The 60,948-nt window shown below is 39.4% G+C and overlaps 3 protein-coding genes across 5 annotated transcripts; 1 reads left to right on the top strand and 2 right to left on the bottom strand.

Annotated features, from left to right (window-relative positions):
* Positions 1-4,189: 4,189 nt before the first annotated feature.
* On the bottom strand, positions 4,190-13,036 carry LOC104436596 (ribonuclease II, chloroplastic/mitochondrial). 2 transcript variants are annotated; one of them, XM_010049431.3, is made up of 15 exons: positions 12,599-13,034; positions 12,014-12,173; positions 11,792-11,905; positions 11,638-11,715; positions 11,438-11,569; positions 10,638-10,859; positions 10,151-10,333; positions 9,849-9,911; positions 9,101-9,207; positions 8,880-9,029; positions 8,212-8,371; positions 7,316-7,711; positions 6,348-6,572; positions 4,954-5,144; positions 4,190-4,869 (listed from the first exon to the last, which is right to left on the bottom strand). In XM_010049431.3, the coding sequence occupies exons 1-14, from the start codon at positions 12,877-12,879 to the stop codon at positions 5,025-5,027; spliced, it is 2,391 nt and encodes a 796-aa protein (XP_010047733.2). In that variant the 5' UTR covers positions 12,880-13,034; the 3' UTR covers positions 4,190-4,869; positions 4,954-5,024. The 2 variants fall into 2 exon arrangements, with proteins under 2 accessions (XP_010047733.2, XP_039168992.1); XM_039313058.1 differs by lacking the exons at positions 4,190-4,869; positions 4,954-5,144 and having other exon boundaries at positions 6,436-6,572; positions 7,018-7,711; positions 12,599-13,036.
* Positions 13,037-23,880: 10,844 nt separating this feature from the next.
* On the bottom strand, positions 23,881-28,443 carry LOC104436607 (RHOMBOID-like protein 1). The gene is made up of 6 exons (XM_010049439.3): positions 27,925-28,443; positions 27,066-27,229; positions 25,690-25,853; positions 25,339-25,598; positions 24,746-24,872; positions 23,881-24,219 (listed from the first exon to the last, which is right to left on the bottom strand). Exons 1-6 carry the CDS (start codon positions 28,305-28,307, stop codon positions 24,100-24,102), a joined length of 1,218 nt encoding a protein of 405 aa, XP_010047741.2. The 5' UTR covers positions 28,308-28,443; the 3' UTR covers positions 23,881-24,099.
* A 6,937-nt stretch (positions 28,444-35,380) lies between these two features.
* LOC104436617 (uncharacterized protein At5g02240) lies at positions 35,381-57,777 on the top strand. 2 transcript variants are annotated; one of them, XM_039315179.1, is made up of 7 exons: positions 35,381-35,868; positions 55,804-56,075; positions 56,159-56,195; positions 56,284-56,381; positions 56,955-57,016; positions 57,410-57,533; positions 57,643-57,777. In XM_039315179.1, the coding sequence occupies exons 1-7, from the start codon at positions 35,553-35,555 to the stop codon at positions 57,760-57,762; spliced, it is 1,029 nt and encodes a 342-aa protein (XP_039171113.1). In that variant the 5' UTR covers positions 35,381-35,552; the 3' UTR covers positions 57,763-57,777. The 2 variants fall into 2 exon arrangements, with proteins under 2 accessions (XP_039171113.1, XP_010047753.2); XM_010049451.3 differs by lacking the exons at positions 55,804-56,075; positions 56,159-56,195; positions 56,284-56,381; ... (1 more) ...; positions 57,410-57,533; positions 57,643-57,777 and adding exons at positions 37,038-37,309; positions 37,390-37,426; positions 37,510-37,607; ... (1 more) ...; positions 39,726-39,849; positions 39,937-40,331 and having other exon boundaries at positions 35,395-35,868.
* Positions 57,778-60,948: the final 3,171 nt, after the last annotated feature.

Raw genomic sequence — 60,948 nt, 5'->3', positions numbered from 1 at the left:
GTTGGCGAGGCCATGGCCGCCTTTGCCTGTGGCCAGCAAAACCTTGGCAAGGTTGGCCTTGACTATGGTTGCGCCTCGTGATGGTATGGGCAATGTCCGCGCGGCCACAAGCGAGGCCAGCCACACACAGCCATAGTTGAGGCCAACCTTGTTGGCCATGGGCAAAAGCGACCATGGCCTCACTAGTCGCAAGAGAGGTTGCCTTCGTCCGCGATTAGCAAGGGTTTCTCAACCCTTGCCCAGTGGCTGGTGAGGGCCGGTGGGCTTTGCCTCGCCAGCCACAATGAAAAACAAAAGAATGAAATAAAAATTTCATAATAATAATAATAATAATAATAATAATAATAATAATAATAATAATAATAATAACATTAAAAATTGTCTAATATCAACAATATTTGGTCAAAATTGACTTGATGGATTGAATTGGCACAAATGCAAAAGATTAGAATTCAATTGGTGGAAAAATAAACGTTTAAAATTAAATTGGCACAATTGAAATATGTTTAAGAACTTTTTAATAATTTTCTCCTCAAAACGCTAGCTGGCATCTCCAAAGTGTCAAAGAGTAATTAGTTTTTTCTTTATACTAGTGAAGAGGCCAAACTAACTTTAAAGGAAAAGTGCAAAAAAAAGTCTTAAATCTATTACATTAGTACCAATTCAATCCTAAATCTATTGTATTACCACAAAAAAAAAAGTCTTAGATTTATTATATTGGTATCAATTCAATTATAAATATTTCATTTGTACCAATTTAGTTTTGAACATTTTCTAATTGGTATTAATTTAGTCCATCTAGCCGAATATGTTGGAAATCGTCGACATGGATGCTAACCATCCTACATAGCATGGTCGGTGTTAACATGAATAGTTTTGAATTTTTTTTATAATTTTTTTGTTTTTATCTTCTTCTTTTTTCTTGTTGCTTTCTTCTTCTTTTTTCCTTTATTTTGGCCAACGAGTCTTTCCTTTAAAAAATGTCTACGTCAATGCCGGCTATGTCATATAAGATTGTCGGCGTTTACGTTAGCAATTTCCAGTTTAAATTAATCGAATGTATTGAATTGGTATTTATCTTATCATCTTATCGTACAAATAAATTTCAAAAAGCACTCATCTTAGGCCTAATGCCATGTGCGACGTTTGATTATAACCAATCATTGTTTTTGGCCAATAATGCAGTTAAGGAAAAGTATAAAAAAGCTTTAAACATATTGCATTTGTGCCAGACATAAATATTTCAATTGTACCAATTACGTCCTCAATCTGTTGACAATTTGTCAATATAGTCTATTCGGCCAAAATTGATCGGAAGTTGTTGACATACATGTTAACCGTCCTATGTAACACAAATGATGCTGACGTGGATAAATTTTACTATTTGTTAATATATTTTTTTTATCTTTTTATTATTTTCATTATTTATTTCTTATTTACAACTTTGGACAAGTGAGGGCCATGATGCCCTCGCCTAGATTAGGCAAAGGTGTCATGGTCCTTGCCAGCCAATGGGCAAGGGTCTTAATCCTATCTTAGATCAAAGCAAGGGTTAATCCTCTCTTAGATCTAGACGAGAGCCTCAATACCCTCGTTGCTAACATAAATAATTTTTTTTTAATTATCTTTAAAAAAAATTTAATTACCTTTTTGGTACTTGTCCCGTGCAATTCCACTTGCCAATGAGATTAAAAGCTATGCAAACCCATAACAAAAGAAAAAAAAATCAGTAAAAATCACCATCTTATGATGAGATTTCTCTTAAAGAAAGAAACAAATAATGGAATAGTAAAATTAACATCTTCGTAACCATTAATATTGTTTATCTCAAGTCACGAAATTCCGACAAATTTATTCGAAACATTCGGACAAAATGTGAGATGACTTAGGACAAGACAAACTAGAATTGGAACGTTAGAATCCAAATTTTTCACGACAATAAGTTCTGTCATCTCATTTTCACATAGCATATGCATAAGGATAAGGAGGTCGATTAAGTGGCTCAAGTAAGCAAGTTAACATCACGAAAAGTCTGAAATTGATACATTTGTGATAAATTCACCCCAAGTTAATTTTTTACGACAAAAAAACACAAATTGGTATGTTTATGATAAATTTACTCTCCGTTAATTTATATTAAATTGGATTAATATCACCAAAAAAATCACAAAACTAGTATACTCGTAACAAATAGAGAGTGACACCTCAAACTAGTGTACTCATCAACTGTCACTTTTCATCTAACTTAGAAATTTGATTGTAAAATTTAATGGAAATTAATAAAGGATAAACTTGTCACAGTTGTACAAATTTGGGGTTTTTTTCATCAAAAAATTAATTTGGAGTAAATTTACTATGAATGTACCGGTTTGAAATTTTTGGCACTATTAACCCTAAATAAGCAAAAAGAGATTGATTTGTCCATTTAAACCAAGAAGTCGTCCAAGAAGTTCCAACGTCTGTGTCAATTTAATCCTCAAAGTAATCTAAAATACACCCACTAAGTGACAATTTATGAACTTCGCGTTACTAAGATCATGTCAAACGACTATGACTACATTTGGTTCAATTTGTTTTTTGAAAAATAGAGTGAAAGCCAATAATGGCAAAGCTGAAAACCAAAAGTAGTTGGGGATTTTCAACATTTTCAGAAAATCACTCTAAGGATTAAGGAGTTTTTAAGTTACCTTTCTTACCCCGCTAAAATTATCAGGGATAAGTGTCATAAAAGTTTTAAAGATGTTGAATTTATGCCAATTTAGCTTTAAATATTTTAATGGTGCCAATTTAGTCCTAAATCTTTTGATTTGATGCTAATTTGGTCCCAAACTTTTAATGGTGCCAACTTAGTATAAATCTTTTGAATTAGTGCTAATTTAGTCATAAACTTTTTGATTTTATGCTAATTCAGTCATTCTAACTAATTTTGACTAGATTTATTAATGTGGACACCCGTCGGCTTACATGTCACCATCAATGCTAACGTTGACAATTTTTAATGATTTTTCAATTTATTTATTTATTTTATCTTCTTCCTTTAGGCGGTGCTAGCCACAAGCGATGGCCAACCACTGACCATAGCTAAGCGAGTTGGCCTCGCCAAGTCAAGTCGAGGCCGAGCCTTGGTAAGGGATCCCCTCGTTGAGCGTCACCAGGGCAAAGGTGACGCTCGGCGAGGTAGCCCTAGCCTAAGTGACAGTCAACCTCCGCAGTTCTAGCCTTGGCAAGGACAACCCCGCCAAGAGCTCCCCTTGCCATATCCAAACAAGGCAACCTTGTCCTTGTTGGATTTGGCAAGGGTCAACTTTGCCTAGGGCAAATTTGGCAAGGCTAACCCTCACTGAAGCTCAGCCTTACCTGGCCAGGCAAGGCTAGCTCACCAAGCCATGACCAATGGCGGACTCCCACCTAAAGGAATAAGAAAGGAAGGAGAGAAAAAAGAAAACAAATATATATAAATATTAAAATATTATTAAAAATTATCCATGTTAACATAGGTATTGCTAGATAAGTCGACCGACATCCACGTCAGCAAATCTAGGCCAAAATCAGCCAGAATGAGTGAATTGGTATCAAATCAAAATATTTAGGACTAAATTAGCACAAGTTTAAAAGTTTGGTGACTAAATTAGTACCATTAAAAGGTTTAGAATTGAATTGGCACCGAGTCAAAAGATTTAGAACTAAATTGGCACCATTAAAATATATACGACTGGATTGATATCCATACAAAAGGTTTATGCCTTTTCTGACATTTTTCCCAACATTTTCATATTCCTGTTTTGCGCCCATTTGCAAATAAGGCGAAGGTTGCCTTGGATCGCATGATCATCTCTGGTTGCTTGGTTGACGCTCGCTGACGTTTGCCCTGCAGCGCCAAATCTGTTTGTTTGTCGCGGGCCGTTGCCGCATCCGGGGTGACCTTGGATCCCTTGCCTGGGCTTGTGGAGGCAGCCAAGTGCAAGACTCGAAGCTCGTCGTTCTCATCAACAACAGCTGTGACGCCCAATTTCCTTCTAGCGTTCTCGACTAATTTGGCCTCCCAAGGTTGTCGAGCACTTCCATGGAGAGCTCAGCGACAAAACCATTGAAATTGTCTCTCCGCTTGACAAGAATCCCCGTGGGAGTTAGCCGTCGTCATAGACAAGGAGAAACAACCCATGAGCGCAATTCAATGGGACAAACGACAGAACAAGTAGAACATGTATTCTTTATGTTTGCACCGATCTCAAAAGACCCTATAAAAATCACAAAAGAGATTCAAAAGGCCAGTTCACAAGTATATATGTCGCAATTGTTCATGTCATTGGGGAAAAGGAGTTTGGGAGAGAACTTCATTCCAGAAGACTTAAAAAGCCCTGGGAAGAATAATGAAAATAGCTTTGCTTGGCTTTCTCCACTTGTTCTCCTTTTGCTTACATCTATTGCTGTATATTACAGAATCGATACAACAAAAGAAGAAACGGACTTTCCAAATCTCGCTTGCCAAAATTTGCAGTCGACTTTCCCCACACCCAACTACCTCTTTCAACCGCAGAAGTTCAGGAGCCAATTTACCACCAGATGCACTTTTAGGAATGAATAAAGAATGCCATCACCCGTTGGAAGAGAGAAGCATACGAGACAACGCAAGGCAAATTTTCTTTCATTGTCCTGATGGATCAAGATGAGTTACCAAATGCAAAGACAATCAAACTCTTGATGTCAGCCCGCTTCTGCTCATTACTTCAAAGCACCCATCCAGAAAGCACAGCAATGTGAAGAAACTCGTTCAAAAGATGTTTTGCCCACGAAAGCTCATTATATGTAAAGTGAGTCATCCATGCTATTTATCATGCTGAGGTTTGCTAGCTTTGGGTTCCTAATCCTCTGTCAATGGGTGATGGTAGCAAGTCAAAAAGCAGCACTCTCTGAATTCATATTGAAAACAATGAAAGACAGAAACTTGCTTACCGATAATCAGTCATGGACCCCTATGTGACGAAAAGGTGTTGATAGCCATCAAACATATATCTCTATATACCTCAAATGACTTCCTTGAGAGAAAGAAAATCGTCCCGTGGATGAGATTCTTCCACCCGAACTACTATTTCATCCCCAATGTCCTTCCCCAGAGACACCCATGCTGAAGCTTGAAGTCCAACCTGAAACATAGTCCCAGATATTACTCAACAGAAACTTTCTTATTCTTACACCATAGGAATCTTAAAACAAACAAATAGCAAATTGAAAACATACCATTCCAAAAGAATTGCAGATAAAACTCGGCGAAGATCAAAGTACTTATCAGAGATTGCCATGGATCTTTTGTATCTGCTAACGATATTTTCTAAATCGAAAATAACCTTCTTTAGAAATGTTAAGACCAATTCCATTTAGTCAAATCTACCATGTGACGTCATAATGAGTTCCCCAACAACTAGACAGATGGTTTTGTCATGTTAAAATAAATATGCAGCCCAACTTAAATCATATAGCCACCGTTGCAGTCCACTAGGCTGAGTGGTTCAGCCACTTCACTGCCTTCTATTAGAAATCCTTGGATCCTCCTATGCCACACTGCTGTCATAGGCACGATTTCACTCAGAAATGAATAATAACGCACTACAAAGCAGTCATCTTCCCCTGTCCCTTCCTTCAGTAATTATCTTTCTAAAATTTCCTTCCCTAATTAGGGCTTCGCAATCAGACAGGGTCATCCACAAACTGAACCTTACCACTCTAGATAGGTTGACATTCAAATAGAAGGCAGATCTTCAAAAGCAAATGCTCAGTTCCTAAATCCTAATACTGAAGGGCAGGTTTCGCATTAAAGATGCTAGTTAGCCATCTTAATCAACCCGGGACTCGGAGTAATAAGAATATAGAAGTTAAAGACAATTCTCAAATTTAAACTTGCATGTACTTGGAGAAGAATGGGACACTCTTCAAATCTGATCATCTCTACAGCCCATTAAACTGAAACTATGAAATAAGAAGGCCCTTGCCCTATTTGCTCTTTCAAAAAAAATTATAATAATACGTAAAAATATTTTCCTTGTTTGAGAAAGATAATCATAGATGGAAGCTGAATATAGAAAAATCACCGATCATGCTATCCTCATAAATTTCTCAGCTCAACTGAATATATCATACTCTCCAGCATCTTGTAAATCAACATCGAGGATCTAATCTAATGATTCCAAGTGACAAACCATTTTAACCAAGCAATTTAAAGGCAAATAATGAGTGCTCAGTAGATCTTGTTAAACATGCACATTTGTCTCACAGAAGGCACAGATGTATATTAACATAGAGGAGAGATGATGAACTATCACAAGAGGCCATAAGTTACGAAGGATACTCACCTCAACCAACAATAATGCTGCAATTCTGTCTTTAATAAATCTTAGAATCAGTGCATGATATTTCTTTTCCTTTGGTTGCCTTCTCAAAAATTCCAGTATCCAATAACGAAGACTTGTGTTGCAGATCTTCTTAGCAAGCCTAGCATTCATATTTACAGTCGAAGCAATCCCTTCAAGCTGTCCAGCTGAAAAAGGGAGAGATTCACCTTGAAGAAATGCCTTCAACTGCACAAACGGACAAATTTAATTTCAGAAACCATAGCCCCTCGGCCAGAATAAAAAATACAGGTTAAAATCCTCTACAATTCTTCTGTGCCTAAAACAATGACATTAAAATCACACCAGAGTGAAAAATTAAGAAAGCAGTGCTTTGAAGCAATCTCATAAATCATGGTGAAATCATGCTTCAGAGTCCATTTACAAGACAATTATTTCTTCTTCTTTGGATAAATAACAAGAAATTCACTATTAGGCACCAAGCGGGGTGATAATGCATTAAATAAAAAGAGCTTGAGGACTGTAATTACGATACTACAAAAATATCTTTATGGAACAATGCATTGCATGGGAACACAGCTTGTTAAATCCGTTCTTATGCATATCACAAAGGATAGCATGTTTTCTAAATATTCCACAACAAGCAGTTACTGAAATAGACAGCAGTACCAACTAAATAAGTGTTACACTTCCCCTGCCATGCCCTTTCCAAGTCCCAGAAGTTTGACCATATAATTGATGGTGAACTGAGATGTCCAGGTGCTTCTTGGGTCCTTTCTCCATCGTAACAAGCGGGAGAGATGGCCAAAGGCAGGAGTAATAGTGCTTCTGTGTTAATCTTTCTCTTTTTATGGCCATTTTGTTTTCTTGAGAATGTTTTCCTCATTTCATTCTTAATGGCAGGGTTTCGTATTAAGTGTTTCAAGTTTTGCTAAGGCTGATTAGAAATTAACGAAAATAAAAGAACTCACCTGATAATGAGCAAGAAGATCCATATATCTACGGATAGGAGATGTAAATTGAACATAACCAGGAATTCCAAGAATGCCATGGCGTATAGGCTTCCCGAAGTCAAATTCTGCAGCACGCATAATCCTGACCAAAGCAGAACTCCTAACTGGTCCTTCTGGAAGGTGTGAGAATGCAGATACATCAATGTTCGATTGTGGCTGCCCTCTGTAAGGCAAGGGAATGTTGTTTTGAGAACCGTAGGAGGCTATAACTTCGCCACAGAGTATCATCATTTCAGAGACAAGTCTCATGGCAGGGTCAGCTTGGTCTTCCACATAGAGTTTAATTTCTGGTTCTGGCTCATCAGGATCAGGCACCTTTATGCGCGTTTCCAGAGTTGCCGTGTCTATTGCACCCTAAAAATTTCAACAGATGTTAAATTTGAAAGAACGTGATAAATCAAGTCAAATAAAGGGAGAATTACTGCAGTCGCACTTTAGTCTAGATGTTCTAGAAGCTCATACAAACCTATTGTCACATCTATCTTTCAAACCAGGGCCTGATCAATGAGAAAGTGGTATCAAATTCGGGGAAAGATAGATGAATGATACAAGCAAACGGTTCTTGAGCAATGCTTGGTTTTTATACCACAAAACCAGGAAAGATTCTTTTGACACATTAAGTCACTAGACACAAATGGCTATCTATTTTTCTGGCTTGGTCATTTTCGAATCAAATTGATTCATAGATCAATTTAATGCATTCCAATAGTGGTGTAAAACTTCATATATATATGACAACTGATTACACTAATTCAACTAAAAACCTAAGATTCAACTAAAACTGGGAGAAGCACTCTCAAGAGAATACATAAGATTCTCCAGAAATGAAATGAAGTAATCAATATTAGGCCAACCTGTTGTCGACGCCATCGCAATCGAAGAGCAGCTGCTTCTGATAGAATTTTCAGTTCAATCTCCTCTTCTAAGTTCAGATGAATCAGCTCAGACGCACTCTCGTAGGTAAGCATATATGTTGGTTTGATGATAGAATTATCAACTGCAAATTCTGCAATGCTATAGCACACAAAATTTGAACTGTGTTATCATCTCTTGGAAATTCAAAATCAACAAGTTGACCATATATATATGTATGTATGTATGTATGTATGTATGTATGTATGTATGTATAAGTGATGGGAGGGGTCCCAGGAAAAGTCCTCGTATTGATTACTTAATGATTCAGATAGCAAGATAAGATTCCAGCAGTGTAAGCATTTCAATAATCCTCGTATATGGCACTGATGGGAGGGGTCCCAGGAAAAACTGAGGGTCAAAACTCTGAGGGTCACCTCTTTTACACACTTAATGATTCAGAGGAACACGGTACATACTCCTCTTTTATTGAAATAGTAAGAGAATCACCCATAAAATTAAGAAGCTCCAGGCCTGGAGTTAAATTGATGTCTGGCCTAAATGTTTCCATGTCACAGAGAATATGAGATACTAACAAATAGAGAGTGCACTTGAACACAATGAAGTTAGATGCTCACGGATAAAATGGCCAAAAAACCCTAGAGATTACCTTCCATCAGAATGCAGGACAACAGAAACACTAACAGCATTGCAGACCTCTCCTTGTTTCAAACTCATTCCCTCCATAGCAAGTTTCTCAGGGAACATTGGATAGGTGGCCGTAGGCAAGAAAATAGAAGTTCCCCGCTTCATCGCTTCCCTACATATCATAGAAACATAGAGGATGAACCTCTAAATTGTATTTCTAGACGTATGAGTTACCAAAACTACCTATCAACTATGCTCCCCGGTCGTACAAATCTGGCTGGGTCCGCAACATGTATCCAGACTTTGATTCGGCCATCCAGCAATCTTGTTGCACTCAAGGCATCATCAAGCTGCAAATCATTGCCAATTAGCCATTTGAGGCATGTGAGAAAAACTCTCATTCTTCTTCCAAAACTGCACATCAATTCAAAATGCTTTAATTTGCTCGCCTTTTGTTTACACGTGATTGGAAAGAAGGCAATGAGGATAAATATGCTAATTCTCCTCATTGTCGTTCAAAGCTCCCAATCACCTACAAAATTTTTAGTAGGGCTGACAATTTGTGTAAGCATGTCATAATGGCATTCATAATTAGTGTCGATTTTAGTTAGAATAAAACATCACAATGTTGATTCTATATGTCAAATGGTTAAATTATTATGGAAACATGTTAATTTGTATGATTTGTGCCAATATATAGTGCTATGCACATCATATTGAGTCATATTTGAGTTTTCTTTCTGTAATTCATCTGTGCAAATGGTCCTGTCCAATATTACCAGCCCTAGATTAGAATATAAGCTTTTGCTTTATCTGGGCATATATCTGATATCAAACAGGCCCTTAGTTCCTTCCAGCATCCCTCCTACACATCATTTTCCAATCAAGTACATTCATCCTTCCTGCTCTTATTCATATGCTCATATCTCCCAGAAACCAATATTGGAGATTATAGTTCAGAGAAGCTAACGATAAATTAATTGATGCTTACCTCATCAGCCTCATCAACATCGATTGCATACACCTTCAGGTCAGTAAGATCTTTCCGTTCAGTCTAATCTCCGAAAAGAAAAAGAATGAAGGGTTAAAAATCAAATTAAGGATTTAATAAAGAAATTAAACTTAACGCCTCATAACTTTGATGGTTATTTGTGAAATCATCGTTGTTGGAACCTTATCCGCAAAAAGGTGGAAGCAATTGTTCTATCATCCATAGATGCATACAAAGTTACTTTAACCAATCTCAGACCTAAAAAGTGATTTTATTAACTTTGAAGCAAAAAATATACATACCTCATCAATGTCAACTGACTGTGATAAAAGAATCTCAGCAGCTGATATTAGCTCCTCTGAATGAACGGTAGGGATATTCAGTTTTAACAGATCGAGATTGACATGTACAGGGAAATAGCCAATATCTACGAGAAGATTCATTGCCGATGATGCTGTTTTTGTCAGTCCCATTGCCTTCAGGATCTGCGACAATAGAGAAGAATGATTACCATGTGACACTGCATTCGTGCCAATAAAATGGAAGCGATCCTAAGGCATATATAGCTAAAATGAAAACTGATGCTCGTGAAATTGCATCACTAGTTTTGCTTCCCCAATCAAAAAACTATTAGTGTAATAATTGTTTTTCCCCTCATCACTTCAAGTGATAAAACCCAAAAGAATCAAAGCCTAACACCACCAGTTCCCCCCCTCTTTTTCTCTCTTTCTCCTTCCCCAGGGAGATAGGTAAAGGGTTAAACAATGTAACATGGATCTAGGAATGTACCACGCCTGCTAATTTCCTCTGCTCATCATTTTTGCATGCATCAATTGCGTAACATTCAAGAGACTCTATTTTCTTTCGAATTTTCTCTTCCGTAAGCCATGAAGATTTCCGAGGTTTGGCAGGGAAGGGCATCAACTTAGCAGATGTCAACAACTGAACAAACTCCTCAATTTCCTTCTCAGCTGCTTCTCGTGCAAGCTTCCTACGCATCTGTTCTTCCACCTAGCATATCATGTAGCCATAACCAGTGTTATAAAAGGACCATGAGAGAGAGAGAGAGAGAGAGAGAGAGAGAAGGATGCAATATTTCATGTTTCAAATCCTTGAGGACACTTAAAGTCGAAGTGACTCAAAAAAAAAAAAAAACTTTTTCTACTCTTGAATAATTCAAGGTATCCGCATTCAAACTTTCCAAAATTAGAATAGTCACTCATTAATTAAAGTAGTATATTAGAGGCTAATCAAGATGGTGAAAGGATACAGTTTCTCAAGAATGAAAAGTTTTGTGCAAGCGTTTTCAGTAAAATGCCATGCCCTCATTAATATTATAAATTGGAAGAGATTCAAAATCATCTCACTGATTTAGCACTCTTCTGATAAACTTCCCCCATCTTCACTGAATTAGCATTCTTTAGACATATAATAAGTACATCACTTACTACAAAGCTAACTATTCCATCAATTTGCCATCGGAATCTAACATGACATATTTTAAGAACAATAGTTTCTAGGGACTGAATATTCCTTCCCATGTTATCTGAGATTGTAGACATTCTCACTGCAGCATAAGCAACATGTACCTGTGCAGCAGGCCGAGGACCATAAATTCTACGTGAGCCTTTTGCTTCAAGGACTGTGAAGTAAATTTCATCCTTTGAGAGAAAAAGATGTGCACAATAGCTCTCCAAGGGTTCTGAACTGCCGAAGATCATCTGTAGAATAAGCTGGGGTTATTAAACACAACAGCACAACTAGCATTCAAAAATGCATCTTATAGTACCTCCGCCAATTCCTCTGCTGTTACTGACTTATTTTTCTCCAGAAGCTCAACCCAAGCGAATTCGAGCAATGTTGGGTCCTGCATGAAGCCGAACAAGAAATTACTTGCCTACACAAAAACATTTGCGTGTTTGGAATATACAAGAGGAACTAACCAAGTTATCCTCAGCCCTCTGTAAAAAGTCTGAAATTTCTTTCTGGTCAAAATTTTCAACACCGGGAACAATAAAAGTAATCTGCTGTGGCTTGATTGATGATGTGACGCCATTCTGACATCAACCCAGGAATGAATTAAGCAGCTAAAACAGTAGGTTCGTGAAAGAAGATTTATTGCCAACAACTAGCAACCTATGTGCTTTAGTTGTATCAAGCAAAACCTGATCGGAAACCATCCAATTTTTCTTGCCATCGGGCCTCTGAGTGACCGCCAACAATACTTTCTCGGAATCTTTTTTGAACTCCAGCAGCAACCCTTTCTGGAGTGCTCGGTTTACTAGCTTATCTTCCAAAAGTTCGCCACTGCTGGTGAGGGCCATTCTGCGATTGGCATTATAATATTAAAATAATCAGAAATTACTGTAGTAACACGCCGCCATCATCTATACCAGCTCAAATGAGACTTAGGAAAAGGAATTTCAACCATCGCGTACGAGAGCTGTAGAAATGACAGCCTATCGGGAGGACAACTCAGGTAAACTTGTCCGACAAGAAAATACTCTGAGCAACAACTTATCGGTACTAGACTGACCAATGCATCAGCAGAATGCATGCGCGTCGACTGGCCGATCAATAATTAACCTAATCAGACCGAACACGACGCAGAGACCTCATCATTTCGACCCTCTCACGAGTCGTGTCTACCCAGGTTCATCCACTCACCATCAAGGAGTGTCCTACTGAAGAACACCAGCTCGAAAACACGATTGAGGAAGCGAGAAAAACGAGGAGGTAGGGAGTTTTACTTGGAAGCAGAGCAGGTGTGCCTCCGCCGGCGCGACTCCCTAATCTCCTCGATGACGCTCTCGACGAGGCTGTGGACGCAATACCTCCGAGCGCCGCCGCCGCCATGCCCGGACGAGGTCCGCTCGCACCGGAGCGCCGCCGCCGCCGCCGCCGCAAGGGAGGACGCCCGGGGCGTCCCAGCACGGGGGCAGAAGCAGAGGCGGCGCAAGGCGCGGAGAGGAGGAGGAGGAGGGGAGCGGAGCACGGAGGAGCAGCCGTTCGCGGCCCGAATCGTCATCATCGTGGTTCGGCGTCGATCGATGGTTTAGCAGCGACGGACGCGAGCGGCGAGATTCATATCCGCAGCGGTCGCGCGAGAGGAGGAACTGGAGGCGAGGCGGTTTCTGTGGAGTGGGAGTGATTGCTTTGCTTCTGCTTCGGTTCGAGCTGGTGAGGAGGAAATCGCTCGCCTCTAGTTTTTCTTCATTTGTTCCTTTTGCCTTTAGAAAGAAAATTGTTTTTCATTTTCAACGAAAATCTCCAAACACATGTGATCAATTTTACCTTTCTTAAATTTTCATTAAATTAAATTAATATTACCAAAAAATCATAAATTGGTATAACATGTGATAAATGAAGAGTAAAATCGCAAATTAGTACATATTTAATTGTCACGTTTCAACTGATCATATTAACGGTAAAATTTAAAGAAATTTAATAGAACGTAAATTTGTCATATATATATATATATATATATAGTCTATGTTAAATCTATATCTATCGCTCATTGAAAAAGCAAGACAATAGTAGTCCATATAATGTCATCCTTACATAATAGCAAATGTTAAATCTGATAAGTGCCTCCACCCTAAATTTACCATTTGTTCAATTTAATTCGTAGACTTTTCATAACAAAATCAAATTAGCCTTTCGGCATTATCCACAAATTTTAATAATCACTTTATTGCCCATATTAGAACAATACCATCATATAATTACTTTTTTTACAGTTTTGGTCATTATAAATAGAGATAAATGTTTTGAAAGTCTTAAAATTGTCACAAAAATACAATCTAATTCTAAAACTTTCAAATGCTGCAAGTAAGTACTATAACTTATCACATAAAGTGCAATTGAATACTAAAACTTATCAAATTAGTCCAATCAATTCATTTCATTGATTGTACATTTTGAAAAAATTTATGACTCGATTATACTTCTGTAATAAGTTTTAAAATTTGACCGTACTTTTTGGAAGTTTTATATCATGATTACACTTTTATAATATATTTTAGGAATTACAGTGCACTTACTTCATATAAACATCACCATAAAAAAAATTTAGACTAAAGTACAGCCTAAATGCCAAAATTTGGCACGGATGGACATTTAAGTGCCAAAAGTTTCGAAAGGTACACTTAAATACTAAAATCGGAGCAAAATTAATCACTTAAGTGACAATTCAATCAAATTGCTGACGTGGCAATTTTCTAGCGAGATGAGTGCAAAACGACATCATTTTACACGCTGACATGGCTAAAAAATGCAAAAATAACGTCGTTTTGTTTCTACGTGGTAAATAATTAATATAAAAAAATTAAATTAAATTTAAAACTAAATTTATTTAAAATATTTAAAAAAATTAAAAAACTTAAAAAAAAAATAGGAGAGGGGGCCGAAGGGAGGTGGTGAAGGCCGAGCCCTTGTTGCCGACGCTCACCACCGTCGCGGGAAGGGCCGGCGATGGAGGGAGGAGGGTCGGCCGGTGTCGCCGGCCCCTAGCCGACTGCGGCGGCGAGGGCCCGTGAGCCCTCATCGGATTTGGGTGAGGGCTCGCGGGCCCTTGCCGCCGGCCCCTAGCCAGTGGCCCGGCGACCTCGACCGACGCTCCTCCCGGCGTCGCCGGCCCTTCCTAGCGACGATGGGGAGCCCTCACCGCCGGTCGGCCGGGCGCGACCCGCCGACCCTCCCCCTCCATCACCAGCCTTTCCGGCGGCGGCGGCAGGGCCTTCGCCCCCCCACTTTTTTTAAAATATTTTAAATAAATTTAATTTTTAATTTAATTTAATTAATTTTTATATTAATTATTTACCACATCGAGACAAAACGACATCGTTTTTATATTTTCTAGCCACGTCAATATGCAAAATGATATCGTTTTGCACTCACCTCGCCGGAAAATTGCCACGTCAGCAATTTGGCTGAATTTTGACTAGACTAACACTTAAGTGATCCATTTTGCTATGATTTCGGCATTTAAGTGTACCTTTTGAAACTTTTGGTACTTAAATATCATTCCGTGCCAAACTTTGGCTCTTGGGTTGTACTTTAGTCAATTTTTTTTTATATATATTTTTGCTTATCATCTCAATAATAGTAATAGTATATCCTCAAGGAATCATAACAAATTGATAATCTTGCTATTTTGAGTCTAGTGTTATCATAAAGACATAAAAAAATCATTAATTTATGGGTTAATACCCTGAAAAACCTCAAACCGATACACGTGTGACAAATTTACCCCAAACTAATTTATTTATTTTGGTGATTGAGGATCCATTGGAGCCTTACGCCGATTTGGGGTCTCACCCCAAACTAATTTTTTAACCATGGAAAACCCAAAATTGATATACATGTAACAAATTTATCATAAACTAATTTATTCGACTCTAAATCGGTACATTTGTGAAAAATATGACATCCGTTAAATTGGATTAATATCAAAAAAAAATTTAAAAATTGTATAACTATGACAAACGAATAGTAAAATCCCAAACCAATATACTAGTCAACCGTCACATGTTATTTAACTTAGTAATTTAACATGAAAATTTAACAGAAACTAAAAGGGGTTCAATTTGTCACGAGTATACTAGTTTGGGGTAAATTTATCAAAAATGTATTAGCTTTGAGTTTTTGGTGGTAAAAAAATTAATTTAAGGTAAATTTGTTATAGGTATACCAGTTTGGGGTTTTTCAAGGTATCCTTAATTTATCTATAGATACTCATACTTATTAAAATCTAAATATTGTTCCTCAGATATATAAAATTTTCTAGCTTTTGTGTTTTATGTTTTCTTGATTAAATTGAGTTAAATATGTGTTTATAAGCTCTACACTTAATGTTTCTAAATATAAATTTAGTTAAAAAGTTGTGTTTTATGTTTTCTTGATTAAATTTAGTTAAATATGTGTTTATAAGCTCTACACTTAATGTTTCTAAATATAAATTTAGTTAAAAAATTTATTCTCATAACAAAATTCTATAATTAATTGTAGAGCTTGAAAACACATTGATTTAACAAAGTAAACATGAAACACAAAAGCTAGAAAATCTATGTCTAAAAATGAGGAGCAAGATTTAGATTTTGTATTTGTACAAGTACCTATAGATAAGTTGATATCGTTTTTCGATACCTTTACGAAAACACTTGCACATAAATAGCAGGAATATCAACATCATACAATTATAAAATCTAGTTTTATTATTGTATTATAAAGATCATAAGCTACAAAATACTTAAATGAAACTATGATATCTACAATGACTAAAGAGGTACAATGGTAATAAAAAGATAGCATATTTTTTTATTGATTTAGGAAATCGATTAAACTAAAGATATTAAGAAATATGGGTGATTATGAAAACTTGCAAATAGTATCAAAGGATGATTTTACTTTAGTTGAGAGATTAGATTGAATAAACTGAAAGTGCATGGACTAGATTGCAATTTAGCAATAGTTTAGGGACTAAATTGCATATTTTGTAATAACTTAAGGAATTTTGGTGACTTTACTCCTTATTTTATCAAACAAAAGAATTACATTGAATTTTTATGAATAATTCAAAGATGACATTGCAAATTAATTTAAAATTTTAGTGATCATTTTCCCGAAATGCAAGTAAACACGTGAACCATTAAGTAAGGCTTTAAGCAATGACTTTCCTAGGAATCCACGCTCTCTCGACATGCAGAGCTCCGTCTACCCATCGATGGTAGTTTACTGCTCCATTGCAACCCTAATCTACTTCTAATCCATCCGATCTTTTCAGTTTTCTTGGTTCGCTCTTGACCCAATGAAGCCTTTGGCGATGGCGTCTCCAATTAGCCGCTTCTCCTGGATGGTTTTTGCACCTGAGTCGGTACCCAAGTTTGACCTAACTATCTTCTGTTCTTGAATTTGGACGGTTGATTGCCACATCTCTTTCACTACTTACCTCAGATGTTACTTAATTCCCTGGATTCATGAGGGTTTATTGCCTAATCTATGAAATAGTTCACCTCAGTGGTGTCTCAATTCCATCCAAAGAACTGTTTGTTTCTGGTCGAATATTCTAAAATCAGATAAGGGCAGAATGTGCACTTCGCCTTTTTATGCCATTGAATTCAAGGAAACCTTATTTCCATCAGAATATGTCTGTTTCCAGCCTGGTCTCGTTTTAGCTCGGTCTTTCACTCTTAAAGATTCATCGTTGAACTAAGTGTGTTGCGGCGTATGGCTTCAGATAATCAAGGTGACTCCTTGCGAATGGTTGCATCGTGTAAACGTTTGGGGCGCTATGCCTTGCATAGGAAGTAGAAATATGGGAAGAGGAACCCCAACCAGAATAAATAGAGGAATGTCGTTTGCTACTAGTGGGTAAAGTACTATCTAACTCAGCTATAAACTTTCAAGCCTTCTAGAGTACCTTGAAGCGTGTTTGGCGGACAAACCAGGTCGACATTTCCTAGCGAGAGGAAGGCCTGTATATAGCAAAATTTCAGTCGGAGATTGAGAAACAGCGGATATTGGAAGGTGGCCCATGGCTTTTTTCAAGTCACTTAGTAATCTTCAAACCATGGATTCCTAACACACCTTTCCATCTCTATGACTTTAGCCATTGCGCTTTCTAGGTTCAAGTCTTTGGCCTGCCTTTGGAATGGAGTACAGAGTAGGTGATGAAAGCTTTGAAACAGGTTGGTGAAGTTATAGAGGTTAAAGCAAATTTTCATAACGGATCCAAATTAAAAGCTGGCAGGGTCAGAGTAGAAGTCAACCTGGCCGAACCTCTACAGTCCGGCAAGTTGATTCGCCTTGATGGGAGAACACTATGGATTGACTTCCGATATAAATGGTTGTCTCATTTATGCTATTCCTGCGGGAAGATAGGCCATTATGCCTCATATTGTCAAGTATATCCTTTTGAAGAGGCGAAAATGGATGGTAAAGATAAACTGGCTTACGATCATTGGCTAAGAGCGGAGGTTGGAGAGCATAGTCCTTACTGGAAAGTGTTCTATAACCCCCTAGAGAGTGCTGAACAGAATGAAGAAACAATTCCTGAGACGCCTACAGCTTTGCTGCCGACTGTGCCAGTGTCGACTCAGCAAGATTTAGTTGTCACCCTGCCCTTACCAACAGATCCACCCACCTCTGACAGAGTAGCAACTGATCAGCACATTCCACAACAGTTGATGCAAATTGAGCAAAGTCTCACCACAGTAATGATCCCTGCGAGTGCGAAACAGAAGGTCATCATCAACCCATCCATGGGACATCAGCATACGAAAAAACATAAAGGACCTATGACTATTCCAAAGTTAGGCTCAGCTAAAAAACCGAAAATGTATTTGCCATATGATATGAAACACTCAGCATTTAGTGATTTTGATGATTCTCCATTTATGGATACAACAGTTCTGGAAGCGAATGAGGCGACCCAATGGGTGATGGTGGCTGGCCCTAAACAGCCACCGCCGCACAAATGAAGTTAATTTGTTGGAACTGTCAGGGTTTGGGCAATCCATTGACAGTTCAAGCACTAAAGGCCTTGACGGCCAAGGAAAAGCCCAACTTACTGTTTTTAATGGAAACTAAGAATCATGAAACAGTGCTTCATAGATTGCAACATAGATTACATTTCAGCAGCTCTTTTATGTGCAACCCAGCAGGTCTAGTAGGGGGTTTAGCGGTTTTTTGGAATGAAACATTATCTTTAGAGATCGAACAGCATTCAAAGTACCTTTTTGATATGCTCTATCGTGATTCCATGGATGATAGGCTGACGCAGTTGACCTGTCTTCATGCTCCATCTTCCTACCATAATCGCCAATTATTTTGGGATGAACTCAGAAGGATTAGCAACGAGAATACTCTACCTTGGCTTTGCACGGGGGACTTCAATGAGATCCTCTATCCTTAGGAAAAGGTAGGTAAGTGCTAGTCAGACTGGTATCGTTTAAACTCTTTTCGGACTGTCATCAATGACTGTGCTTTGATGGAATTAGAGAGTAAGGGATGTGCCTTTACCTGGATGAATAATCGAGCCGGTGACGAATTAGTTAAGGAACGACTAGACCGTGTGGCGACTTCAATATCCTGTGGCAGAGGTGTTTGCTTTGCCGGGATCAGATCATTGCCCACTTCTTTTGTCCAATTCAACTATACATAAAAAGAGCCGTAAGCCTTTCCTCTTTGAAGCTTATTGGATCCACGATCAAGAGTGCCGCGAGGTCATCTACAAAGCATGGAACTCAGTTAAGGTGAGCAATTCAGACCTTTTACATAAACTAAGATTGGTTTCTCGAGCTTTACATGTTTGGAGCCGTTCAAAATTTTCTAATGGCCACCTGAAGGTGCAAGCCTTACAACAACAGCTTCAAATCATTATAAATCAACCATATAATTCTAGAACTAAAACAGAGGAAGTTTCTCATCTTCGGGATGAGATCAGAAATATATGGCAACAAGAAGAAAAGTATTGGGCTATGTGATCTAGAATTAATTGGTTGCGATGGGGAGATAACAACACAAATTTTTTTCATGCAACTACTATTTAGAGACGGCAGCGCAACAGGATAGGTATGTTACAAGACGAGAATCACAACTAGGTGAGGGACAATCAGGCTTTGAAGGAGCTAACTAATGCCTATTTTTCACAGTTACATACAACAGGCGGTCCATGTAACTATGCTCCAATTCTGGATCAGTGTCCACAGGTTGTATCGGCTGATGTGAATGATCATTTAATGAGTCCAGTCACTGTCTTCGAGGTGAAACAAGCAACTTTTCAGCTAGGGAAAACGAAAGCACCGAGTCCAGACGGTTTAAATGGGTTGTTTTACCAATGCCATTGGGATATCATTCAGGATAATTTGATAAAATTAGTAAGAGACTTCTTTAATTTCGAGGTGTTGCCTAGCGACCTCAACAAGACGATCATCGCTCTAATACCCAAAACTAGTCACCCTGAAAATCTGGATCAGTTTAAACCCATCAGCCTCTGTAACTATGCGTACAAGGTTATATCTAAGATCTTGGCCAATCGCCTAAAACCCTGGCTTTGTGAGCTTATCTCAGAAGAGCAAGCTGCCTTTGTGAGCGGGAGACAAATACAGGATAATGTGTTCATAGTCCATGAGGCTCTACATCAATTTCGAATAAGGGAAAGGAAGAGACATTTCAATATACTCCTCAAGACAGACATGCAAAAAGCTTATGACAAAGTCGAATGGGATTTCCTAAAGGATTATCTACTGCGATTGGGATTTCATCCAAGATGGGTTCAACTGGTAATGCAATGCATCACTACAACCTCTTTAAGTGTTCAATTTAATGGAGAACAACTTTCATATTTTCGGCCATCAAGAGGAATACGACAAGGCGACCCTCTTTCCCCTTACATCTTCATTTTACTAGCGAATCTTCTATCCACCCTCATTAACCAAGCAATTAACATCAGCCATCTCACAGGTATCAAGCTAAACAGGTCATGTCCGACACTATTGCATCTTTTTTTCGCTAATGATTCAGTTTTATTTCTCAAAGGCACTATGATGGAATGTCAGAATCTTGCAAATATTCTCAATCAATACTATATGGCAACGGGACAGGTTATAAATCGGAACAAATCATGCCTCTTTTTTAGTAAAAACTGTCCGTTGAGCTTACAGGAAAACTTAGTAGGAATATTTAGAATGCCGGTGTTGCACCGGTATGGAAAATATTTAGGTATTCCTTCAGAGTGGGGCAAATCTAAAAATGAGATGTTTGCTTGGATATTAGGGCAAATAAATTCAAAGCTTGAGGGTTGGAAAGAAAGATTTCTGCCTAAAGGCGAAAAGGAGATCCTAATCAAATCTGTTGTACAGGCAATTCCTCAATATGCAATATCAATTTTTAAGCTTCCAACATCTTTGTGTAAACTTATTGAACAGAAAATTTCCAAATTTTGGTGGACGATTGATCATAGTAGGGTTGGCGTGCATTGGCAGACATGGGATTTACATAAAGCTGACAAGGATGGTGGAGGACTCGGCTTTCGAGACTTGATGGTGTTCAACAAAGCGATGCTTGGGAAACAGGCTTGGCGCTTACTTTAAAAACCTTGCTCCTTGTGGGGTCAAATCTTTAAAGGGTTGTATTTCAATTCAGTGACCTTCCAAACGGCGCCTAGAGGTACACGCCCTTCATGGGGATGGCAGAGTCTTCTTCTTAGCAGAGAGGTCATCCTATCTAATGTACGATGGTCAGTCGGGGATGGTAAGGAGATAAAGATTCGGGAGGATAGCTGGTTACCTATCGGAACTATAGCCGGACCAGCAACACGAGAGGAGCCAGAGCGGGTGGCCGATCTTATTGATCCTCTCACCCAAACCTGGAAACTTCCTTTAATTCAACAACTATTTGATACTCCGGTTAGTACAAAAATTGTCAATCCCTATTTGACCTGCCTATGCTACTGATAAGTTAGTTTGGACACCTACCAAGGATGGCAATCATACAGTGAAGAGCAATTATAGATCAATGGTTAGCACAGCATGTACAACGAGTGCTTAACATGCATCTACATCACACTAGCACCCCAGAATACTTTGGTGCAAGATATGGTCTATGCAAACAGAGCCCAAGATACGCACTTTCCTATGGACAACTTGCCATAATGCCCTTGCGACTAAAGCTAACTTGTTTCATCGACTTATTTCCCCCACTCCTATATGCAGTCTCTGTACTCAACGGACTCCTAAAACTATTGAACATCTGTTCTTTTTCTGTCCCTGGACTACAGGTGTATGGAAGCATCCTAAGATCAACATTTCTGTCTCACCTTCTAAAATACAGCGTATGGATGATTGGATCACAGAATGGGCAACAAATTAGAGGCTCGTACCTGGATTGGAAACAATGGCACAAGTCTTGTGGCAAGTATGGTGTATGTGCAACAACTGGATTTTTCGCCGACGGTGTCTAGACCCCAATCGGGCAGTAGAAGATGCCTTTGCACATAACCAACTCCAATCATCTTCTGCTTAACGTAGACAAATAATAGGGATTGATGATGTCGCAGCAGGACATTAGTGGAAACCTCCAGATCGCGACTCTCTAAAATGCAATATTGATGGCTCTTATTATCCTGGTAGACAAGAAGGAACGATGGCATGTATTAGTCGAAACCATCAAGGGATACTTACAGACATCTACACAAACCGATTCCCTGCAGCTTCGGCGTTTCAATCGGAAGTTCAAGCGCTTACCTTCACTCTACATCACCTGCGGCACCAAGGTCTCCATACAGCAAACATAGTGATTGAGTCTGACTGCAAGATCTTGATCGACATTGTTCACGGATGGAAGAAGCTGCCACGGGAAGAACATATGCTGTTCAACGAAATAGCAGCTCTGCTTCCTGTTACCTAGCTTGCGACTACAGTTCTGTCGAAGGGAGGCCAATGGAGCAGTTGATTGAGCCGCAAAGGCCCATGGAAGATCTGACCTAGCCCGCAACTGGAACATATTCACCCCTTATCTTTTGCAAGATATTGTAGCTGCCGATGCAATAACTTTGGGATGTAACTTTGCGAATACTTAAATAATATTTACCTTTTTGACCAAAAAAAGAAGAAGTAAGGCTTTGATTTGGTAACTCTTGCAAGGATAAAGATTAATGCGGTGGGCGCACTTATCGAGTTAACATTTGCTATTATGCAGAACAATCAGAACAATAAAATCCAAACCATAAATTAATACATTCTATTTCTAATGTTTTACCAAACTACATTATTTTTAAATTAATTCATATTCTGATTCCTTATAATTCACTCCAACTTTTATTTCTTACACCTTACTTCCTTCGTATACGACAAGCCGGAGGCTATTAGTAAAAATTGCAAACAATCATTACCAATCGATGCCATAGAAGATTTCAATTACTATTTCTTTTCTTTTCTATTTTTTCAGTTTTTCCTAAATTTGGAACCCCACTTGAGCTTTGCAATAATACCCCCAGCTCATTAGCATCATTTTCAGTAGTCCAAACCGTGTCGTTTTGTCCCCTAGAAATTGTAAATCAACCCCGCTAGACATCTTGTGGACGGAAAGATTAGCTGTGGCCAAAATTTTGCCACTGACATAGCTCGATGCTTTTGTTTAGGTGCCAAAAGATTGGTCTCAAATTGTCCATATGGCAACACTTCATGCCTTTTCTTTGTTTCAGATTGAGCCCGATTATTTGCAATCGTCTTGAAAATCCGGACGTCCTAATTCCCGATGACAAGAGTTATAATTATGTTTCGTGATAACGACCCCACTCGTTTCTGAACTATCGAATGTGCAGCACAGCAGAAACTATGATACATGCTAGAAAAATTAAGTCACTAATTCAGGGGTTATCCTAGCATGAAAAGCAACAGCACAAAGTGGGTATGTCCATTGTCATCATAACTACATTGGTACGTAAAAACATTAGATACTGGGACGAGAATCTTTCAATTAGTTCAATTTGATCCTCAAATGTTTTCTGTTCAATTTGCCCTTTAAATTTTCAATGGACTCGATTAGGTCTCTGAACTTTTATCAGATATTAAATGTCAGCCTTTTGTCGAGTTGCTTTCACAAATTTGGCGAAATATTCACCAATCTATTGAAACTAAAGTCGGATGGAACAAATCAATTCCCCATTGCCATTGAGCTCGGCAACTCCTCCAGGGCCGTGGAGAGCTCAGCCTCAACACTCAAGTCTAACAGCCACGGAGGAGCAGTTGCCTTCATATCTAGAGGAGAAGCTCGAAGCGACAAAACCTTGATCCAAGGTCACGATGACCACTAGTTTTGCAATAGAAAGGTACTGGTTGGATCCGCACTTTTCATACAAATTGTAAGTTTTCTTATGAATGCTAAAGATTAACATGAGATCCTAAGATAGAAATTCGCAGGTATTAGTCTTACTAGGCCATTTGGGCTTTAGACTATAAGTCATCAGGAGAACATACGACATGATACTTAGAAAATCATGCATTTCGAATAAGGAAAGCTTCAACCATCGTTTCAAGCACAAAAACTGAACTGAATCAATAAATTATCACTCCTAGCAAATCATGTAATATAAAGGTTCAAGTGAATGTTCAAATTTGTAATCTAAAGGTAGTCTCTACAAAACAACCCCCCAAAAAAAAAAAAAAAAAATTTCACATAAACCCAGTAACCTGAAGTCGACATGACTTTACAGCAATCAAGAGAAAGGTGGATGCCTGCACAGCGATAATCAACAGAGCTCAGAACACAGCCCCTGAATCTTAGAAGCGGTTGGATTCTGCAACGTGTATGTGCTGGATTTGCCGTTGGTCGAGCACGTCAAGTTCAGCTGGCTTCCTAACTGCGTGGACTGCAGTTAAAAGCAAGCAACACAGGTCAAGGGGTTATGCAGTTCTCGAAAGAGATGGTCGGAGAGAAATGAGACTGGTCTGACACAATAATTACAAAGTCTTCATGTGCAAAGGACGTGGGTTTAACGCTCGGCACCACAAACAATAGAGATCGGCAACTTCATTATTTGCAATACAAATGAAAGTAAAGTTCAAGCAACAGAAAATTTGTATGTTACAGATGTACACCATGCATAGTTTTTATATTATCTGTGAGAGATGTCATCAAGTGACTGTGAGACCTTCATAAACTCAAATTTTGATTTGGTTTGCTTTATGAGAATTATAATAATGAATTTCACATTAAGGTTCTTTTTACAATGGGCTATAGTAAGAAAATTGTGATTTGCCACCCATGGTTGCGCATAAATCACATGGGCATTTTCTAGTCCATATGAAAGGTTGTCCAGTCTCAAATGAATGCTCTAAGATATTGCAAGTGAACTGAATACTGAAAAGTGTAAGATGAATGGAGAGATTCCTTACTGAGCAGTATGCCGGATTTGAATTGCAGCTCCATCTTGAAGTTGGGACACAAGACAAATAATGGCACCAAGAACAATGATCATTTGCATTGAAACCCCGGAGCAGCAAAACCAGAGCAACAGTAAACCTATTAAAAAAGCATAGATTTCAAATTGGAACCCCTGCAAGTATATTATAGTCCAAGTACTGGTGCATAATGAAAGCACCAACTACCTGAAAAAGGAAAGAAACACTACAATGGAAATGGAATGTGGAAGTGATAAACAAAAATGTTCAAGAGACAACATTTTAGAAGCATAACTGGTGGGTAGAGGGACTGTCATTACTTCGTTAAGCTTTCATCATTAAGCTACGCAGAGTTCCAACATCTACTTGCATAAACTCAGCACAAGATCATATGTTGCATTGGTTTAAGCAATTACTTCCCAATTAACCCAGAAAATAAGCTATCTATCGGCTAATGCCTGGGAAATAGATATTTGGCAGCTTTCTTTGTCTCAAGATCATCGAAAGTTCATCAAAGTCAGCATGTTTGGAAATTCTAAGAATCCTCTCTCCCTTGATTGTTAAGAACATATGCACTGGGTACTTACCCAACAATAAAGATGATAAGAGAGGAAATCCACAAGATGCACTGATACTTCTTGAATTTGGATCTAACCGAAGTCGTCAAATATCCAGGGGGAGCATATCTTTGGCTAACCCATCCAAACTGGGGCCGGATCAGAAAGACAAATCCCAGAAAAAACCCGGAAAGAAATCCTCCAATATGGGCAAAGTTGTCCACATGAGGAAGTATCCCAACAGCCAAATTCACCACAATGATAGACAAGAGGGTCACAAATGCTGCAACCTGGGAAAAATCAGTATGTGTTAAAAGAAACAGAGAATTTGATGGATAGTAATTGACGGGTTGTGAAAAAGTATGCATAATGATGCCATACCTTGTTGGTGTAAATGCTCCAATTAATAATGAGTTCAGAGAGCATTCCACCTAGTAATCCAAATAGTGCACCAGAAGCACCAACGGAAATGTTTGACTGAAGGAAAAGAGCTGATAACAAACTTCCACCTATTCCTGAGATTATGTATAGCAAACCAATTCGCACTGCAAGAAAAGCTATAAGTTAATGGAAGCCACATAGACTAACGTAGCTTATCTGACAGTTCCATAGATCTTAGTAGCATGAATGAAGATACTCCATGGATGCAGTGATATACAAAATAATTGTCTCCAATAAACTGCCTTTGAATCCGAACCATGTTGAAGTTGCATAATGAGGAAGATGCAAAGGCCATGTTTCCTTAGAATTTAATTTGCAAAATGAACATGAAAGACAGACTCTGCAGATTTAAGCATCACCGATCATGGCATTTAAACTACCAATACAAAAATCTAGAAAAAAATGTAACTGATAGAACTTAAACAGGTATAAGAAGGAGGGGTAGATCAGCAATGTTCTATTAATATTGGCCCATAAGAGAATTTAGGCATCATGGTATAGGGAGCTAACAATACATGAGTCCACAAAAATAATACATGCAAAAGCATATTAGGCTAAAACAAAACTAACATCATGGTGGGCATGTTGATTAGGTAAGAAAGAAGAAAACCTCAAGTACATCCTAAGGCTGAAATCTTCCTTTTTAGGGTTACTGGCACATGAAAAATGTGTACATCATGATATAGAGCAGCAGCGGTAGCACCAAGAGCATTGAATTTCACAAGCAAACTAAAAGATTAAGGTGCATGGACCATCGGAAAAGAAACAAGTTCTGTTATCCACTCCCCAGTGAGCATTTGGAAACATCTGAACAGATCAAAATCGAAGCCTATCCATTCCTTGCATTGTCAAATTAGATACTAGTCTCCTCACAAATTTTTTCCTCCAGATTGTTTTCAGAAGTCACTAAGAGTAGGTAAAGAAAAACAATCATTCAACGCTATCAAACAAAACTTGCCTAAAAACTATTGCTATATTGCAAATCATCAGATGTTAATTAGTTCCTTCGCTTTTGATGCCAAATCATATCTATCTAGATGGCATCTCCAATGAATCCAATGTCTCCAACCTCCTCACATGTCCTCTCCCATGCAAGCCCCAATTCGGAAGTTCTGAGTCAGAACTAAAGCAAACTCTTAGATATTTAACAACTGTACATAGACATTCAAATGTATGTTCACCATCATGAGATTCATGACAATAATGGGAAGCTTTGGACAATGTAAGAATTTTACATGAGATGGGAATTTTTGTTAGGGATGGCTAGTATGCAGAAAATATAAGCAGAGGTGGTAAAAGCAGTTTTTTATACATACCAAAACCAAAGTCTTGCTCAAGCCGAATGCCAATAACTAAAAGACTCAACATATTTGCCAATAAATGGAAAACTCCTCCATGTAACCAAATGCAGGTGACAAGGAGCCACACCTGGTGCCGGTCAACCACTTTACTTGCTTCTAGACCACCCATCTTCTGAAGCCTAAAAAGACGTAGCATAGACTTAAATTTGATAATTACCAATCATAAAGGAAATTACCCAATATAGGCACAAAAACAGCAGTCAAGTTGAATAAGAGAATCTACGCATGATTGCGTATTCACAATGAAGTGTAGCAGTAGAAATATCTGTAACCTAATTCCAAAAGGAAATCACGTAATATAGGCGTAAAACAGCAGTCAAGTTGAATAAGGTCTAGCGTCTTTGACGATTGCTTTAGTAGAAATAGCTGTAATCTAATCTCAGAGTCATTGGGGGCTAAGATAGTAGCCCATCCTTCTTTTAGCTCCACCATGAGAAATTAGCTAACTAGTACTCATGATATCGTCGACACAATCATTAATGCTAAAAACATCTCTAACTTGCTTTGGTGTAATTGCACACATTGCAGGACCACTACTCATCCAAGAGCTCAAAATCCTTCTTTCTTTGAGAAACCATTAGTATACGGCTAGCACAGGCTTACAGTCCATAAACAATAATCTGATCCTTGGAAACAGAATTCCAAAAATCTGCAGACCGAAACAACACGAACATTTTCCAGAAACCGAAAGCACCTATCTTATTTGCTTCGTTCCATGGCTCAAAACACTCAACGCACCAAAGTTCAAACAGGACAAGCCTAAACTCACTCCACCCAAAGAGACCCAAAAAGAGGGAAGCTCAATTCTACTCACGTAGAAGAGGAAGGACCCAGGAGGGGGTTCTCCTTGAAGGGCTGGAACGAGAACCGGCCCAAGAACCTGGCGATGCAGGAGACGGAGTTCTTGGGGCAGTTGTTCACGTACATGGTGATGACGAACATCACCGTGTTGGCCACCACGAAGGTCGGCAACAGCCACGGGACCCAGCTCCTGAAATGCTTCACCTCCCGGAACACGACCGGGCTCGGGGTTGCGGCTGCCGGCGCCGGCGCCGGAGGGGTCGTCGCGGTGGGTATGTCCACAGGGTGTATCGCGTTCGCGCCCCGGCGCGAGTTGACGCGGACGTGGATCTCGGACGCGGAGGAGGAGGAGGAGAGGGGAGGCCGGGGGTCGGGCTCTCCGCGTGATGCCGCCATTGGAGACGATGCAGGCGAACGGAGCTCCGATGGAGAGAGAGAGAGAGAGAGAGAGAGAGAGAGGTTTGAAATAGGAGAGAGAAAGTAGCAAAGGAAGAAGAGCAAGGGAGGAGGGAGTTGGTCAACGGTCCATCAGAATTGGCTGCCGAGGTTGGACGTTGTCTCTTCTTTCTCCTTTAACTATTATTTTGAAAAAAGTAATCTGCCGAATAATATGAAAGTTTTATTAACTCCGGGAGAGCTATCGAGGGTTAAAGTATGCTTTGAAAATATAAATATTCGTATTCTTAGTTAGGTGATTTCGTCACAATGTTTTTCTCTTTTTTTTTGCCTCGAATAGTGCACATGGAATATTCCCCAGCAAAACCAAATTAAATAATGAGTAATTCTTTTTTTTCGACAGAATAATAAATAACGTTAGATATACTATAATTAATTTTAAAATCAAAATATCGTTGTATCAAAGATCTTGTTAATTGGCATCGGAAATGAATAAGGGAAGGTGTTGACTAGATTACACATAACGCAGAAAAAAACAACATGTTCAAATACTGCAGGCCTTATCCCCAAGGGCACCGTTTGACAAAGTTCTATCAAATTTATTCCATATTTTTCCTTTATAAAATTGAAAATTTAAGAGCCTATCTATTTCAAGCTTGACAACCTCCTCACAACTACCACCATTATTTCGCTTAATCTGAAAGTGTTGCAACATCAAAATATGTAGCGTCAGTAACATGAACAGAACACATTCACAACGTAACCCAAAAAGTACATAGCCATGAAATTTTACAATTTCGGTTCGGATGAGGATATCGAATATCATATATTAGTTCATGACATATATATATATATATAATTATTGCGTTGTCAATCAGCAATCCGTGGGAATATTTGGGCCCCACAAAAGTAAAAACCGACACGATCCGGCAGATCCCACGCGGGTCCGGTGCTCCGACTGCGCTTGATTATGTCGGATATGTGGCGTTCCTTTCCCTCGTTTGATTGCCCACAGACAGACGAACGGGGGGGCCGCTCGCTCCATGATTGCATGAATAGTACATTCCCCACGTTTTCTTGTCCATTCTTAAGTGGAAGCGGTTTCCAGCAATTCGACCACGTGTCTTTTCCTTCTTCATTTGGATTTCGCGAGATTGAACTTTTCTCCATCGTTAGGTGAGCGCGGCCAAAATTAGCGGCGTTTCCATTTGGGATATGGACCGCATCGATGGTCCAACCTGCTAACGTAGGAAGCCTCCATTCATCCGCCACCTAAGTTCGATCATAAGATAATCTTCCCTTTGTTTCCACCCGTGTCGAGATAAATCCATTTAATTTTTTTGACATATTTTAATGTAATACAAATTTAATGATCCATAACTAATTCAACTCGACCATATTCATATTGTTAAAACATTTTTATATTTAACACAATTTACAAAAACTCATAACTAAACTGAAATAAAATTATGGAGTGAGCGAGCACGGGATTTGAGTAAATGCAAGAGAAACTGAAAAGAGAGTCATAGAAATGAATTGGGTGTTGGTAAGTTGTAAACCAACTTATGACCCAATTACAATCAATTTTTGATCCATTTAACACATATTGTGTTTAAACTTATTTATGACTCATGTATTTAATATAACTAACCCATTTGACACTTGAATTGTTAAGAATTGAGTTTATAATTCATTTTGATGGGTTTAGGAGCAGGGCGCTAATTGCCCACTCCTGATCCTTCGCTCGGAAAAAAGAGAGAGAGAGGAGAGAATGCATTGAGAGTAATGGACATGTCATTGCCATTGTCGCCCATGTGCCGGATCGCAACTCTACGCGCATGAGGATGGACATAGTACCATGCTCATCAAATTTTATTTTATTTTTTTAATGATAAATTTGTCCTTTGTCCTTTTTTTTGTGGGTCAATGGACCCTACTTCTTTGGTGATGACGGAGAGCAATTCATGATTGATATTAAAGAATTATAAATGGTCCGGACATAAAAGCCACTAGGGCTTTAACTACATCATAAGATCAATATATAGTTACAATTATGGTACCGCAAGTCTTGTCCACTTTAGTGTCAGTTTTATTAGTAAATTGACGATATGAGGTGGGAAAACATACCGACTCTCTTATTGGGAGGTGGTCATTGTCTTTAACCCTGGCAGGTCATGTATGTAAGAGATGATATCGAACAGAAATACCAAAAACAAAGGGGCTTCCAAGCCTTTTTCCATAATATACACCAGGAGTAACATTCCCGCTAGAATCGCAATCCTGTCCAGAAAGTAACACAAGAAAGCTGAAATTGATTCCGCAATACATTGGGATTCTTTTCTTTAATGTTCCGAGACATGGGGATAGAGATTTAGTTATTTAAAGAGCTATAAAACACCTTATTAACTTTAGAAATAGTTGGTTCTATGTCTTTTGACTCATACAGGTGGCCCATTCCAGAGCAGTTTGCATACATTTAGCGAGATTTGAACAAGTGATTTGCGGTTCCTAAATTATAAATTTTTTAACATGATATCATTGCGATAAATCTAAAGTGATCCGAACCATTGCTACTTGGATTTGAACTCCATCAACAACTTCATCACATTGAAAATTATAACTTTGAAAGTATCCCTTTCGAATGTAAAGCTAAAGGATAAGTGCATAAAAAGTCCTAAAAACTTAAAACAGTGCCATCATGTCTTACAACTTGTCCAATTAGTGAATGAAGGAATTTTATTGACTTCGTCCAATTTAAATGACGGAAAATCCTAACATGGCATCCTCAAAGATTTTATTTTTCGAAAACACAACACTGAGGTCGTGCCAGTGGGTGCTAGTTATAAAAATGATTACCATCACAAAAAATCCAAAACTAATACATTTGTAACAAATTTACCTTTAACTACCAAAAATTCTAAACTAGTAGATCTGTGATAAATTTACCCTAAATGACTACAAAAAACCCTAAGTTGGGATAAATTTACCTTAGATTTTTTTTTTTTGGATGAAGACTGATATATTTATGACAAATTTACCATCCATTAAATGGAATTAATACCGCAAAAAATCACTAAACTAGTATAATTGTGACAAATATAAAATAAAATCTTAAATTAATACACTAGACAACTATTACATATCATTTAACTCGGCAATTTGACAGTAAGATTTAATGAAAACTAATAGAAAGTAAATTTATCATAAGTATACTGGTTTGGGCTAAATTGTCAAAGGTGTATTGGTTTGAGTTTTTAGCTCTGGGTAAATTTATCACAAACGCAGGTTTGTGATTTTTCGTGATATTGGCCCTTATAAAAAAGGCCAAAAAAAAAAATAAAATTCACATGTTGAAGCACGAGGACGACAACAACACTACTTTCAGCTAGCGCTTACAATAGGAAGTTGGGTTGGGACTACATGGGCTCATTGAACGGGCCTTGAGCGGGCTTGAGCTGACTTACCCAGGCCTGAACTTCCTGAGACCTAGCCAGGCCCGCCCAAGGGAAAATGGCCGCCCATCAAGGCACCTTTCTTTTTTTATTTTTAGTTTATAATTTTATCTTTTCTACCAAAAAAATAAAATAAAATAGAATTGTATAACAAATGATGAAAATACCTTTATGGGCGTGTATTGTTTTACTCCATTACTTTTCCTAAGATTTTAATACATTTTTTCCCTACCACAATAGAAACCCTTGAGCTTACTCTCCGCTTCTAGTTTTTACAAATAGTAAATAGTAACATAGAATTGTTAAGAATATATATTTTATAAATCTCTATCGACCATTCTCTAACTTATACAACGCAAGCTTATAGATATATACAAGGCACAAGGCAACAAGAGCAACAAGTAGTCCAACTATACCAAATATCAAAATCCTACCTATCTTACCCGGTATTCACAAAATCTAGATACATCTGGATAAAATAATCTCAAATTGGATATAATCTGGATATAACATTACATGGCTAGCTACCGCAAGAATCACCGCCATGTCATCGTCGGCCAGCCAATTGTGTTATCTAAATGGAGCTTCCCCTTTCAACATCTCCACTTTCACCACATCTCCACTTTTGCCTTATTTTATTCTATCCCTATCCTTGTTCCAATAACCAAAAGCAGCTAAAAGTTTCTTGGCCTAGTATAGTTCTCGTGGCCCGTACAATATTTGTTGCAATTCGTATCTAACGTAACCTCAAACTCAAACTCGTTATAGTCGAAATACCTCAACAAGGAAGACTCATTGTCCAGGAGATCATCACCAAAGTCAGCCGAGAATGCTGAACTGTCTAGGCAGTCCAATGACAAACCTCCAACGGCATTTGCCCCGTTCGAAATCGAATCATCGAAAACGTTATTAGCAAGATTGAAGTTGACCGCCACAGCTGGATCAGTCACGGTCTGTGGTTGTCCAGGGGCCGAGGAAATAAAGGGCATCCGTGGAGGCCAAGCTCCCGAATCGATGGGAACTTCAGGATGACTGTAGTTGACTGCGCCATGGTTGGCCGCCTGCTGTTGCTGCTCCTGAGTCTCCCACATGTCGAACATGTCCAGAGGCATGGCATTAACTACCGTGTCATCAGGATCGTCGGCGTGTTCGAAACAAGTTGTGCCTTTCTTCGCTGCCTGCGGCTGTTGCTGCCTCTGATCAGGCACGGGAATGCCGCCGCACACGCTCGGGAGCTTGGCAATAGGAGCCTGGCCCAAGGGCGCGAGTGGCGTGCCATTATTCGGTCCGGGAACAGGAGACATACTTTCGGTGCAGAAGTCAAGATTGTCCGGATTTTTGTGTGGAGCTTTGCGTCCACCCTCGGTTAAAGCCACGCTCTTCCTCTTCTTCTGGCCAGTCTCGCTGCCCTCCTCTTTGCGTTTGTCCGATTCCAACTTTCTCCTATTCAAGTGTATCTTGCATATCACATAGCCATCAAGCTGCACAAAGACGCATCACTCGATAAGAAAACAGTTTTATTACCACGCAAAGCGAAGTGACATTCGAATTTTAGGAGTTTCCAATGCTACGCTTATCGAACTAGTCGGTTCAGGTTGCAGAATGTGAGGGTCCTGACCTGCATGTCATTCTCGCTCTTCGTTCTATTAGGATTGTCATCGTCGTCGTAATCGGCATCCTTGGCTGCGAACTCGTGCATGATCCAACCAGTCTTGACGCCGGTTTGAGGCTTGCCGTGGTAATAAACGAGCGACCTCTTCCAGCCGATGACTTGCCCCTCATGAACGATTTCCTCTGCGGACCCGGTGGCCTTCCAGAATCCGCCTCCGGCCTCTCTATTGGGTCGCTTCCCGTTCTTGTACTTCCGGTCTCTCGTCGTGAAGAAATACCACTCTTCCTCTCTGACTCCACACCCCTTCAGTTCTGTGCATTGCCAAGAACGAGAAAGGATAACGTAGAATTTCAGAAGCAGCTACAAAGCCATACGCCAGAGCAAACTGACCTTGCAAATTACACGAGAGAACGAGCATGTCATCGTTATAAAACAAACTAGAAAGATGAAGACGCTGACCGGAGAGTTGTTGGGGGGTGTGCTTGTAGACGTTGAGGTCCATGAGGGGAAGGAGAGGCGGGAGAGGCTGGCCGGAGAGCTTCCGGTGCAAGAGGACGATGAGCTCATAGTCGTGCGGGTAAAACGCCATTCCCGGTGGAGGTCGCTTTGCGGACGATGCGTGAGGCATCGGCCTCTCGCACCCGCATCCGCAGCTCTCTCTTCTTGCCGGCGTCTCCATTGATGTGGTTGAAACTTGAAACTACTTCGTTGAGGTTTCTATTTTTCAGGGTGTTTGTCTCCTCACGTACGTACGGATGATTCCTAAATCTAGTCGGTTTAGGACCTCGTACGGCTATTAGAAGGAACTCTTGTACTTCTCAAGATTTTCTTTTTGTGAGGTTTAGTAATTTATTTTTTTAAATTTAGATTTGGCAGATAATTTTGTAAGGTTTGGTATTTTTTTTTCTTTGAAATTTAGATTCGGTAGACATTTGCAGAGTGAGTTAGTTGTCGCTCTCATTATTATCCGATAGTTTTTGCATGTGCAATTCAAAACGTGTAATTGATAATCAAAATTATTGTAAAAAAAAATCGATAATCAAAATTATACTAAGTGCAATTTTCAAATTAATTGCGCTATATACTATTCTCATTATCCATTATTCTTCCGCTAAATTAAAGATAGATGTTGATGGTTTCTAGCACAAAAAAAAAAAAAAGAAATAAAAGAAGGGATGGCAAATTTCAAAGGTGGGGTATATGTTGCATATAAAAGTCCGCGAGAAATAACTGATTAAGATTTTGAATCATCATTTATCATTTCTTTACTCTTTTCATGCCGAAAATTTGAATGAGGCTGTTTTTAGTTTTTTTAAAGTGTAGACACCTAATCTGAAAATTTGGCCTTGTGTAGAGTATAGATTATATAAAATTGAATGCTTTCGGTATGAGCCGTCGAGACTAAAGATTAATTATGCAAAAGGAATTGGGGTTGTAAATAATATATTTATATAGCTTGATCTTCGGGTAATTTAAAATGTAGGGTGAGTTATAATGAATGATTGCCTAACGTAAGTTTTACCAATGCCAATAAGGTCTCTACTCTCTAATTTAAATTCATCCTTTAACCATTCCATGGGGGAGATTTTAGTTTTTTTGAGATAAAAATATAAATAGTCTATAAATTTTTATTTAATTCAATGTGGTTTATGAATTTTAGCTAAATATGTAATGTGGCATCAAATTTTTAATACTTGTTCGATATATTCAATGTTGTCTTTCTATTAATTCAAGTTCAATAATTATAGTTTGAAGGCTAAACTAAATATGTATCAATAAATTGAATATTTAGGGATTATATTGAAAATTTAATATTACACGTTAGATCAAATTTCATGTATCATTTAAACCGTTTTCCCCAATTTTTTTTTTTTTTTCTAGCGTCGCCTTGTTAGAGTTCGGGCCAATTCATTTATCTATTTATGGTCGGTGAATCATTTATTGACTTACTTAATTTTTAGCGGGGGGATAATCCCGGGAGAAACGATTATAAAAATGAGGAATTGAAACGACGAATTTTCCCGGCTCCGCTGCGGAAACTGTAGAGCAGCCGAGCTTATCCTTCCTTGGCGCTCCCGCTGAGCGACGTTTCGTGTGTCTTCTCCATCGCCAGATTTTCAGGCGACGGTTGGATGGGATAGGACTCGGTGCGGCTGAGCGCATATTTTCGTAGGGTCGGCAATGGCGACGCGTGTCCCTTCGGTCTTCGCTGTCGCTCCATCACCACCGTCATCGTCGTCACGTCAGGGTCATAAATTGAGGTCGGTGACAGCTCGCGTGATTAATCACCGAAACAATCGCTGCAGCAGCAGCAGCTCCAGTCAAATTAGGGTCTCTCCTGCCTCTTCGCTTCGCTTCGCCTTGGCTTCCCCGTCGGCGGCGCCGTCATCTCCTTCTCCTTCGTCGCCGAGGAAGCGGTTCCTGACTGTTGCTGCTGTATCCATGGCCGCCGCGCCTCCGCCGACCGTGCTCGTCACCGGTGCCGGTGGTCGGACTGGTGAGGTTTTCGAGTCGCGAGAACTCCTGATTACTTACTCTGTTTTGGGCTTCTCTGTGCGGCTTGCGGCTTGTTTGATTCCTCGGAATTGACGTCATCGGATGATTTTTATTCCCTTTTAAATTCGTTATCTGATGTTCTTTATCGAGGTAGATGATGGATTAGGCCTTGAGTGCGTGCGTTCGTGCGAAAGTTAGAACAGATCTAGCGCAGGAAGAAGGAAGAAGAAGCAGAGCAACGTAATCGCGTTGTTGATGTTTGAAATTAAGCGAATTGGAGTGCAATTCGTATCGCTTTATCAATGTGGTAGGCTTCGATTGCCATTTCGCTGTTCATACCGAGGGAACATAGCACTTGGGAAAGTTTGGAGACAAACCTTTGACGAAAGTGATGGGTGATTATGTCGATGCACGATCATGAAACAGAGTATGGCGAACTGAGTAGATACTTGAGGTGAACACGTCCACGACCGCAACTATATGTGGAGGCAATGAATCATTTTCTGTGGTCCAAGCTGCAGTCTGGTTGGTTTGATCGAATGATGGGAATTAGGACGATTGTGCAAGTTCTGGAAGCTGCTAGCTAGTAAGATCATACTAAGTGCTGTCTAATGCACTCAACTTGCACTGATAGGATTTAGGAGGTGATGTAAAAGTGCTTTGGAGTGAGTTTTGGGGAGATTCGTTTGCCAACTGATGGCTTCTGGCATGAAGGCTGGAAGCCAGAAGTTGTGTTACCTAGCCTCTGGCTTCTTGTCTATGGCTTTTGGTTCAAAAAATTATTTCAAGAGAGTTGCTCCTAAAGCACCAAATGAAAGTCTTAACTTAAAGTTAAGTATCTCTTTCAGCTGATTTTAGGAGGGTGCGAAATATATTCATTATAGGTATCAATTCAATGTCAAAAGAAATTGAAATACTCCTGCTTAAGCTCTGTTCTGTGGTGCTTTTTGTATTTTAATGGCTAAATCTCTAAAAGAGTATGTATGCAAGCGTGTGTACATGTGAGAGGTGCTGATTTTCTATCTCTAGCTCTCAAATTTTGCCATCTTCAGAACATTCTGAGAAGAGACACAATGTTGAGTTTTCCTCACTTTCAATAGGTCACCTTTCTTCCTTTGTTTTTGGAGTATACCATTGTTATTTATTCTTTGAGATAATTTTGTCTGACAGGTCAAATAGTTTATAAGAAATTGAAGGAGAGGCCAGACCAGTTTGTTGCAAGAGGTCTTGTCAGAACAGAAGAGAGCAAGGGAAAAATTGAGGGAGCTGATGATGTTTATGTTGGTGATATAAGGGATGCTGGTAGTATACTTCCTGCAATACAAGGCACTGACTTTCTTGTTATTCTCACCAGTGCTGTTCCAAAGATGAAGCCTGGGTTTGATCCCACTAAGGGTGGAAGGCCGGAGTTTTATTTTGAAGAAGGAGCTTATCCTGAGCAGGTTATTTTACATCTCTGTTTACACTGCCTAGGGATATCGATTATCCTTCTTATCTCCTAACAAAATTGTTTGCATCTCAGGTTGATTGGCTTGGACAGAAAAATCAAATTGATGCTGGTCTCTATCTCCTGCCCTTTGGAATTGATTTTGTGATTCTAAGTTCCTTGGCATGCCTTTTGCTGATATATATGATTCTACAGCTAAAGCTGCTGGAGTAAAGCAAATAGTTTTGGTTGGTTCAATGGGCGGAACAAATCTCAATCACCCTTTGAACAGCTTGGGGAATGGAAACATTCTGGTCTGTATTCATCAATTTCCTCAAAATATTTTGAAATGGTTTCTGATCTCTTCTCATTTGGTCATATTTTGTCATGGAGCTTCCATTTAATTGATCATCACTGTGGGTAATTTTTCTGTGTTGTTTGTTTTTACTAGTCAGGCCCTGTGCCCGGGGGGTTGGTTTGTTGGGATGCGATGTTAAGCCTTCTTCCACTACCGAAAATGTTTGCAGCAAGGCACACAATTTTTTAGTCAATTATGGTAGATGTTGACTGACAGATTATTGAAATTTGCTTAAGATAAATTTCTATTGTCTAATACCTATTCGTGCTATTGAGAAAGCAACTATGAACCTATGGTAGGGAAAAGTGCATATCAAATGCTTAAGTTAAAATGGTGGTTCACAGAAGGACTCAGACTATTGTTTATATGTGAGTTTCTACTGGTTCTAAGTATCAACTTTCGTCTTGTTTGTCTCTTGAGATGAATGTCTTCCTTTAATATCTTTTACTGGGTCATTATGTGAGTAAGGAATTGTATATCATGGCAAAATATTGACTCTTGCCATTTTACAGGTGTGGAAGAGGAAGGCTGAGCAGTATTTGGCTGATTCTGGCATTCCATACACAATAATAAGGTAGATTCGAACTTCTAAGATCTAAATTTTTTTCCCAAAAATATCACTGATTAAGGGTGCGTTTGGGAAGACTTTTGGGGAAAATCTTTGGGAAAATGCAAAGGCCTTTGAGTTGAATGTGTTTTCCAAAATGCAAATTGTGTTTGGTAAATTGTAATTTAAAAGCCCTTTGTGAAGTACCTTTGAGCGAAATGGTGTTTGGGGGACAAAGGACTTTTGTGAAAAAAAAAAAAAAAAAAATATCAAAAGAAAAATAAAAAAAATAAAAAAAATGAAAACCAAAGAAGGGCGGCATCCGGCGGCCGGCGGCGACCCTCGGCGACCTCCGGCGACCCCCGATCGGGGCGGTGAGGTCGCGCGACGCCGTCGCGACCTCCGGCGACCTCGGATCTGGGCCGGCGAGGTCGCGCGACGCCGTCGCGACCTCTGGCGACCCCGGATCTGGGTCAGCGAGGTCGTGCGACGCCGTCGCGACCTCCGGCGACCCCGGATCTGGGCCGGCGAGGTCGTGCGCCGCCTCGACCTCCGAGAACCCCGATTGGCCGTCGCGAGGCTACGCAACCCTCGCCCGAGGTCGGGGACCTCGGTGAGGGCCGCGCCCGAGGTTAGGGGACCTCGGCGACGGCCGTGCCGGGTCGCGCGACCTCGGCGACGCCGCGCTTGGGTCGCGCGACCCCGATCGGCCGTCGCCGAGGCTACGCAACCCTCGCTTGAGGTCACGCGACCTCGGCGAGGGTAGCGCCTGGGTCGCGCGACCTCGCCGGTGGTCGCGCGACCCAAGCAGCTGCCGCCGGGGACACCCTCGACGAAGAAGATGAACAGTACTCCTCACAAGGGCAAAAAACGGAAAAACAAAAAGTTCGTAAGGATAATTTCGGAAAAAAAATAAAATGAACAGACCCCAGAACTCGAGAAAGCTGAAATGCCCAAGGTAGGGGTAGCCCCGCCTTGGGCTTTTCACCTTCACAAGGCTGGCCTTCTCCAAAGGGGGCTTCAAATGTTTTTGCCAAACACCCCCACTTTAGCCTAAATATCTTTAGGGGCTCAAAGGTACTTGGCAAAGTGGTTGCCAAACGGAGCCTAAGTCTCTCTCCCCTGTGACCAAAAAAAAAAAAAAAAAAAACAGTTCTCTCCGTCGCTCTCTCTTGCCCACTCTTGTGTGCATTTTTTCTAGAGATGAATGGATATATATATATATATAAATTTTTTTTTTTTGGTAAAGAGATGAATGGATATTATAATCCACTTTTTGCAATACATCATATTTGTGGTATCTTTTCTTTCTAAGTGACGCGAAAACACTTTAATTGGAGAAGTTGATCTGATTTAATGTTCTAAACTGGTGATTAATTACCCATTGGTTAGTCATGAGCATCCCAGCTTCTACTGACAATCAAAATATTGGTTTAGTAAATACTATTGCTTATTGGCTGAACATAGTAGCAACTGTTGTCACTTTCATTGGACTAAAACATGCCTACTTACATCTACCTGATTCAGGGCTGGAGGCTTGCAAGACAAAGAAGGGGGTGTCCGTGAATTAATTGTGGGCAAGGATGATGAGCTTCTTCAGACACCAACAAGAACCATCACAAGGGAGGACGTTGCAGAAGTTTGCATTCAGGTGATTATTAATGCTGTTATGTATTTTGTTCTCTTAGTTTAACTTGCGAATTTAGATTTTCCAATCCAATCTTTCCCTCTTAAATAGGCGCTGCAATTTGAGGAGTCAAAATACAAGGCGCTCGATCTGGCCTCGAAACCCGAAGATTCTGGTACACCCACAAAAGATTTTAAGGCTCTGTTTGCCAGCGTGACCACTAAATTTTAACATTACAAGTGGCCCTCGGTTTTTAGCTCAATCGTTTCTCAGTTATTGTTGCTAAGTTTGTGGAGAGGGGGGGAAACAAAGACAATGCAAATAACAAAAGGTGTACAAGAATTCATGTCTCCACAGGACGGTGCAAGTCTCAATTCTGTGGTAAATTTCATTTGGTGTGGCCCAAGAATATGATCAAACAACAAAATTGGGTTATTATTTACTTGTAAAAACTGCATGCCTATTTGACTAATGTGCATCGGAAATGGTTTACCTAGCAGGTGCTATATGCTTACATCTCTCCTTTGTGTATGCCTGACCAACCTTTGTTCGCAACTGTGTTGGAGAAACTTTTGCATGGTTTATAGATCATGTAAAATTGAAGCCATCTGGAATGTTGCTCATATCAGTCCCACTGTCAGCCTATATGACCAATGGTTTAGATGATATCGACACATTGTGGCCTACGAACCATGCTACAACTTCCATGGGCTGATGGAACGAAATTTAGTCGAGTAGTACAGACCAATCTATCTGGAATGAGATTTCTATATTTGAATTTGCGTGACGTAATGTCGGTAAGAAGATTGAAATTGTAATGTTGGTAAGCAACAAGATGTCATCGCATGCTTTCAAACGGCGTTTCACAAATTCAAACCGTCTACTGCAAGGCTATTTTAACCGCACTTGTCTTCAAATTGAGATTTTGTCTTTTAGTACTTTTTCTTCGAAAGCAAATTCTAGTGGCGTCAGCTCTCCGAGGGTGCTACCGTTACATTTCTACACCAACTAAAAAGGTACTTCGTTTTTAAAATCATCTATCGAAAAGCCAATTAAAAAGATCCACTTTTCAAAAAGATTTCTTTGGCTAATAATTTCTAATGATACAAATCATTGTCTTTAGTAAAATAATTTCAAGTCATTTATTTTTTTTTGCAAAGCAAACAGAACCTAGGTATTAAAAAAATAAATCCAAATAAGATTTCTTTGGCTAATAATTTCTAATGATACAAATCATCGTTTTTAGTAAAATAATTTCAGGCCATTTATTTTTTTGCAAAGCAAACAGAACCTAGGTATTAAAAAAATAAATCCAAATAGCTATAAATAGAAAGCTTAGTATTCTCTCAAATATAGGGGATGTTAAAATGCAACTTAAAAGTTTCTGATTCCAAATGCTGAAAGATGAAATAAAGCAAATAAATAATAACGAATTGCTAATGTACTCAGATCGGGACCTGCATTGTTCCTAATCAACCTTCAATAATATTAAATCAATCTCTCTCTCTCTCTATATGGGCCCGTTTGGTTCGGCTTTTGGAGAATGTATTTGTAGAAATGCAAATACCTTTGCGTGAAGGGGGTTTTCCGAAATGCAAATGTCATTTGGTAAAATTTGTATTAAGAAACAACTTTGGCCAAAATACCGTTTGGTAAAATTTGCATTTGTAATTAACTTTTATTAAATTAAAAAAAAGTAAAAATATGATTGAAGTTGATCCCCACAGCTTGATTGGTCGCTTTCTGTAGTTGTCCAGGAGCTGAGGAAATAAAGGGCATGTGTGGAGGCCAAGCCTCCGAATCCACGGGAACTTCAGGAGGACTGTAGTTGATTGCGCCATGGTTGGCCATCTGCTGTTGCTGCTCCCGAGTCTCGCACAAGTTGAACATGTCCAGAGGCATGGCATTGACTACTGTGTAATCAGGAGTGTTGGCGTGTTCGAAACAAATTGTGCCTTCCTTCGCTGCCTGTAGCGGTTGCTGCTTTTGATCAGGCATGGGAACGCTGTTGCACAAGCTCAGAAGCTCAGCAATAGAAGCCTGGTCCCAGGGTGTGATTGGCGCGCCATCATTCAGTCCAGGAAGAGGAGATGAATTTTCGGTGTGGAAGTCTCGATTGCCCAGATCTTTGTGAGGAGCTTTGCGTCCACCCTCGGTTGAAGCCATGTTCTTCCTCTTCTTCTGGCCAGTCTCGCCTCCCTCCTCTTTGCGGTTGGCTAATTCCGACTTGCTCCTTTTCAAGTGTATCTTGCATATCACATAGCCATCAAGCTGTACAAAGACGCATCAATCGATAAGGAAAACAGTTTTATCACTGCATAAAGCGAACTCAAGTTCGAATTTCCAAAGTTTCCGATGCTACGCTTATCAAACTAGTCGGTTCAGGTTGCAGAATGTAAGGGTCCTGACCTGCATGTCGTTCTCGCCCTTCTTTCTATTAGGATTGTAATGATTGTTGTCGTCGTTGTAATCGGCATCCTTGGCTGTGAACTCGTGCATGATCCAACTGGTCTTGACACCATTCTGAGGCTTGCCGTGGTAATAAACGAGCGACCTCTTCCAGCCGATGACTTGCCCGTCATGAACGATTTCCTCGTTAGAGCCGGTGGCCTTCCAAAATCCGTCTCTGGCCTCTCTATTGGGTCGCTTCCCGTTCTTGTACTTCCGGTCTCTCGTCGTGAAGAAATATGTTAGTTTTTTTTTTTTTTAATGGGAAATAATTTATCTAGTTGATGGAAATGGATAGTACATGATATTTTTATATAATGGAGGAGTACTTCATGATATAGAAACATCTTAACTCTACTCCTCCACACGTGGAGGTCTAAACCTCACACACACAAATGAATGAATTACAAGCCTATTTATAGGCATGAGTCACACCTTAGTACAACATTCTAGATTTCTATAGAATGTTGTCCATGTAGGCTTCATCTAGGTAATTCTAGATTGTAGTTCTTCTAGAGACTTCTACATTTTCTTGGCCACCTAAGCTAGATTTTCTTAAGGATTTTTCTTGACTTTTCTAGCTAATATCAATCTTGAAGTTTCTAGAAAGTTTTAGAGAAAATGGATCACAATTTCCAATCACTCCTTTTTTTTTTTTTGACATGGGACAAGGATAGTTTTTCACTAGTTTATGAAAATAATTTTACAATAGTTGAAGGAGGTGTTGGTGAGGAGCTACATGATGTGGTTTTTATGGTTAGCTCCCCTTCACCAAAACATGGAGCACTTGCTCCTTTATATAGGCTGCCAAAGTAGGTGGAGGAAGTCTCTAGACTTCTCTACAAATAGCTACTAACATAAGATAGAGAATTCTAGACTTCTCTTGAAGCATTCTAGAATTCTAGACTAGCATGGACTTCTCTAGACTTCTCTTGCTTGTTCTAGGATTTTCTTTGATGCTTGGCTTTTGCTTGCTTGCATTCCCATGTGAATCTTCTAGATTCAACTAGCAATCTCCATTCTCAACAATTCTAGAAGGTTCTCACCTTCATGATTAAGTTAGTAGTTTCTAGATATTTTTAGAGAAAATGGATCACAATTTCAAACAAAATGGATCACAATTGCCTATAAATAGGCTTGTAAAACTATTTGATCCAACTAATGAAACTATTTTTGTCCCATAAACCTTTTCAAAATATCCCATCCTTGTCCCTTGTCCATCCTCTACAAACTATATTATACACTTGCACACGTCGCAAACCAAAAATTATAACTAGTACCAAAACCATGCTTCCGTAGCGCACACATCCAAAAAAAATTTCTAATATGGTATCAGAGCCAAGTTACGCCCAGGTTCGTAACTAAGCCAGGCATAAGGGACCATGAAGCCAGAACCAGGCATATCGGATGGTTATGGGCGTTTGTCCTCACCATCCTCAACTAAAAAGGCCAGAGCCCGAGCGAGAGCCAACGAGCCGAGTTGGAGCCGAGCGGAATCAAGGCGAGCCCGGCGAGAGCCAACAGAGCCGGAGCGGAGCAGAGCCGAACCAAGCCGGAGCGAGCGGAACCAAAGCCGGAGCCAGAGCCAGAGCTAGAGCCCGAGCTAACAACTACAACTAAGAGCATTTTGATGCCCCGAGACATATGGGACATCATTAAAGAAAAGACATATGCATGTTCAAAGGCAAGTGCAAGTGGTTCGACAAAAGGATACAAGGGATTGTGGCACGAAGACAACACAAAAGGCATGGGACAAATTACAAGAGAAATTTCAAGGTATGTCCGAGACTTTACAACACAAGTCCGGATTATCTCGAAAATGGATCATGTGGCATCCCAAAATTCATAATGACCTCTAGTTACCTTAAAGTCTATGAATAGGTGATGGAAGTACCATTAAGTTATTTTATAGTCATTTAATCCATAATTTGCAATAAGATTTATGGCCAAGCTTTTAATGGATAATTATTTGATAGGAAAGAAAATCCTATCATTGGCCATGTGTTTTATAAATTGGAATTTATGGATTTATGATTTCAAGTTTTATGGCCATATGAAATTGTAATTTAGTATTTATATAAGTGGGGGTTTAAGGTAAATTATTAAAAGTAAAAATAGACTTATTTAAGAAAATTTTGGGCCATTTAAGTTTGGACTTTAGGCCCAAGTGAGATGGGCCTAAAGTGGGCCAAGAGGCCCGGCCCATAGAGCCCATTGGGCTGTCGGCGCATGGAGGGGGAAGGAGGAGCCGCATGGCTTCCTCCAAGTGTCTTCAACAAAGGAGACACTTGTCTCCTTCTTAGGGACAAGTGTCCCCCATGTAAAATAGGAATGCATGCAATATATATCCAACCAAAAGGGAAGAGAGAGAGGGAGTGGCTGATGGTGGGGGGCTGTCGTCCAAGAGAGTTGCGAGAGAGAGGGAGGCCGAGGAGGAGGAGAGCTCGCCCGTCGCCGCCCGCACGCCGTCCGTCCGCCGCCGGTGTGCCTCGTTTGCTCGGTTTTAGAGGCAAGTTGGGACTGATTTCCACCCTTGCATGTGTGCCTTGCATGTGTGGTTGAATTCTTGGATGTTTAGAGGCTAGAAATCGAAGTACATGAGGTTTGTTCTTGGAGATGCATGCTGTTTTCGTGAGATCCGCCTAACCCAGAATCTTGTGAGAGCTTGCATGCATGTTTTGAGTACGATTTCGACTTTGATCTCTTCATGAAAGTTGTAGCCAACATCTTAAAATACAACATAATAAAATTTGGTGCAAAAAGGTGGAGATTTAAGGGGTCAAACCCTCATCCTACGGAGATACTAGATCTGGAATGTTTTCGCATGAACCGCCTGAGTCAGAATCTTGTGAGAGCTTGCATGCATGTTTTGAGTTCGATTTTGACTTTTATTTCTTCATAAAAGTTGTAGCCAAAATCTTAAAATACAACATACTAAAATTTGGTGCAAAATTATGGAGATTTAAGGGGTCAAACTCTCATCCTACGGAGACACTAGATCTGGAACTGTTTTGCTGACCTTGTGGTAGATTTGTGGTTGCATGTTGATTTTTATCAAGAATATCTCTTCGAATTCTTCATTAAACTTGTAGAGAACATCTTAAGGACTAAAATACTCAAATTTGAAGTAAAATGAACAAGTATAGCCTAGTGAATCGACTTACTCTTGAAGACGGTAAATCTGGAGACGCGGTACTGGACACCCGAGACTTCATGGATCCATATGGAGACTGTTATTTGGAAATTTGACTTAGATCCCTTCATGAAAGTTGTAGGGGACCTCTTGAAGTAAAACATATCCAAATTTCAGAGGAAACGAAGAAGAATAAGTGGTAAAAACTCGGTATTTCGGAGATGACTACACTGGACGTTTCGGTGTGAGAACCAGAAGCTTCGGACGACTATAGGAAATTATCTAAAACGAATCTGGCCTATAAGTATTCATGAAAAATATAATTTAGTGTCTTAAATATAACCTGGTAAAATTTCATAATTTTCGGAGGTCTTTCGGGTATTTTAATCGAATTATTTCAAAGACTGCGCAATCTGTTTCTATCCGAAATTGCATGCTGTACTTGTGTGAGCTATATCTTCTTGTGTGAAACTCTTTTGGGCATGTGTTCTTCATGAAATTGTTATCTTATTGTCTTACCTAGTACATGCTCTGATTTTGTGATTTTTGAGGATCATATTGATATTTAATTTAAATGATTTCTGAAATTGTGCAAGCTGGAATTTAATAAATTTCAAAAAGGCATGATATATGGACTATTCTAAGTTGTATGGATTCCATGGATTGTATTGTCTTTAGTGATTGTATCTTGCTGCATGTATGATGATGATTGGAGATGCATATAAGAATTTAAAAAGGATGAAAGTGATCTTGTTTGCCATTACATCATATGCCATGCTAATTTTGAGACATAAATTAGTGAACATGAACAATGATAAATGAGGAAATTGTTGGAGGCGGTTGATAATGCCCGGGAGTGTCGGGATGCCCGGTGGCCTAGTGGCGTAATTCCGGAGGGTCCTCGGGAGTTTCGAGATGCCCGGTCTGGGGGGATCCTGGTGGTATGTCGGTACGTAATTCTGGAAGCCCTGGAGGTTTGTGCCCGGGGGGATGCCTCGCGATGCTAGTTGGGATGCGAGATGCCTGCCAAGGGAGTGTAAATGCCGGATGCCTAGTTGTATCTTGGATACATGCCCGGAGGTTCCTCGTGATGCCAGTTGGGATACGAGATGCCCGAAATGTGGGGGTGCCGGATGCCCGGTTGTATTTTGGATACATGCTCGGAGGTTCCTCGCGATGCCAGTTTAGGCGCGAGCGATAAATGTGGGATGCAAACATTGGTCCCTAGAAAGAAAAGCTGATGAGATCCTTATGAAAGATAAGAATTGAAAATGAATCATGTGCATGGGTGTATGCATATGGCATGATGCATGATCGGCTTATGAAAATAAATTGATGCTATTTGATATTGAAAATGCGATCATGAAGGCATGAATGGATCTCATGGTGATGTATGCTTGATAGCATGGATAATATGAATCATGGTGGTATGTGCACATATGGCATGGATATGTATGAATGCATGATGATGAGTGCATGGTGGTAGGTTTACCTATGGCATGGTGATATATGCATGGATGCATGAGGGTAAGTGCATGGATGTATGTGCACCTATGGCATGATGGTACATGTGATATGATGATGATGAGTGCATGGATGCATGGTAATGATGATGGTACATGTGATATGATGATGATGAGTGCATGGGTACATGATGATGGTAAGTGTATGACATGATGGTGATGACTATATGATGATGTATGTACATGAGGTATGATGATATGTGCATGATATCAAGGTAAATTGTGCATGGATGCTTAAATGTCATGTGATGCTATGATTGTGATGATTGTGGGGCATGATGCATTGAGTGGTTTATTGGTCCTTTACCTGCTGAGTGGTTGTACTCACCCCTTTTGGGGACCAACATTTCAGATTAGTAGATGGTTTGAGCGGTTGGATATGACCGCGAGGAGAAAGATAGCAAAGGAGTAGACTTTTGGACACCGACACTGGTTGATGGACCTTAAGCATACGATTGTGGGAGGAGATGTCGGTCATCTTTTGAAGTATAGCCGAGTATAGAAGATTACGGCATTTTGATGTACCGATGAATGATGTCCATCTGGTTTAAGTAAATAAAAGTGTGCGGCTTTTACCTATAAATGTTTAGTTGGTGTGCATCGTTTTCTGTATATAGGGAAGGGAGTTAATGGATGTGCTTCTGCTATATGAATTGCGCAAGGGACCGATCAAAAAAAAAAAAAAAATGTAAACCCCCAGGTTGTATGGACCCGCTGCAATTGAAATGATATCAGAGTGACATGTTATAAGGAAAAGTGAAAAGTAAGCGAACTGTGGCGACCCTAACGGATCGGGGGCCGTTGAGGGGTGCCACAGATCAAAGGGGAGTGTTGGAAATTGTGATCCATTTTCTCTAAAAATATCTAGAAACTACTAACTTAATCATGAAGGTGAGAACAAGCAAGTAATGAATAGCAAGTAATGAATATTATTTCAAGCAAGTAATGAATATTATTCGGATTTTAAGCCAAAAGAACTCCCTTTGTCTTTTCTATCGAAAAAGAAAATCTTTCGAAAACAAAATGGCCGGCTACCCACAATTCTAGTCTAGGAAAAATGGAGAGAGATTTATTAAGAATATTGTGATCTACCGATCATAAATTCAAAACCTAATGAAACGATAAAAAATTAGTGGCAAAACAAGATAGAAAAGTTATCCTTATAAGAGATCCAAGCAATCTTTTGCCTTTGATCATTAAGAAAAACAAAAGAAAAGATAAAAAAAAAAAGAAAAGTCGATTGACAAAAGAAAGGAGAGAGAATTTCCAAGATATGATCTATTTGTATCCTTCTAGAATTGTTGAGAATGGAGATTGCTAGTTGAATCTAGAAGATTCACATGGGAATGCAAGCAAGCAAAAGCCAAGCATCAAAGAAAATCCTAGAACAAGCAAGAGAAGTCTAGAGAAGTCCATGCTAGTCTAGAATTCTAGAATGCTTCAAGAGAAGTCTAGAATTCTCTATCTTATGTTAGTAGCTATTTGTAGAGAAGTCTAGAGACTTCCTCCACCTACTTTGGCAGCCTATATAAAGGAGCAAGTGCTCCATGTTTTGGTGAAGGGCAGCTAACCATAAAAACCAAATCATGTAGCTCCCTCACCAACACCTCCTTCAACTATTGTAAAATTATTTTCATAAACTAGTGAAAAACTATCATTGTCCCATGTCTATCCATTACTATCTCGTCCCTTGTCCATCATCTATAAACTACATCATACACTTGCACACAACATCACTAACCAAAAATTATAACCAATACCAAAACTATGCTCACGCAACACACACCCATTTTTTTTTTTTAAACAAAATACCACTCTTTCTCTCTGACTCCACACCCGTTCAACTCTGCGCATTGCCAAGAACGAGAAAGGATAACATAGAATTTCAGAAGCAGCTACAAAGCCATGCACCAGAGCAAACTGACCTTGTAAAGTACACGAGAGAACGAGCATGCCATCGTTATAAAACAAACTATAAAGATGAAGACGCTGCCTGGAGAGTTGTTGAGGGGTGTGCTTGTAGACATTGAGGTTGATGACGGGAAGGAGCGGCGGGAGAGGCTGGCCGGATAACTTCCGGTGCAAGTAGCCGATGAGCTCATGGTCATGGGGTAAAATGCCATTCCCGGCGGTTGTCGCTTCACGGACGAGGCGTCGGGCATCGGCCTCTTGCACCCGCGTCCGCAACTCTCTCTTCTCTCCGGCATCTCCATTGATGTGGCTGAAACTTCTTCGCTTTCGTGCGAGAAATTCGTTGAGGTTTCTATTTTTCAGGGGGTTTGTCTGCTTACGTACGTACGAATGGATTCCTAAATCTAGTCAGTTTAGGACTTCGTACGGCTGTAAATTTAGATTTGGTAGATATTTGCAGGGTGAGTTAGTTATTCTCATTTATCTAGGGTTTTTGAATGTGCAATTCGAATCGTTTAATTGATAATCAAAATTATCAGAACTGGAATTTTCAAATTAATTGTGCTATAGACTTTCTTATTATCCGTTATGCATCCTCTAAATTAAAGATGGACTAGAAAAAAAGGGAGGGATGGCAAATTTCAAAGGTGAGGTATGCGCTTGCACCGATCGAGACATCGAATTATTATCTGTCGTATTAAATATACCCTTTACACTTTTCATGCCGAAAATTATGAATGAGGGCACTTTTTAGTTTTTAAAAGGGTAGACACCTAATATGAAATCTGACCTTGTGTAGAGTATTAATTATATAAAACTGAATGCTACTTTTACGAGCGTTGAGACGAAAAATGAATTGTGAGAGTGGCATTAGGTTTGTAAATAATATTTTTATATAGCTCTATTTTTGAAGTATTTAAAATGTAGGGTGAGTTATAATGAATAATTGCTTAACATAAGTTGTAAAAAAGACAACAAAGTGTCTAATTTAAATTTGTCTTATAACCATTCCATTTGGGAGATTTTACTTTTTTGGCATAATAATACAAATAGTCTCTTACCTTTTAATTTGTTTAATGTAATCCATAGATTTTAATTTAATGTGCAATGTAATTATTCAACTTTTAGTGCATGTTCAACTTAGTTGCTAAATCATATAAAAATATTCAATATTATTATTCTATTAATTCAATTTCAAGAGCTATAACATAATTCGAAAACTAAATTACAGTGTACTAATAAATTGAAAATTCAGAGATCATATTGTATGTTAGGTTAAAGTTTTTGGATTATTTGTGCCGGCTTCCCAATTTTTTTTTCTAGAATGGCCTTGTAGAGTTCGGGTCAAGTCAAATGGGCCGGGTTGCTTGCATCAATGATCAACCGACACGATTCATTCATTTTTTTTTTTTGGTCGGTGAATCATTTATTTACTTACTTATTTTTTGTGGGGGGCTAATCCCGAGAGAAATGATAATGAAAATGAGGAATTGAAACGATGAATTTTCGCAGCTCTACTGTTTCCAACAGTAGAGCAGCCGAACTTATCCCTTCATTCGTGCGCCCTCTGAGCGACGTTTCGCCGTCTCTCTCCATCGCGAGATTTTCAGGCGACCCGTTGCGGCTGAGCGCCTTTTCGTAGGGCCGGGCCGGCAATGGCACGCGTGTCGCGTCGGTCTTCGCTATCGCTCCATCACCATCACCATCGTCATCGTCGTCACGTCAGCGTCATAAATTGAGTTCGGTCAGCTCGCGTGATTAATCCCCAAAGCATTCGCCGCCGCAGCAGCAGCAGCTCCAGTCAAATGAGGGTCTCTCCTTTGCTTCGCTTCGCCTCGGTTTTGTTGTCGCTGGCGCCTTCTCCTTCTTCGCCGGGTGTTAAAGATAGTGATTTGAAGACAGGATCTGTGGCAATACATAAGTCTGTGGCAAAAGAAATTGAAAACGAAGGTGCTCTGCTGATGTTGTGCCTGTGGCAATGAGGAAGAAGTACAGAAGATGGTGAATTCAGAATTCATGACCAACATGAAGAGAGAGATTGTTCTTCACGAGTCTGAAGACTTAGGGCCTGAAGACTTTAACAGGAAATGCACGTGCTCTAATACATTAGGGCGGTTAGTTTGTTAGATAAGTAAGTAATCGAAGTTGTTAAGTCGGTTGAAGGGTTTCCATTTTATCATCTTCTTCCTCAAGTCTTCAATAAGCTGTAATGTACTCTGTTTTTCAATATAGAGAAAAGAGGATAGAGAGCATAGAGAGAAAGAGATGAAATGAGATTGTATTACAGAAGAGATGAAAAGCTCTCAGTGAATACATGTTTTGTTCTTCAATTCAAGGAAATACAGAAGTTCTTTCTCTTCTGCATCTTGTATCTTGTTCTTCATTTCTTCACACGGGGAAGTGGTTCCTGACTGTTGCTGCATCATCCGTGGCCGCCGTGCCCCCGCCGACCGTGCTCGTCACTGGTGTTGGTGGTCAGACTGGAGAGGTTTTCGAGTCGCGAGAACTCCTGATTACTTCTCTGTTTTGGGCTTCTCTGTGCGGCTCGCGGCTTGTTTTCGTATTTTGTTGTTTGATTCTTCAGAATTGACGTCATCGGATGATTTCTATTCCCTTTTGAATTTGTTATCTGATGTTCTTTATTGAGGTAGATGATGGATTAAGCTTTGAGTGTGCGCGTGCGTACGTGCGAAAGTTAGAATAGATCTAGCGCATAAAGAAGGAAGAAGAAGCAGAGCAACCTAATAGCGTTGTTGATGTTTGAAATTAATCGAATTGGATTGCAATTCGTATCGCTTTATCGATCTGGTAGGCTTCGATCACCATTTTGCTGTTCATACCAAGGGAAAATAGCATGTGGGGAAAAGTTTGGAGACAAATCCCCGACGAAAGTGATGGTGGTTATGTCGATGCACAATCATGAAACAAAGCATGGCGAACCGAGTAGATACTTGAGGTGAACACGTCCATGACCGCAACTATATGTGGAGGCGATTAATTTATTGTCTGCAGTCCAAGCTGCAGTCTGGTTGGTTTTGATTGAATGACGGGAATGAGGACGATTGTGCAAGTTCGTTTATGTGAGAATAGTTGGAAGCTGCTAACTAGTAAGATCATACTAAGAGCTGTCTAATGCACTCGACTTGCACTGCTAGTATTTAAGAGGTGATGTAAAAATGCTTTGGAGTGAGTTTTGGGCAGATTCGTTTACCAACTGATGGCTTCTGGCATGAAGGCTGGAAGCCAGAAGTTGTGTTACCTAGCTTCTGGCTTCTTCTTGTCTATGGCTATTGGTTCAAAAAATTATTTCAAGATAATCGCTCCTAGAGCACCTAATGAAAGTCTTAACTTAGAGTTAAGTATCTCTTTCTGCTGATTTTAGGAGGATGCGAAAGATACTCATTACGATTTTTAGTTTACCCTTATTCTATTGGCATTGATTCGCTTCAACTTAGTCAAACCTAACTCTAATATCAGTTGTTACGGAAACAAGCGATCGAACATTAAAACAGACAAAACAAAAAAATAAATCGGACATTAAATTTACGTGATTTGGTCAATGTGATCTAAGTTCACGGTGAAAGTAACAAAAAATTCCACTATAAATCAAGTGACTTAACAGAGATTAGAACTACACTCAATTTACTCAAATACTCTCAATTTTTGTTAGCCCTCGATTACACCTAATAATCTCACACAATATATAGCCCCATAATTTCTCATGAAATAATCTCTCAATTTCACAAAGGAATTACACAAAATCTTTCTCACAATATTTAATTTGCTTTGACACTCTCAAATTACTTCAAGTTGCAATTCACAAGAAGTAGCCTCTTAAATGCTCTTCACAAAGGACATTTACTTCATATATATAGACAAGAATTGGATGCAAAATATGAAACCTTTCTAATTAGGAAATATATTCAAAATAAGAAATCTACTTAAATTAGGAATTTTTTTTTCATGCTCAAACTCAAAACATATTTTTAACAAAAATTTCTCTCTTTCGCGCTTTGTTGATGTTTCTATTTTTCGGGGGTTGGTCTGCTCACGTAAAAATGATCCCTATATCTAGTGGGTTTAGGATTATCATTTCACTATGAGAACTCCTGTGCTTCTTGAGAATTTTTTTGAGACCTTTTAACTTATATATATTTTTTAATTTATATTTGGTAGATATTTGCAGGAAGAATTTGTCCTTCTCATTATTTGATTGTTTTTGAATGTGCGATCCAAAACGTGTAATTGACAAACGAGATTATTTCAACCGGAATTTTCAAATTAATTACACTAGAACAATTGCATGCTCTATGTACAAGCCAAATTGAAAATGGATAATGATGGTTTCTTGGAAAAAAAAAGAGGGATAACGAATTTCAAAAGTAGGATATGCTGCATATAAAAGTAAGCGATTTGGGAGGTAATTGATCAGGATGTTGAACATAGCAAAGTTACCCATTATTCTTTGCATGTTGAAAATTAAATAATGATATATTAGTCTTTTAAGGGTTGTACACCAAATTTGAAAATTGACGTTGTACATAACACAAACAAATCATATAAAACTGAATGCCTTTGATATTAGTCATTGAGATGAAACTGACTTGTCAAAACAGGTGATAAATCCATTTTTTAACTATATTTGACGGGCTAAATTATTTTATGATTAGTTATATTTAATAAATGGGTCATAAATGAATTTAAAATGGTAAAAACCCAAATTAATATAGTTATTAAAAGGCTTCACAACTTGTTTAGATCTATCTCACCTCTTTCTCTTCACTCTCTCTACCCTTCACTTGATCTCGTGCTTGCTCATTCCACACTTTCACCTTAATTTAGGTATGAGTTTTCCTAAATTTGATTAAATATGAAAATGTTTAACAATATAGGTCGGATTGAGTATTGGTTGGGTCAGGCACGAGTTACTAAATTTATAATGCATGAAAAAATTCAAAACTGGTTAAATGGATCAGTTTGGATTAAATCATCTTCAACTTGACCCACCTGTTTGACAAGTATATATGAAAGACAAAAATTATTATTTTTCTTGTTAAATAAAATAGTAATAACAAATATTTATTGGGGCATCATATAAATTGAACGGGCCAAACAAAAATTGTTGGAAAAAAAATCTTTTAGATTTCTTTCCTTTTTTTTTACAATTCCCTAAATAGAAATGTGGGACCTATATATGAAAGACAAAAGTTATTATTTTTCTTGTTAAATAAAATAGTAATAACAAATATTTATTGGGGCATCATATAAATTGAACGGCCAAACAAAAATTGTTGGAAAAAAAAATCTTTTAGATTTCTTTCCTCTTTTTTTACAATTCCCTAAATAGAAATGCCATAATCGCTTTTCCTATTCCTCTGGATATATATACGTTATTTGTTTATCTTGACTTCTATGGAGTTCCTTTCTTTGCTATAGCTCAAAAAAATCGTTTTTTGGACTATGCAAATGTAGAAAGCCTATTTTTTCTAGTAAATTTTTTTAATGTGGCGGATTCGCTCTTTTGTCTTTCCTTTTTTTTTCTTTATTTAGCAGAGATAGTCACATGTAATGATAGATCACAGTCATATTATTAAAAGCTTGTAGTTAAAACTGGTTTCGTTTTTAGTGCTCGAAAATAATATTCTAAAGCTTTCGTATGTTCTCAATGGCCAGCACACCTACGCCGACTGTACTCGTCACCGGTGCTGGTGGTCAGACAGGTTCTTCTCTTTCGTTAACAACTTATATTTTTGGGTGTTTGAGTTTTGAATTCCTGATAACTTCCTCTGTTTGGGCTTTGCTGTGCGACTCGTTGCTTGTTTTTATAATTTAATGTTTGATTCTTCAAAATTGACGTCACCTGATTTTCTTTATCACTTTAAATTTATTTATTTATTTAACTGAGGTAGACAAGGGATTAGGTCGTGAGGGCGTGTGAAAGTAGAACAGATCTAGCGCAAGAGGAAGGAGACGAAGCAGCAAAGCAGCCTAATCCCGATGCTATTTGCAAATTAAGTGGACGGGATTGCAATTCGTATCATTTTATCAGTATGTCAGGCTTCAATTGCCATTTCTTTGATCTTACTTAGGGAAAGTAGCATTTGAGGAAAAGTTTGGAGACACAAACCTTGACAAAAGCGGTTAGTCTCGTGAAGGAGCTCTTTTTCCCTTTTTAGTGAATCGGATATGGTGGGTAGGAGGAAACGTTGAGGAAAGATGCATCGTCCACCGTCAAAAACTTTTGCGGCTAGCATTTCCAGTTAGTATGGGAACAAATATCATCTGGGTTAAAATATTAGAGACGTGCAACTCTAATGAATGCAAAGTGGTTTGGCAACCTGCACCGTTACACTGAGAATTCATCATAATCGATGATTATGTCCATGCATAATCATGAACCAAATAGGTACTTGAGGTTAACAAGTCCATGATAACAACGATATGTAAAAGCGATAAGCCATTATCCGCTGAAATGAAGCGAAAGAGTGATCAAAGCTTCAGTCTGATTGGTTCTACCGAATGATTGGACAAAGGACGATTGTACAAGTTCATTTATTGGTTAATACTTGGAAATTGCTATCTGGTAAGATCATAGTAAGTGCTGTCTAATATAACTCCAGTTGCGCAGCCGCACTACTTGGCTTTAAGAGGCGATTACAGAAATTCTTTTTTGGTATCAATTCAGCGTGCAAAAGAAAATGAACTAGTGCCGTTTAAGATCTGGTCTATGGTGCGTCTTGCATTTTAATGGCTAAATTTCTGAAAAGTATGTACACGAGCTCGTGCTCATTCACGTGAGAGGTGCTGATTTTCTCTCTCTAGTTCTCAATTTTACCCATCTTCAGAACATTTTGAGGAGAGACACGATGTTGAGTTTTCCTCACTTTCAAAAGGTCTCCTTTCTTCTTATGGCTTTTAAGGTTATCATTGTTATGTATTCTTTGAGATATTTTTCTTTGACAGGTCAAATAGTTTATAAGAAATTGAAGGAGAGGCCAGACCAATTTGTTGCAAGAGGTCTCGTCAGATCAGAAGAGAGCAAGGAGAAAATTGGGGGAGCTGATGATGTTTATGTTGGCGATATAAGGGATGCCAGCAGTTTAGTTCCTGCAGTACAAGGCGCTGACTTTCTTATTATTCTCACCAGTGCTTTTCCAAAGATAAAGGCTGGTTTTGATCCCACTAAGGGTGGAAGGCCGGAGTACTATTATGAAGAAGGAGCTTATCCTGAGCAGGTCATTTTACATACTCTGTTTACACAGCCTAGGGACATCGATTGTCCTTTTTATCTGCTCTAACAAAATATTTTGCATCTCAGGTTGATTGGCTCGGACAGAAAAATCAAATTGATGCTGGTCTCTATCTCCTGCCCTTTGGAATTGATTTTGAGATTCTGAGTTCCTTGGCATGCCTTTTGCTGATATATATGATTTCTTTCTACAGCTAAAGCTGCAGGAGTAAAGCAAATAGTTTTGGTTGGTTCAATGGGTGGAACAAATCCGAATCACTTTTTGAACAGCTTGGGGAATGGAAACATTCTGGTCTGTATTCACTAATCTCCGCAAAATATTTTGAAATGGTTTTTGATCTCCACACTTGGGCATATTTTGTCATGGAGCTTCCATTTCATTGACCATCACTGTGGGTAATTTTTCCGTGTTGTTTGCTTTTACTGGGAGGAGGGGAGACAGACAAATAAAGGGTGGAGAAAGGGAGGAAGAAAGGTCGGGGGGGGGGTTAGAGGGATGTTAATCCTTCTTCCGCTACTGAAAATTTTTCAGTCAATTACGGTAGATGTCAGATGTTGGCTGACAGATTGTTGAAATTTACTTAAGATAAATTTATATTGTCTAAGGCCTACTCATGTTATTGGGAAAGCAACTACGAGCCTATGGTAGGGAAAAGTGAATATCAAATGCTTAAGTTGAAATGGTTCTTCACAGAAGGACTCAAGACTACTATTTATTTCTGTGAGTTTCTAGGAGTGCTAAGTATCAGCTTTCATCTTGTTTGTCTCTGGAGATGAATGCCTTCCTTTAATATTATTTACTGGGTCAGTATATGAGCAAGGAATTGTACATCATGGCAAAATATTAACTTTTGCTATTTTACAGGTGTGGAAGAGGAAGGCTGAGCAGTATCTGGCTGATTCTGGCGTTCCATACACAATAATAAGGTAGATTCGAACTTCTGAGATCTAAAATTTTTTCCCAACAATATTACTGATTCTCTCTCTCTGCGACCCCAAAAAAAAAAGTCTCTCTCTCTTGCCCGCTCTCAGGTGCATATCCAGAGATGAATTGACATTATAATCCACTTTTGCAATACATCATATTTGTGGTATATTTTCTTTCTAAGCACCACGGAAACACTTTAATTGGAGAAGTTGATCTGATTTAATGTTCTAAACTGGTAATTAATTACCGATTAATTAGTCATGAGCATGCCAGCTTCTAATGAAAATCAATTATTGGTTCAGTATATACCATTGCTTATTGGCTGAACATAGTAGCAACTGTTGTTGCTTTCACTGGACTGGAGCATGCCTACCGACATCTATCTGATTCAGGGCTGGAGGCTTGCAAGACAAAGAAGGGGGTGTCCGTGAATTAATTGTGGGCAAGGATGATGAGATTCTTCAGACACCAACAAAAACCATCGCAAGGGTGGATGTCGCAGAAGTTTGCCTTCAGGTGATTATTAATGCTGTTATGTATATCGTTCTTTTAGTTTAACATGAGATATTAGATTTTCCAATCCAATTTAAATAAGCGCTCAATTAAGTCTTTTCCTCTTAAATAGGCGCTGCTCTTTGAGGAGTCAAAATACAAGGCTTTTGATCTGGCCTCGAGGCCCGAAGATGCCGGTACACCCACAAAAGATTTTAAGGCTCTATTTGCCAGTGTGAGCACCAAATTTTAACATTGCAAGTGGCCATGGGTTCTTAGCTTAATTGTTTCTTAGTTGCTTTTGCTAAGTTTATGGGGTGGGGGAAAGAAAGATAAGGAAAATAAAAGCAGGTGTACAAGAATTCATGTCTCCACAGAGCGGTGCAAGTCTCATTTCTGTGGTAAACTTCATCTGATGTGGCCCAAGAATATGATCAAACAACAAAATTTGGGTATTATTTACTTGTAAAAACTGCATGCCTATTTGACAAATGTGCATTGGACATTTTCCTCCCTAAGATGATGGTCCGTTTCTGATGCTAGCGGTAACGGGTGATTTAGGTCGAGAAATACATAGCACGTGCTCTATGCTTGCATCTCTACCTTGTGTACGCCTGATCAGCCTTTGTTCAGAACTGTGTTGATGGAGAAACTTTTGCATGGTCTATAGATAATGTAGACTGAACCCATATGGATTGTCGCTCATATCAGTCCCACTGCTGAACCTACATGACACATTGTTCTGATGATATTGATACATTATGGCCGATGAACCATGCTATGACTTCCATGGGCTGATGGAACGATATTTAGTCGAGTAGGACAGACCAATCTGTTTAGAATGAGATGAATATATTTCAATCTACTTGCCGTAATGTCAGTAAGAAGATTGAAATCATAATGCTAGTAGGAAGCGTTGGATGTTGATCGAAATAAGTAGGAATGGATTACGTGTTCGGGAATCTGAAAGCTGCAAAAGCAAGGAAACAGGAAACTTCTCAGTGCATATGCCAGATTCACAATTTGGTCCTGTTATACTGTGATGGTTGAACAAACAGGTGCCTCAACATCAGGATCCTTCTGTTTGCCTTTTCGGTAAAAACTTGTTTCATATTTTCTCAAAAAAATGTATTTCCTTTGCGAAAACAAAAGATGTTAAATTTGAATAAATGTTTTGAACACCTTTTACTGGGGAAAATAGGGTGTGATTTGTCGTAGCCAAAAAGTCAAAACCATGTGAACAAGACCAGGAGAAACAAGCGTTGAAATGCGCCTGGAGATATCACGTCGCAAATCCAAGCACCACGTCTGCAAGACTTGTGTCTGCAACATACAAGGAAACCTAGGCCACACGGGAGTGGCCTGGATTCTTTGCCGGCTGGCGAATTGGTGAGTAACATGATTTTGATGACAAGACGGTGATATGGCGGAATTGGTGCATGGATTTCGGATCGACTGCAGGCGAAGAAGTGACAGCCACGGTGATGGGAACCGAAGGTCTTACGATATACAACAATGGAGGAAGATGTGATGATGAAGGCGAGCGGAAGATGAGAGTGGCTCTGGCATAGAGCCGCAAGGAGCAGAGTACAAAGTTGTTGGGAAGGGAACTCGCGGTGGCCGGCGGCAATTATTAAGACAAGGTGGCTGACAGGATTGGTGCGGGGGGTTCTATTGAAAAGTCCTTGCAGTGGATCAACGATAATCGGTCTTCGGCGTTTCGAGGCAGGGAGATTGCTCACCTCTATCTTGAGAACGTCTTCATCCCCTTCAAGTAAACACATGGGAAAACGAAAAAACCTTAGTCAGATGAAAGGACTGTTGGACCATAAGAATAGTGTGACTCAATCCTAGGGATTGTTCACAAGTTAACTAGCTGATTGGGGTCAATGCGACTCAGGATCAGGGTTGCAATAGACTGGAGCGTTCGACCATGAAAGGACCATTTGACCATAAGGATTGTTGTGGGTGATCACGTTCCCTCACGAGTTAGTCAATGGATGAGTATAGATCGATTCAGTTTGAGTATATAATGGTTGTGGATGACACCGTATGGTCAATGCATTGCTTGTGAATGGCCCTAATCCAATCCCGAATGACTGTGAGTTCATGATAGGTTGATTGATGCTACTTGATTACATGACAACCGAGGGTCATTCATAGGTCGACCAAACTCAAATAAAAGTGACGCATAAAACCGTGAATAGGCATTGAACTTAGTTCCAGTCTAGTCGCGCAAGCTCTGCCAATGTCGCCCAAATTCATGTAGATCACACTAAAGCCGTTTTTGATTGAAACTCAGCCACGAACTCTAGTTTGATTACGAGTGTCGATTGTAGATGTTACCAAGACATTCATATCCAATTAAAATGATATTAGTGAGCCCGTTAGTGCATTAGTTGGAGAAATGCGCTAATTTGAGGAAATAGACTTTAGTGGACCTAAAGACGAGACCAATTTAGCTTCTGGAGATTTATTTGAAATGAGACAAATTTTGAAGGCCATTCAAAGGGTGGCAGGCGCCCAGCCCATTGGAAGAAGACAAGGAGGATTGCACTATTTAATTTGTGTGGCAAATTTAACTTTCTTGCGTTTAGCCAATAATTGAAACTTGAAGATGAGCTCTTGGCTTGACACTGTAGGGTTGATATCTGTTATTGCCAATCAAGTTCGGGGCCATCATGAACAACGGACAATAATGCACCTTGCATTAAACATGATTGACACCCATCTCTTCTCTCCTTTCTCCTTATTCCTTAAGTTTTCTTTATTGCTCTCTTTTCTCTTCCTCTCCTCCTCACTTGGCCGACCCTTACCCCCCCCCCTTCTCTCTCTCTCTCTTCCCTCTTCTCTCCCTTAGTTCGTCTGTCTGCCCACCCTTTCACTCGTCCACCCGCTTGCCGTCGTTGCACTGCGATGTTGCAACTATCGTGCCGCCATCCTCATGCTGTCCACCGTCGTCGCTGCCATGCCATCCTCGAGTCACCATCCCTTCGTCATTCATGTATTTCATGTCTCGGTTATTTGTAAGTAGGTTTCCTAAATGTCGACTGAGCCCTTACGTTACGTAACTCGGATTTAGGTTCAGTTCTAGTGTTATTAAAGTTATCATAGGTAAAGGAGCGGGAAAAGTACTAAAATAGTTCTAAACCTTTTGTATCGATACCAATTCAGTCATAAACTTTTTAATTGAATTAATTTAGTCATAAACCTTTTTACATTGGTACCAATTTAGTCAATCTGGCTAATTTAAGCCGGAAATTGCTAACGTGGCCGTCAATGGTCTTATGTGGCGTCACGTGGACAAATTTATAATTTTTTTATATTTTTTTTTTCAGATTTTTAAATTATTATTTTTCTTTTTTTCTTTTGTTCTTTTTTTCCTTAACTTGGTCGGTGAGGTTGTCGGCCGGCTGACCATCGCTGGCCACAAGCTGGT

The sequence above is a fragment of the Eucalyptus grandis genome, chromosome 1, assembly GCF_016545825.1.
Source record: "Eucalyptus grandis isolate ANBG69807.140 chromosome 1, ASM1654582v1, whole genome shotgun sequence".
NCBI lineage: Eukaryota > Viridiplantae > Streptophyta > Magnoliopsida > Myrtales > Myrtaceae > Eucalyptus > Eucalyptus grandis.
This window is presented reverse-complemented; position numbering and strand designations above follow the sequence as displayed.

Coding starts and splice junctions, on each gene's coding strand:
- LOC104436596 (XM_010049431.3), bottom strand. CDS start 12,879: ATGATGACGATTCGGGCCGCGAACGGCTGCTCCTCCGTGCTCCGCTCC. Junction 11,716..11,791: donor AGAGGGCTGAGGATAACTTG/GTTAGTTCCTCT, acceptor GGCTTCATGCAG/GACCCAACATTGCTCGAATT. Junction 8,372..8,879: donor GTCCTGCATTCTGATGGAAG/GTAATCTCTAGG, acceptor TGTGTGCTATAG/CATTGCAGAATTTGCAGTTG.
- LOC104436607 (XM_010049439.3), bottom strand. CDS start 28,307: ATGGCGGCATCACGCGGAGAGCCCGACCCCCGGCCTCCCCTCTCCTCC. Junction 25,854..27,065: donor TGAGCAAGACTTTGGTTTTG/GTATGTATAAAA, acceptor CTTTTCTTGCAG/TGCGAATTGGTTTGCTATAC. Junction 25,599..25,689: donor GGAGCATTTACACCAACAAG/GTATGGCATCAT, acceptor GATTTTTCCCAG/GTTGCAGCATTTGTGACCCT.
- LOC104436617 (XM_039315179.1), top strand. CDS start 35,553: ATGGCGACGCGTGTCCCTTCGGTCTTCGCTGTCGCTCCATCACCACCG. Junction 56,076..56,158: donor AAGGAGCTTATCCTGAGCAG/GTCATTTTACAT, acceptor TTTGCATCTCAG/GTTGATTGGCTCGGACAGAA. Junction 57,017..57,409: donor GTTCCATACACAATAATAAG/GTAGATTCGAAC, acceptor TATCTGATTCAG/GGCTGGAGGCTTGCAAGACA.